The 51,595-nt window shown below is 48.7% G+C and overlaps 3 protein-coding genes across 8 annotated transcripts; 1 reads left to right on the top strand and 2 right to left on the bottom strand.

The window, feature by feature from the left end:
- Positions 1–3,076: 3,076 nt before the first annotated feature.
- NEMP1 (nuclear envelope integral membrane protein 1) lies at positions 3,077–22,949 on the bottom strand. Of its 5 annotated transcripts, XM_079937845.1 has the most exons (10): positions 22,790–22,942; positions 15,506–15,630; positions 14,091–14,310; positions 12,646–12,718; positions 11,167–11,260; positions 10,580–10,694; positions 9,816–9,861; positions 9,636–9,731; positions 8,351–8,524; positions 3,077–7,614 (listed from the first exon to the last, which is right to left on the bottom strand). In XM_079937845.1, the coding sequence occupies exons 1-10, from the start codon at positions 22,914–22,916 to the stop codon at positions 7,431–7,433; spliced, it is 1,254 nt and encodes a 417-aa protein (XP_079793971.1). In that variant the 5' UTR covers positions 22,917–22,942; the 3' UTR covers positions 3,077–7,430. The 5 variants fall into 5 exon arrangements, 3 of the variants coding, with proteins under 3 accessions (XP_079793971.1, XP_079793973.1, XP_079793972.1); XM_079937847.1 differs by having other exon boundaries at positions 9,636–9,861; positions 22,790–22,949; XM_079937846.1 differs by lacking the exon at positions 9,816–9,861 and having other exon boundaries at positions 8,351–8,474.
- An 8,026-nt stretch (positions 22,950–30,975) lies between these two features.
- NAB2 (NGFI-A binding protein 2) lies at positions 30,976–38,332 on the top strand. The gene is made up of 7 exons (XM_079936639.1): positions 30,976–31,717; positions 33,183–34,056; positions 34,394–34,527; positions 34,864–34,915; positions 35,008–35,140; positions 35,352–35,543; positions 36,510–38,332. The coding sequence occupies exons 1-7, from the start codon at positions 31,635–31,637 to the stop codon at positions 36,617–36,619; spliced, it is 1,578 nt and encodes a 525-aa protein (XP_079792765.1). The 5' UTR covers positions 30,976–31,634; the 3' UTR covers positions 36,620–38,332.
- Positions 38,333–38,446: 114 nt separating this feature from the next.
- STAT6 (signal transducer and activator of transcription 6) lies at positions 38,447–50,791 on the bottom strand (the record flags this gene model as incomplete). Of its 2 annotated transcripts, none has more annotated exons than XM_079936636.1 (22): positions 50,620–50,791; positions 47,878–48,014; positions 47,332–47,470; positions 46,953–47,036; positions 46,394–46,532; positions 46,215–46,267; positions 45,894–46,042; positions 45,174–45,305; positions 44,864–45,052; positions 44,445–44,532; positions 44,198–44,320; positions 43,508–43,600; positions 42,606–42,812; positions 41,325–41,419; positions 41,092–41,228; positions 40,606–40,752; positions 40,325–40,388; positions 40,108–40,218; positions 39,822–39,914; positions 38,948–39,013; positions 38,715–38,843; positions 38,447–38,636 (listed from the first exon to the last, which is right to left on the bottom strand). In XM_079936636.1, the coding sequence occupies exons 2-22, from the start codon at positions 47,991–47,993 to the stop codon at positions 38,447–38,449; spliced, it is 2,544 nt and encodes an 847-aa protein (XP_079792762.1). In that variant the 5' UTR covers positions 47,994–48,014; positions 50,620–50,791. The 2 variants fall into 2 exon arrangements, with proteins under 2 accessions (XP_079792762.1, XP_079792763.1); XM_079936637.1 differs by lacking the exon at positions 50,620–50,791 and adding an exon at positions 49,929–50,027.
- Between the last annotated feature and the right edge of the window lie 804 nt (positions 50,792–51,595).

Raw genomic sequence — 51,595 nt, 5'->3', positions numbered from 1 at the left:
GGATGCAGGGTTGTGATCTCCTGCTTCCCAGGCAAAACTGAAGCAACTGGAGCTTGTTGGTCTTCCTCCACTCTGACTCTGAAATTCCCTTCCTTATCCCCCCATTAGAATTTCTAGTTGCGTAGGGGGAAATGAGGGAACTTTTTTTTTCTTTTTTTTTGCATTGGGTCTTCATTGCTGCGCGTGGAGTTTCTCTAGTTGTGGAGAGCAGGAGCTACTCTTCGTCGCGGTGCGTGGGCTTCTCATTGTGGTGGCTTCTCTTGTTGCAGAGCACGGGCTCTAGGTGCATGGGCTTCAGTAGTTGCAGCACGCGGGCTCTAGAGCGCAGGCTCAGTAGTTGTGGTGCACGGACTTAGTTGCTCCGCGGCATGTGGGATCCTCCCGGACCAGGGATTGAACCCGTGTCTTCTGCATTGGCAAGTGGATTCTTAGCCACTGAGTCACCAGGGAAGTCCCATGAGGGAACTTTTTGAGGTGATGGAAATGCTCTATAACATAACTGTGGTGGTGGTTACACAACTGTCTCCATTTGCCAAAATTCAGCAAGATTAAGACTGGTGAACTTTATTGTATTGTACAATTTTATAAATTATACTTCAGTAAAGCTGGCAAAGAAGCACTAGAAGCAGCAGCAGCAATTCTAAACCCTTCAATGCTGACTTCTGAGAGCTGTGAGGGCGGCAGTCTAATTGGTCTAATTCACACTCACTAGTCCTCCCAGGGACATTCACTTTTTTAAAAGATGTTACACAATAAAAACACAGGAGTTTTCAGACATGGTGAAGATATTTGGTGGTAGAGGGTCTTTTTGACCCTCACAAACTATCTGGTGTCAATTAGTAACAACATTGATCAAGTACAGTTGACCCTTCAACAACACAGGTTTGAACTCCCTGGTCCACTTAAACTCAAGATTTTTTTCAATAAGTACTTACTGCTACTACATGATCCATGGGTGCCTGAATGTGCAGATGTGGAAGCACAGATACAGAGGGCCTTCAACTGTAAAATTATAGGTGGATTTTCCACTGGACAGAGGCTTGGAGACCCTAACCCTCCCCACCCCCGATTTAAGAGTCAGCTGTGCTACTATGTGCCAGGCAACAAGCTAAATGCTATCCAAAGTGAGGTCCACAGACCAGCAGCATCTGAATCACCTGGGAGCTTATTAGAAATGCAGAATCTTGGGCCCCAACCCAGACCTACTGAATCAGAAGTCTGCAGTTTAACAAGCTCCCCAGATGATTCCTATGCATGTTAAAGTTTGAGAAGAACTGCTTTACACACCTTACCTTTTTTTTATCCTCACTAAAACCCTATGATCTTGCAAACCTGGCAATTATGCTTTAAGTTTTTATTAATTCAACCATTGATGATCATCCAATGTCTCTTATTTACCTAGTTTGGTTGTAGAAGGAAGAGGAGAAAAGATGTCATCGGTGTGCATTAATCTACATAAATTTACATATGATCCACACCCTGTTTTCTTCCTATTTCACCAACTGTCTTTGAAAAATGGACAGTGGATTTCCATGTAGTCAAAATAGAAGGGACAGGTACAGAATTAATGCAAATGCTATAATGGATTCCCAGAGCAAAGAAAATAGCCAAAACATAAAAGAAAATGGAAGGTACCAGACTCCTTCCTAATGCAGAAGCTGGGCCTAGTCATAATTGAAGTTTTTTGTTTGTTTGTTTGTTTTATTTTTGCTGCATTGGGTCTTCATTGCTGCACACTGGCTTTCTCTAGTTGCAGAGAGCAGGGGCTACTCTTCGTTGTGGTGTGCAGGCTTCTCACTGCGGCAGCTTCTCTTGTTGCGGAGCATGGGCTTTAGGCGCACAGGCTTCAGTAGTTGCAGCACATGGGCTCAGTAGTTGCGGCATGCGGGCCCTAGAGTGCACGGGCTTCAGTAGTTGCGGTGTGTGGGCTCAACAGTTGTGGTGCATGGGCTCTGCAGTTGTGGCGCACGGGCTGTTGCTCTGCGGCATGCAGGATCTTTCTGGACCAGGGATCGAACCCGTGTCCCCTGCACTGGCAGGCAGATTCTTAACCACTGCGCCACCAGGGAAGTCCAAAACTGAAGTTTTTATTCCATGCCCCCTAATACTCACTACAGTCCTGCTCCCTTTCACCCTACATAAAGCTCTTGGCAGGCATCTCACAGCTGAATCCATAGGTCTTCCCCTCACCCCAACTGAGAAACAAAAGAGATACTTTATGCCATTACAAAAAGAAAAGAACTAAAGTACAGAGTAGCTCCCTGGACCAGGAATAACCTATACACTGTTTTCCTATGAGACAGCACAGTGGTACAACCTTCTGCTCCTGCAAGAATACCCCTTAGAGATCTGGCATCCTGGGAAATCATCCAGTCCAAGGAAGTAGACCAAGACAGACCCAGGATGGGGAGCAGTAGTTAAGAAAAAAAGGAAAATAAATGGCATACAAAACAATCTCATCAGAAAGATGAAACAGAAGAGCTAATTGCTGATTACCTGAAAACAAGAGATCAAACAAGAAAAGTGCATGTTCGGGACTTCCCTGGTGGTGCAGTGGTTAAGAATCCGCCTGCCAATGCAGGGGACACGGGTTCGAGCCCTGGTCCGGGAAGATCCTACATGCCGTGGAGCAACTAAGCCTGCGCACCACAACTACTGAGCCTGCGCTCTAGAGCCCGCAAGCCACAACTACTGAAGCCCGTGCGCCTACAGCCCGTGCTCCACACAAGAGAAGCCTCTGCAATGAGAAGCCCGCGCACTGCAATGAAGAGCAGCCCCTGCTCACCGCAACTAGAGAAAGCCTGTGCGCAGCAACGAAGACCCAACACAGACAAAAATAAATAAATTAAATAAATTTTTTTTTTTTAAGTACATGTTCAGGGCTTCCCTGGTGGCGCAGTGGTTCACAGTCCACCTGCCGATGCAGGGGACACGGATTCGTGCCCCGGTCCGGGAAGATCCCACGTGCCGCAGAGCGGCTGGGCCTGTGAGCCATGGCCGCTGGGCCTACGCGTCCGAAGCCTGTGCTCCGCAATGCGAGAGGCCCCAACAGTGAGAGGCCCGCGTACCGCAAAAAAAAAAAAAAGTACATGTTCATTAAGAGAAACCACTATATAGTCTATAAAACTTTATTAAAATTGGGATTACTTACAAACTTGTACAATAAAAATGAAAAAATATATAATAAGACGTCATTGTTTTTCCTTACAGGAAAGAGTGAAAATGAGACCCATGGCAAAGAGTCATCCCTGATCATTTTGTTGCTTTCAAACATTCATGAACTTATTTTAAATATAAATGACAAATCTTTTAAAATAACACTAAGGCATTACCCACAGGCTAAAACTTACCCAGTAACTCCCTATTTCACCATCAATTCTAGAAACTTGATAAAGGGAGGCAACTGCAGGCTGTAACAGTTCTAACACTCACCTTATGAGCTATCTATTATGTTAATAAGAAAAGAATGTTGTCCATGCTGTAGAAAATTTCGGAGAAGGTGGTTTCACCATTTTCAAGTTATTGTCAAGAGTGTGAAAAGGAAGATGAGACACATGGGCGGGGGGTATGGGAGACAAAAGCCCCAAATTTGGGGATACTGTGTGCCATCCCCTTCCCCACTAAAGCTGTGTGTTGACACTGGTGTGAATCCGCTTTGTTTATTCCCAGCAGTCTCTGGCTCCCATCATATAAGGCACCAAATTCCCTTTTCAAGGTAATAACTGTCTAGAATCCAACTCAATAGCAACTGAATCCATAAGCTAAGTTACCAAGAGATACCCCCGGAACACCACAATTGCATAGGTTTCCCTAAAAATCAATTTCTGCTACATCAAAACATAAACAAAAGGTTTTAGGTGCATTTGCCTGTGCAATGGCTATTTTATGTTTATTACTTGGTTTCAGTGCCTATGTAACATGAAGGCATAATAAATCTGTCAAACTGTCCTCTCCTTGATTCAGATAAAATTCTTGGCATTTCAATATAGGTTATTATCTCTTATGTCAGACCCAAGTCCAAAGGAATACTAGAAGGACATTTAATTTCCTTTTCTCCTACTTCAACTTTCACTACTCAATTCAGAGAAAAGTTATGAGTACACAGCTAGGAACCATTTTTATGTAGGCATCCATCTGGGCCCATCATTTTTTCTGGAACAACAAAAAGATTGAGGGCAATTGCATAATCCATTCCCAAGCCTTTTATGGATATCAGGGCCTGGGGGAACTATCTGGCCTATTTGGGTCCTTTCATTCATCAACTCTCTATTGTATATGTAAAGTGGGGATTGGGTTGAAGGGAACACAGTCAATGAAGAGAAGGCTAGGCCCTAAAATGGGATGTATTAGCACAAAATGGAACACCGGGACTCAAAGTCTATCATCAGCAAAATCCCGTAACTAACATAAAGGTCATGAATTTGGGGGAAGAAGTAAACTAGTTTTGGTGGGATGAAGTGGCTGATAGGAATTTCTTATTAGAAGATATCAAAGTTGCTAAATTTTCCTTATTATCAGTCATTGGTTCCATGGGTCTTCTGAAAGTAATCTGAGTGGGAAAGTGAAGGGGAAATGTTTTAGGCCAGTTGGCTCTTGTATTCCCATTAATGGGAGTCATGCTCTACACAACTTGGTCAGACCCATTAGGGGCAATAGATTTCTGATGCTGATGGGACCCAGAGCCCTAGGGCCAATTTACAGCTTGATATTTGCCGAGCAAGATGCTGACATGGCAGCAGACGTAGCTCCAATGTCCAGCTCACTCCACAGTTATCCCTTCAATCCTTCTTGATGAGATCTGTCTGAGACGAGACTATGCCGAAACTGCAAGAGCTGTAACTGAAAATTAAGTGGGGGCTTCAAGTAGTGACTGAGCCAGCAGACTCAGTGGCCAAAAGGGAGACAAGAACAGCTCCTAAAAAAGGTTTACGAAGTCAAGCAATCTCCAGGCGCACAGAGGCTCTGAAGCATCTGGGGCAGAGCCACACAAGAAGACAGGGCAAGGACACAGCACACCAGAGGCACCGTCCTTCACTGTCTGAGAGCAGCTCTCATGCTGCAGGACCCATTGTCATTGCCACTGCCTACAGCTCAGTTCTCCAACTACCAGACAGGGAGTAATAAACTGAGTTTGATTTTACTCATCCCAAATTCAAACACAGTGAGAAAAACTCATCTTGAGATGGAAACTGTATATCACAAGGGGTTTACTAAACAGAAAAAGACCAGAATCTTTCTCTACTTCACAATGCTTTCTTGCTGAAATAAAGACATGAGTCGGGAAAAGTCACACTGGAGGCAAGCAACCATGTCTCTAAGTAGTTATATGGGGAAGGCACCAAAGTCTCCAGGGAATCCTGAGACCATTTGTACAGCCGAATTATTCTTTCAAATCAGCTTAGGCTCAAACATGCTAAGTCTCGATTTCTATTAATGAGGCAAAAAATAGTAAATTTCAGCGGTCTTAACAGTTCTTTGTAGAGAGATAAAATGTTACCACGTACATAATTCACAAAGATAGAAAGGTTTCCTAATATAAAGCAACTTTAACCCATGGCATCTGTCCAAATACTGCTTATTTTTCACTTTCTGCTATATGTCTATCTGCTGCCAACTGAGGTAGTTGTCACTTTAGGACAGTTTAAAGCTGTGGGAAACACCGGCAGAAAAAAATCAACTGGTCACCTGGAGGGGAATCTCAGAACTGACATTTTGGAAGTCTGTAATGGAGTCCAGAACCTTTCAACATGATCTGTTAATGGCTGGTCTGAAGGAGTCATTACAGCTTTTTAAAAAATCATCTGCCTTCTCCATGATCATGGTTAAGCCAGTCAGTCCAATGCTGTGCTCCTGCCATCAGTGTCTATCTTCCTGAATAAAGTAATTATAGCTTTTTCCAAGGTACGAGGGTCACAAAGACAGAACCAAGCGAATGACAGAGACTTGGGAATTTGCTCCCTCATAAATGGCAATGCTTGTTTATAAGGGTACTTTGCAATGGCAAAAGAAAGTGAAACCAATGCCACTGTAATAAAAGGCAGCATGAACCTCTGGTCAGAAATGGAATTGCAAATAAGTACAATAAGTTCATAGAAAAGTGCATCTGCTCCTGATGGCTGAACAGGCACCCAGAGGCATAAGGATTATCTGGAGGTCTATCTCCTGACAATGCAAACTGCGGCAGCCACATAGCTACAATGTGTATATTGTATCAAGAACCTTCACAGATAGTTTTAGGCTCACAAATTAGCCAGACTTCCGGTGGGGAGGGATACAGGTGGTACGGAAAGGCTGAAAAGAATAGGTAGAATGGGTAGACAAAGGAAGGCAAGGGAAAAGGAGATAGTTTCTTGATCCCACAGCAATTCAAAGATATGTGACCCACTGACAGGAAAAATGGAGAACCTTAAAAAGCATTTAAATTCCCTAAATAAGATCACTCCTCCTAATCAGCAGAAACAATGCTATTATAAACCAAAGGGAAGAGAATATAAGAAATGAAACATGTATATACTTAATGAAACATGTATATACTTAAATGTATATACTTGTATATATAAACATGTATATACTGAAATGTATATACTTCAGAGGTGACGGAATAGACCCTTCCTGAAATGGCAAATGGGGCAACGAGGACTTAGAAGGGAAGAATGCAAACCTATTTTTAAAATAGAATTGAAAGTTAAATATAATAAAAACCCCAACAGACCTCATCTACAGAAAGGCCTGCAGGCAGGACTTAGAATATCATAGGTGTGAGAACTAATCCAAAGCTCAGCACAACACTCCTCGGGCTTTAATGGATAATCCATATTAATAAATACGTAGGGGCCTACTGGGCTGGTCACTCTGGAGCACTTGCTGGCTCTGGAACGAGTTTGTCACATTTTTTTAAAATGTATTCACTTAAAAAACAAGACAGACAAATAATAATCTATTTTCCTCTTAAAACAGTTGAAACAAGGATTATGCTAAAGTCACTGAAATAAAAGCAGAAGTAAAAGAGGCTCAGATTTGTGGATTTGTCTCTGAAAGATGCAGCCTATAGTCTGAAAGCATTACTTCACATATAACAGTTATCACTTCTGAGTTTGAAATGCCACGACTGAATCAACTTTCAAAGAGGAGCTGGAATGCCATGCTAGCTGTGGCAATCCAGTTTCTTCGGAAATATAAAGGTGGGCCAAGAACTTAACCAATGGGACGTGTTGGGAAGCAGTCACTACTTTATCCACTCTGCTTCCTCGGGACCCCAGAGACCACCAAGACCATTTCCAGAGGGAGGTCTACTCAGGCCTCTAATTTCAGCGGGAGAATTTCAGCACTATCTCACTCAACTTCCAAGATTTGAGAAGCAATTGTGCAACACATGCAACCTGGACCATTGAGGTACCAAGCCAATCCACATAAAAATAACTGACGACTACCTAAGTCAAGAAGCTGTTCTGTTGTGTGATGGGGGGGTACCGAGAATCTAAGTCCTCCTCTTCAGAGGATGTTTCTTCATAGAGTTCATCCTGGGCAATAATGCTCTCTAACCCATATTCCTGCTCATGGACAGAAACTTCATTGGGTGTGAGGTGGAAAGATCCTTCCACAAAGTCAGCAAATCTGAAAAACAGAAGATAATACTCATTAGGAACCTGCCTTCTGTCCTGTTTTCTTTCAAAATAAGAGCAAACTGAAACCCTTGGTATGCTCTCAGCTCAAATTATATTGAGTCTAGCCAACACCCTTATCCTTACTCTGGCAGGTAAGTAGACTAAAGCAAGAAATAAGAAGAAAAGGAAAGCTGGGATCATAGGCCAACATCTCCTGCAACCCCATCCTGCTTAATAAGCACTTTTAGTTATGGAAGTTTAGTTACCCTTTTTAGTTATGGAAGTGCTAAAGTTCCTTTAGTCATCCGTAATCCTGATAAGATTAAGGGGCATTACACATTTATTTGTGTTTATGGCCCTATAAACTTTATGCCATCAGGATTCCAAATTGAAGCTTCACATGTTTCCAAATAAAAAGGATCCCCTCTCCTAAAAAAAAAGAAAATTAAAAAAAAAAACACTCAAGAGAGCAGTGCAAAACTATCAAAGGGGAAACTTAATATGGTACTAAAGTCTTCTCATCTCAATGCTAAAATCAAAGCTAGAGTAAATAGTTTTTTGAGGAATCAGAAAACAGGCTACTGCTTAACATGTGATATGAGTACCTTTCTCTTGACTACTCCTAGATGAACAAGGAAAACAAAGCCACAAATACAAAATGATTACAGAAGCATAATCTCTGTTAAAACTGAAGGTCACAAGCACCCTGACAGACACTTGGCACTTCTGGCAAAGAGTTTATTTACCTTTTTGGAGACTGGATTCGAGAAACAGTCTTCCAAGCCGGGCAGTCTGGACTGTTGCAGTATTCTCTAAGCTTCTCTAAAGCCTTTCGGGTCTCTACCTCTCCTTGTATCCGATATTCTTCTTCTGTCAGAAGACGAGGGGGGACAGTCTTTTCTGTTGCATTACACATCTTTCTGTGCTCACCAAAATAACATCATGAATGATTAATCAGTAATCTACATCCACCCTTACATCTAACTCCCTTCAGTGGGTCAAGAATACAGCAGAGACCCTGAGCATTAAGAGTCACTGCTCCCACCTTTCTTCTACAGACATCTTTAGTTATAATGTACCCTTGACATGTTAGACTATGAGTGACAAGTCAGAGTCGTCAATATTATTCAGTAATGTGAACAAATTCACTTATTTTCCAATAAGTGACAGACAAAATATTTATTTCCCAATAAATGGAAAAACCACAAGAAATGATGGCATAAGACTGTGGTTCATTAACTTGGTTCCCCCCGAACTGAAAGCATTACTTTGACTATCTGTAATAGAAAGAACATTGATAACCTCAGAACCTATGACCATTCCACAGTCACCATACAAAGTGACAACATGCTTTGAATTACATCTTAAACTAAGAATAGGACTCCCAGGGGGCTTCCCTGGTTGCGCAGTGGTTGAGAATCTGCCTGCCAGTGGAGGGGACACGGGTTCGAGCCCTGGCCTGGGAGGATCCCACGTGCCATGGAGCAACTAGGCCCGTGAGCCACAACTACTGAGCCTGCGCGTCTGGAGCCTGTGCTCCACAACAAGAGAGGCCGCGATAGTGAGAGGCCTGCGCACCGCGATGAAGCGTAGCCCCTGCTCGCCACAACTAGAGAAAGCCCTCGCACAGAAACGAAGACCCAACACAGCCAAAAATAAATTAAAAAAAAAAAAAAAAAAGAATAGGACTCCCAGAGCAACCTGAGAGCCAGTGTGAAATAATCTGAAACCAGGTGACCTGAGGCATGCGGTATAAAAGTGATATACTTTGCATCACCTAGTGGTAACAAGAACACATGACACTTTACTAGATGTTTTTATTTTATATATAAAATAACCAGAATTTATAAATTCTATAAAAATGCCTACAGAGAATCTAAAAAGAAAGACTTGAAGGAAATAAAAGTGAAGCATAATACCATAAATTTGCATTAACAAAGAGGCTCCCAGGTCAACACCTCTGTCTCCTTTTGCAGCAACTGCATCCCACATTGCATGTTTCAGTACAAAGTTACACTGCCTTTCAGTCACCTGTAGGTGATGTACAGCCAGTGAATAGGGTACTCCACGCTCTTAGTACACAGTGCAGTGATGATAATGGCAAGGGCAATGTGTGGTATCTGGATACTGGAATACATGAAACATAAGCCCATCAGCTGCAAGGTCCAAGTCAGCAGGTTGATACTTCGTTCATTCTCCAAGGGCCCATACTTGTAACAGACTGCAAAACTCATGAATCCAACTGCAAGGACATAGCCTATGAGAAGAGTTATCAGAAGACATTCTTTTTAATCTACAGTTGGTAAAAATAATCTGTGTGGGGAGCAGCAGTAAATTCACTATGTAGCGCCTAATGAACCAGGGAAATAGGTAAGATCGTTACTCAATTATTCACACTTTTTTCATTATTCATATATATTAATCTCTTTAAGCTTCTATCCTTTCTACTATCCTAAATTTATTTAATTCTCAAATGGAGAATTAAACCTACATGTTGAACAACTCTAAAATAGTCTGTTTAAAAAACCTAATATATGAAAATCCAGATTAATCTGCTCTCAAAGGATAGATTAAGAGTTACTATCTTTATAACCAAAAGATTCTCGCTTTATAGATAAGGTTCACTGTAGAGTCCTTTACTTCTTAAGGCCCTCAAGTGTATTTAAAATATGATTATATTCATAAAGTCAATTTACGGCTTTTCAGAAAGATGCCTATTGTGTAAACAGAGACGTATTTATAAACACCAAGAAATTAAAGTCTTCTCCCTAGCAGCATCATTTTAATTTAAGAGAAGGTCACAACTGTATAGAGGGGTTAGAAATAAGTAAAGAACTATGATTCTTACAAGTTAACAAAATGGCATAGACTATTAAACTCCCGTAAGCAGTAAGCAAGCAACATCTTTTCATGATCAAATTAACTAAAACAGCCTATAAACATATAAAAAGTAAAGCAAAACCAACAACACTTACTTAAAAGATACTGCCAATAACATCTCCAGATCTCTTGTAAATTTTTAAAAACTAGCTGAATGAGGTACAGAGAAAAGGACCAGCCTCCTACCAGGATGATGTAAATGGGACTTTTCTAAGAAAGAGTAGAAGTGAAAGCAAAAAGTTACAATGGGCTTTCCATACATAAAAGAAACAAAATAGAACTGTGATTTAAAAAAAAAAAAAATTCAACCTACTAAAAATGCACAAAACACATCTCTTAAAAAGATGTCCTTTATATTTTAAATGGTACAGTCTGCAAAGAAAACTGGGAAAATGAGATGCTAAATAACTTAAAAGCCTGGCTATATAATCTATGTAATTAACAAACAGGAAGAAGACTTTAATCACCCCCACTGTATACAGGATTTCAAATAAAAAGGGAGAGATTGTATGTAATGAGGCTGCAAGTTTCATCATGGAAAGTACCTTTCTGAATCAAGGAAAGAGTAGGACATTTACTTATCAGCCGTCAATGCAAATTTTCAGTGCTGTAAGATTATCCAAAAACAATCCTTCAACTATCCAAGCTCATCCTAACTGCATGTGAGGATTCTGCTTCTTACCTTGGGCATAAACTTGGACAGCATAAAAATGATGATTAGTAAAGAGGTCACAATTCCCACACTCATCCCAGTGGAATAGTAGAAGATTTGACTTCTGCAGGGATAAAATTCATTTCATGACTACGTGTGTATTCATATATGGCACTGTTCAAACTAGACAACTAACCCAGCCAAAAGATAGAAAAAAGGTACATGGTGAGAGCAGGTATTTGCCCAACACTTCAGATGAGAAAACTGAAGAGACTAGTACAATGTAGTTGCTGCCAGATTATGAAGATTAGTATCAATAAGGGCCCCTCAAATATATCCCAGTAATAAACCTCTGCTTAGTCTCCCGCTCCCATCCCCAGTACCTCTCCCCAGGCAATTTCTAATGGGAATCTTTCTTCTGGGAACTGCACAGCTTCTCTAGGGAGAAGGAAGAGCCCCAGTAGACACTGGAAACTAGAACTGAACTGATTACCCAGAAGGATAAACCAAACACAGGGCACAGAACAGAGAGCTCCTCTTCCTCTTCTAGGTTCTTTCTACCAGATATCCGTCTCTCACTTTGAGTTTCTCTCAGGATCCCCAAAATAAGGAACAACTTCCACCAACCTTGCTCCAGTTGAACTTCAATTGGTAAGCTTTCATTCACTATTCCACAAATATTCTCCTTGTGTTCAAAGTTAATGTTAATTCTACCTTTGTTCAATGTTTGTTATCTATATGTTTTCTTTATATTTGTACATGTCTGTTTCATCTAGCTAGTAGGTTCCTAAAGGCAGGAAATGAGTAAGTGGTTGATATTTGTTTCTTTACTTCTGAACAGCATGAAACTCATCAACACACAGCCCTGTAAAAATGAGGGCTAAACATTTCTAACGGTGGAAAGGGTGGTGCTGTATTGGCTAAATCCCACACATGATGGGTAACCTAATGGGGGAATTTCATTATTACCAATCTTATTAATACAAGAAAATAATTATAACACATATTATTTTTTTAAATTATTGAAGCAGGCAATGGCCTAGCCATCCATAAAGGTCCTAGAAAAGGGAATGGCAGCACTTCAAGTCTTTATGATAAAAGTCAAGCAGGGTTGGACTTCCCTGGTGGCGCAGTGGTTAAGAATCTGCCTGCAAATGCAGGGGACATGGGTTTGAGCCCTGGTCTGGGAAGATCCCACATGCCACAGAGCAACTAAGCCTGTGCGCCACAACTACTGAGCCTGTGCTCTAGAGCCCGCGAGCCATGACTACTGAGCCCATGTGCCACAACTACTGAAGCCCACACGCCTAGAGCCCGTGCTCCGCAACAAGAGAAGCCACCACAGTGAGAAGCCCGCGCACTGCAACGAGGAGTAGCCCCCACTCGCCGCAACTAGAGAAAGCCCGTGCGCAGCAATGAAGACTCAACGCAGCCAAGAATGAATAAAAAAAAAAGTCAAGCAGGGTAGGTCTGAGCCTCCTCATTCTGCCCGCTAGCCTTGGAACCTACCTGCTCAGCAAGTCACCACAAAAAAATAGAATAAGTCCAAGGAGAAAAATGAGGAAGAGTTTGGGGTCAAATCCTGAAATAAATAAAAGACTTCTGCTTAATATGGGAACAAAATAATTTAAGGCATTACAGAATAAAAGACAATGTTGGCATCATTGGTCAGCTAATAAAATATATGCAAACAGCCCACCTAAACAGCATTTTAAATTCCACACAAAGCCTGGGCACCCTTCCAAAGAGAAAGTATAATTAGGTCTCTGTCTAACCTGTACTTCCCTCAAGAGTTTATTTTTATTTTGGCTACTAAGCTAAGGCTAAAAGAAGCTAAGCTTTGCTTTTGATGGAGTCATAGTGCCATCAGCGCTTCATGCAGTCGCCCACAAGGGGTCTCCACCACTCTGGTTTTCGGGCCTTAAGTCACACATGCTCGGATTCAGATCAGCCCAGAACTTGGGGTCAGGGCCCTCTGCTGTTCTCTAACTGTTGGTCTCTGCTTGACCAACACCACCACCTACTTCTCTTCGCTACACAAGCACTGTGTTGGAAAAGCCTATACTCAAAACACATCTCACCCAGGACCAGGGGGCCCAAGCATAGACCCCTTACTGGCATACCAGACACTCCCACAGCTTTCACATTCAAGAGCTCTTGAGTCTAGGGGAAGTCCACAAACAGAAGAGTGAGAGGGATCAGTAAATGCAAAAGGAACACCAAAAAAACAGGCTGATCCTGTTCAACCAAAGAACTGTGGAACCCTAGGACAGTTGGAAGGGCACAATGTATTTCGTAGCAAAACCCAGGAACATTTCTACTACTTAAAACATTACTCTCCTAAGACAGCAGTTACCAAGGAGAGACCAAAAGTCACAGAGAATCCAAGAGGCTAATGGTCCACCTCTTCTGTGAAGCTTTCTCAGACACATTCAGAGAAGGGAAAACTCCCAATTAGACTGAATAAGCCTGAAACTGCAGTGATGTTCATATTTATTTATGGTTCCACATATATTCTTTTGTTTGTGAGGTATTCAGTTCTACCCTTCTTTAGTTTTTATTGTTAACCATTCATGTCTTCAAATGTAGACCTGTACATTTCAAGACATCTATCTTTGTCTATAAGTGCCCAGAAGACAAGGAATACATCTATCTTACTCTGAAGAATACTAGGCATATCAGCTCAGAGCCATTGGAAGTATTAGAAATACAAGTCTTCACAATTCCAGGTAAGGAAGTACTCAGAATGACTTATGGTAAAGTCTCAAATCTAGGCTTAAAGGGTTTTATGAGGGGTGGAGGCTCTCTGAACTGTTTGGAGCAGTGGTATATTCAGGTTATAATCAGAACCAAAATGGAGCTGTCTTGGGCTGACTTTTCTCACTAATTACATCCTCGAAAGCTCAGTCCCTTCTCACCAGAGAATCCATCAGAAAAACAGAGGTAAGACTTACTCCGGGTCACAGTGACACTGTACTTGGTGTCTTCCTCTATAATCTCAACTTTGAGGCAGGTTTTTGTGCTGTATAGACCCACGTTAACATAGGTGTCATTCAATTTCTCTTTTAAAAAGGAGGAAAAAAAGTTCCAGATACTAAACTTCTCTAGCTCCTTCAGTTCATCCTCATTCTCCACCTGGGTGACTCGGACCAGTTTGGAACTATTTACCCGAATCTGTAACACAAGTAAAATCAGGATGAGAAAGAAGAAAGTAGGAATTTAAAATTTTCACAAATATAATTAAAAAAAAAAAAAACCTTTAGAGTAAATAACTAAATCAATAATGGCACCAGCTTTCCACAGGCTTATGAGAAATACAGAGATACAGCAGCTAAAAGATAACTGGGCAAATAACACTGTACATGGTACAGAGAGGCAGCTGTTAGAATGTTTTATTGTTAACATGATCTGAATCTAGTATTAGGCCAGAACATAGGGGGGAAAAAAAGACTTCCAAGCTGAAAGAGTTACCAATACAGCTATTTATGAGAGATCATGCAAAGCAAGGGTCTAGAATATTAAGAAAACTGCCAGGCATAAACAGCACCAAAAATGTTTCCCATAATGACAAGCTGAAAAGTTCAACCCTTTGTCACAAATCACTGATTATGGGTAAATGTTGGTTATAATGTGCTCCAGATGGAATATGATCTTTATATCAGACAATGAAAAAAGAGAATTTTTTTTAAAAACCCACGAGCCCACCTTATGTTTTTGATGTGAACAAATCCCTTATCAGTAACTATGCTTATAGCAGCAGAAACATTTCCAAGGACTCATTTTGTTCAATCATTACAGCCAGACACTCTGGCTCAACAGTGTTATGAAATAAATGAGACCAAAGTCATTCTATCAAGGGGAAACTTCAGCTCAGGGCATTTATGCAACACCTTGTGTAGAATCAAAATAGAATAGGAGCAGCAAGGCGAGAGTTTACATCCTGATAGGCACGCAACAGTGTCCAGCCCAAAGAAGGCCTAAGACCTTTAAAAAGAAAGAGAGGTCTATATGTGTGTGTCTGTGTCTCTGTGAGTGTAAAAGGAGTGAGGGGAAGAGAAGGAAGTACTCTCTTGGGGAAAAGGAGGAAGGAAGTTTATCTCAGGCCACTTAAAGAAACAGAGAGAGAAACACAAAATAGGCATAAATGCTTTACTGATGAAAACACTGATGAGATTAAGAATAATCATAATCTTATCAAGGTTGTTAATTTTACACACACACACACACACACACACACACACACACACATATTTTTTTAACTGCATGTGAGAAGGGAAGAAAGTGTACTCACTAATCACAGACACTCACTAATCACAGACAGACAGATATTCACAGAAACTGCCCCTGCCAGGAGCCTCCAAATCATTACCTGTATCTGTGTCCATATATCATGCCACTTCGGGATAAGCACATTTTTATAACAGGATTGTTGACTGGTATTCATATAATAAACTTGGGATTCCTGAAGCATGACCACGTTTAAATCAATTCCGGCTTTATGCAAAGAAAGAAAATAATTAAGTATAATAACAGAACAAGCTAGTAACTATAACTCATTTCATAAAAAGAATTAAACTGACCACTTTCTTAAAGCTGGGGTTAAAAATATCAGCGGCTAAGACACGAAGAAGAAAACTGAGATGAGAGAAGAAATAAGGCAGTCTTATTCCTGCCAAATGTAATTAGTTAAATATTACAAATAGTCACTAATCCAGGATAAGTAATAATAAAAGCCACTATTACGTGTTTATTAAGACAGACAGTATGTTGTCTGTCTCATTTAACCCTCCCAGCAATGCTGTGAGGTTGGCACTCTCATAACCCCCATTTTACAAATGAGGAAACTGATGCTTAGGAAAGATTAAGTAATTTGTCCAAAGTCACACAGCTAGTAAACAGCTAAACTGACATTCACACCCAGGTCCTGTTTCTCTTATAAAGGCATAGCTAAAGTAACCCCATCTGGTGACTTTCTCTATCCATATCCTGAGTAGGATGAACAGAATTAGCAACACTTTTTGTATTTAGAGTACTTTAAGCAGATACTAAAAGACTGCAAAGTTGCTTTTTTCCAGCTGTTTTGTTTCATTCAAGTTTTAAGAGCAGCCAATGAACATATGCAGTCCCTCTGATTTTACCAAAACAGATCTCCCCTGAGGAATTTATATTCAATCTCAGCTAATTTAAGGTTTACAAGTGACCATTATCATATCTTCCCACCCAAGTTTGCACAAGTTACTTTCTTCACCACAAAACATTTCAATATCTTCTTCCTTGCTCTACACTGTACTTACCAACTCATTTAGTGCTACTCTCAGGGGAAATTTAGTTAACTCTTTGGTTCTTAGTATAAAGGTGGGTAGATTTAAATAAACAAAACACCCCAAAACACAAAAACCTCAAACAAACCTTACAAAGCCAAAGTTACACACACAAAAAAGGTAATGACACCCATCAGTTCAAAATGGTTTTAGAGTGAAGCGCAGACTAATTTTTAAGTTAAATTCGGTCTTAAACCTAAATATTGCGCTTCCCTGGTGGCGCAGTGGTTGAGAGCCCGCCTGCCGATGCAGGGGACGCGGGTTCGTGCCCCGGTCCGGGAAGATCCCACATGCCGCGGAGCAGCTGGGCCCGTGAGCCATGGCCGCTGAGCCTGCGCGTCCGGAGCTTGTGCTCCGCAACGGGAGAGGCCACAACAGTGAGAGGCCCGCGTACAGCAAAACAAACAAAAAAACAAAAAAAACAAACAAACCTTAATATTAAGAACGAAAACTAAAAAACTCTTAGAAGAAGAAAACAGGTGTGTAAACCTTTGTGACCTTGGATTTGACAATGGTTTCAAAAATTTTAAACTTTTGTGTTTCAATGGCCACTATCAAGAAAGTGAAAAGATGACCCACAAAGTGGGAGGAAATACTTGCAAATCATATATCTGATAAGGGTCTAATATCCAGAATATATAAAGAACTACTACAATTCAACAATAAAAAGAGAAATAACCCAATGTTTAGAATGCATAAAGGATTTGAATAGACATTTCTCCAAAGAAGATACACAAATGGCCAATAAGCACAATGAAAAGAGATTCAACATCATTAGCTATTATGGAAATGCAAGTCAAAACCACAATGAAATACCACTTCGCATTCATTAGGATGGCTCTAATCAAAAAGAGGACAATAACCACGTGTTGGCAAGGATGTGCAGAAACTGGAACCCTCACACATTGCTGGTGGGAATGTAAAATGGTACAGTTTCTCTGGAAAACAGCTTGGCAGTTCCTCAAAAACTAAAACACAATTATTACATGACACAGCAATTCCACTCCTATGTATACACCCAAGAGAAGTGAAAACATGTTCACACCGAAACCTGTACACAAATGTTCACTGCAGCAATATCCATAATAACCAAAAAGTGGAAACACCCCAAATGTCCATCAGCTGATCAACGGATAAGCAAAATGCGGTATTATTGATACAATGGAATATTATTCAGCCATAAAAGTACTGATACATACTACAACATGAACCTTAAAAACTTTTTGTTGAATGAAAGCCAGTCAAGAAAAAGTCCACATATTAAATGATTCCATTTATATAAATATCCAGAATAAGCAAAGGCGCAGAAAGTAGATCAGTGGTCGTCAGGGGCTAGGAGGAGAAGGGAATGCGGAGAGACCTTTAAGGGGTATGGGGCCTCATTTTGGAGTAATAAAAATATTCTGGGGATGCCTGGTGCTGCAGTAGTTAAGAATCCGCCTGCCAATGCAGGGGACACAGGTTCGAGCCCTGGTCCTGGAAGATCCCACATGCCGTGGAGCAACTAAGCCCGTGTGCCACAACTACTGAGCCTGTGCTCTAGAGCCCACGAGCCACAACTGCTGAGCCCGCGTGCCACAACTACCAAAGCCTGCGCACCTAGAGCCCATGCTCCGCAACGAGAAGCCTCCACAATAAGCCCTTGCACCGCAACAGAGAGTAGACCCCACTCGCAGCAACTAGAGAAAGTCCACGCACAGCAACGGAAGACCCAACGCAGCCAATAAATAAATAAATAAAATCTATTAAAAAAAATTCTGTAATTAGTCAGTGGTGATGGTTGCACAATACTGTGAATACAGCTGCCCCATGAACAACCATGGTTAGGGATGCCACCTCTCTGCTCAGCCAAAAATCAGCGTATAACTTTAGTTAGCCTTCTAGATCCACAGTTCCGCATCTGTGGATTCAACCAACCAAAGATCAGGTAGTACTATAGTATGTATTTATTGAAAATAAAAATCCACGTATAAGTGGACCCATGCAATTCAAATCTGTGTTGTTCAAGGATCAACTGTATACGGAAGACCAATGAAAGGGTGGATTTTATGGTATGTGAATTATATCTCAATATTTTAAAATTCAGTCTTGATATTGCAGGGGAGGAAAAGTTTTCCTTGACCGTCTTGGGTCCCTGGCTGGGTCCAAAAATTAAACTGACAAAGACATATTAACAGGAGAAAATCATACAAATTTATTTCATATCTTTTATGTGACATGAAAACCTCTAAGGAAATAAAGACCCAAAGAAACAGACCCACGTACTTTTATGCTAGGTTTGACGAAAAGTGGACATTTGCAGAGGAACGATAGGTTAAGTATGAGGTAAGTGTAGTAAAGTGGGGGAAACTGAGCAAGGCCTGTTTATTAGGATTCTTCTTCATGCCCCTTTGTCTTCGAAGACAAGGATGCTCCTTTCCTCCAGGTATAGGGAGGACACCTCTCACATGAGGATTTCATGGCCTATTTCAAGGAAGGAGGGCAAAGTGCGGGAGGTCAGAGTGACTTTTCGGCTTTGCTGTTTTCTCAAACTCCCTCAGCTTAAAATATTCAATATGCCAAGGTGCCATATTTTGGAGTAGTATGTCCTGAACCTCATCTATCAATCTCTCACTAGGGTTTAATTCAATAGTAATTTGGATTTCCTCCAAGCCTATTTTTCATAAAATGAAACCCTTTCAAAATCCTATTGACATTTGTTTCACTAGGAAGCCCAAATATACTGAAAGAACACTCACTCACAAATATGGATCAAGAGTTTATTTTCTTCTGGAGACTGTAAGGGAGTAAGATTATGTAAAGTTTAAAACTGTGTATTTACAAATAAATTTTAAAAAACCTAAGAGTCACACTTTATTAACTCCTTTCTCCCACAGCACCAAGTAATATAACACAACATCTCTTTAAGCCCATTATTATTTTCAAGAGGGTAGTAAGATACAAATAATATGTCAATAGCACAGGAGGTTTGAAAAATTTAATGCCAAGAAAAGACATCAGTATTTTTAAACCAATTTTAAAATTCTTCAATGTCATTTTCCTAAAGGAATAAAACTTTTATAAAAAGCAACATTTTGGGGGTAATTCCCTGGCGGTCCAGTGGTTAGGACTCCCGTGCTTCCACTGTAGGGGGCGCAGGTTCTATCCCTGGTCAGGGAACTAAGATCCCACGGACAAATAAATATATAATTTAACAAGCAACATTTTCTTAAACCTTCCTTTACCCAAGTTCCACACCATTCAAAGGAAAGCACTGTAAATAAACAAACAAACCTCTCTAACACCAATCTCCTACAGAAATCAGCACCTTGGCCAGCCATATCTTTGGAAATTCATTGAGAGGGAAAACACACCAAATCAGCCTAAGGGGATAATCTGTGCAAACAATCACCACTCCAGCTATAGCTTAAATTATTAGAAAAACATAGAACTACACCAATTACCTTCAATATATACAAGCTGTCAAAATGCTCATGTTACAATCTTGTGCTTCCCATAGCAAAAGGACATACACAACACTTTCCTTCCCCTCCCCAAAGTGAGTTAGCCAGCATGTTAAAAAGCACAATAAATTAAACATTTAAAAAATGCCTTCTGAGCCCAAAGATCTAGTTCTTCTTGGAAAATGCCTCCTTGGAATTTAGTGAATCACAACTTGCTTATTGTATTTTCCCATAAACCAGCTACTTAAAAGTTAGTAACTTCGTATTTACTTATAATTCATCAATCAACAACACTGATCATTTAACATCTACTGGTAGAAGGTAATGAAAATGATTCATAGTATGTGAGGACCAGAAAAGACCCTAAAAATTTATGAAAAACCACCTCTTCTAATTCTTAAATAGCCTCTATTCATTTCTGTCAAGAGGTAATCCAGTTCATACTTAAAAGCATCTTAAAATGCTCCTTAAAAACTAGCATCTTAAATTAGTGGGCTTAGCAAAGGATTATTCAATGTGATGCTGGTACAACTGACTAGTTATTTGGAAAATAAAATCTATCTAGATACTCACCTCACACCAAATACTAACATTAACCGCTGATTAAAAAGTAAAATGAAAAATAATTAAATTGTACCACAAAATATACATATACAAAAATTTAATTTTGGCGGAATCTTCAAGTACAAAAGCAATGGAAATAAATCTAAAGAATAAAATCAAGTGATCACATAAAAAATATAAATCTTCTATTTAAAAAGATAAAGGGGGCAAATTAAAGTTCTGTAATAAATAGATTATAAAAATATACATCCTTAAAATATTAAAAAGTTCATCAACTGATTTTAAAAGTACACAAACATCCCAATAAACAGTAATCACAATAAATAGGCCAAGAGCAAAGGACACACTCTCCAAAAAATGTAAACTCTAAACAGAAAATTAAATAACTAATTAATATTTGAAAGATGCTTCCTCACAAATAATGCAAGAAATGCAAAGTAAATTAAGATGCCGCTTTCAATCTATCAAATTAGCAAAGGTGTTTCTGTCTGGAATATCCAATGCTGGCAAGGGAATGGGTCACAAGCAAATATAGCTGATAATCGTATAAACCGGCACACCTTTTCAGAAAAATATTTTAGCAAGATGTTTCAAGGGTCTTAAATATATTTTCACTTTTGATTGAATAAATCCATTTCTGAGAATCTATCCTAAAAAAAAAAATCTGTCCACAGGATGAAACTAAAAATAACATTTATGAAGAATTTTAAATGACATAGGAAAATGTTTATGCTACAAAACCATATGAGAAAACTATCTCTGGCAGCAACTGGTGGCCTCCAGGGAAGAGAACTGAAGTGCTGACAAGTTTATGAATATATTATCAATTCAAAAAAAAATTTTAATTAAAAACATGTGGAAACAGACCAGAAGAAAGCGTGCTTTAACGGACTGCCTCTGAATGGAATAAACAGTAAGTGATTTTTCTACTTCCTTATACTTAATTGTACTTGCCAAATGGTCTGAAAGAACTCCCTGCCTTTTGAAGTACTCCATTCTCTCTTTAGGTAGATCCCACTTTTAGAAAGTTCTACTCTATTACATGATTGTCTCCTTGTAGCTGCCACCTACACGATCTATTAGGCCACAAAGAACACGTATCCCAAGTTTACCCTTCTCCAAGCCAAAAAGTCCCCATTCCTCTCCTTATTAAAGAAACTTTGAGCCTGCTGATAGAGCACGGACTACGTGGGAGCATTTTGATATAAATATTCTCTTTCATTTCCACAATACACAGCCTCTAAGGTTAAACATCTGGTCAAAGTTCATTCAGATCATATGTAGCCCTTCAAATGTTACTCTGGGCCCTGCCCCTGGAAAAGTACCTTCTTGGTTACCTATTCCCCTCTCCCTATAAAAACCGTTTCAGAAGGACGCTGCAGTTTGAAACTAGTTCTATGGATCCTGAGATAACCTTAAAGCTGCAGCTAAGGATAATCATAAGTGACAGCAAGAGATAGGCAGCAAACGACGGAAAGGTGAGAGAGCATATGTGTTTACAAGATACGATTCTCCTTAGCCCCATGAGTCTCTACTCCCTCCAGTGGAAGCTTGGAAACATCGCTTATCTTTCTGTTGTGCACTTAACAAGGGTAGAAGGAGGTTTTTTTTTACAAACACAGTCTAGGTTTTCTGAATTAGAGCGTTAAAGGAAAACAATTTCATCCCAGTCCAGAGCCAATTATGCAGTAGCAGGCATCAAGAAAGTCTGCTTGAGGAATGAATAAATTTCCAAAAGAAAACTACTCGATACTGACTAGCGTTTTTGGAAACGGGAATTTAACGGCTCCAGGTCGGTTCTATAGGGCCGGTTGGAGCCAGGATCTTACAAAGGCGTAAGATACTGAAAGAGCTCACTGCATTTCAGTGAACTATAATTATCTGTTCAGCCACCCATGCCGAGTCCTGACAGCATACGCTCAGGTGTTGCTAATTTTCTGAATGAACGGTATGCTCCCTTCCCAGTGGCAGCTCTGCCTGTCCATTCGGTCCTCGGGTCACCTTCCTTTGAACAACAACAAAAAAAAAAAATCGAGGAGGCCCATGCAGCAGGATGCAGCCCCCAGGACCGCTTCTCACCCAATGCAGGCCTCCCCGTCTCCGCCAAAAAGGCTTCAAGCTCCTCCCCACTCTGGGTAGCTCCCGCAGGCCACCCCAGGGCCCTGGTCCCTCAGTGCCGGCGCCCGTTCGCCAAGGATGAAGCTTCTTCCTTCGCACCACGCCCGCGCCCGTCAGAATAACGGCCCACGCCCTGGGGACGCTCCCCACTTTTCTAAATATAACCCCTCGGTACCCGCTCCCTCGGCTGCTGCTGCCGGGCGGTACCTGAGCCGCAGACCAAGCAGCCGGAGAGGACCAGGAGCAGTCGCACTGCACCACCGCCCCCGGCCCCCCAGCTCCAGGGCCCGGCACCAACTGCAGATAAGACCGCCACTTTCATTCCTCCCGCCATGGTCTCCTCACGCCACCTCCTCCTCACGTGCCCCTCCCCAGCAACTAACCCGGAACTGGCAGGGCCAGCAGCCTATCCGCTACAAGACCCGCCCCCTACCAACCAATCGGACGGGCGAGGCTTCGAGTCTTCAGTCCTTTATGGACCCTATAGTCCCGCCTCTTAGCAACTGATGCGCGAGGGCGGAAAGAAGCAGCTTTCAGCCTATTAGAAAACTGATTCTCATATTAGCAATGGCGACAGGAAGATCCCACCCCTTAACAACATGCTTCCGTCTCCAGTTTAGTTACAACTGGCGCGATTGATGGTAAGCTTAACCAATAGAAAATCAAATTTTTTCGGTGCGCGGGCCTCTCACTGTTGTGGCCTCTCCCATTGCGGAGCACAGGCTCCGGACGCGCAGGCTTAGTGGCCCTGCCTCACGAGCCCAGCCGCTCCGCAGCACGTCATCTTCTTGGATCGGGGCACGAATCCCTATCCCCTGCATCGGCAGACGGACTCTCAACCACTGCGCCACCAGGGAAGCCCCGGAGTTAACTCTTTTTTACCAAACTTGATATTTCCATCGAAATTGGCTCAGGTTCCCTCTGTTTACTTTCTTTTCACCACGATCTTGTCACTGTGGGAAACTTAAGACATTGTGTCCTCCAAAATCCTAAATGATTTAGAAGGGAAGTGACAGAAAGTTGTGTTGACAGTTTTATAAGGAATAAACATTAACGTTTAAAAATGTGGTCATACGGGGCTTCCCTGGTGGCGCAGTGGTTGAGAATCTGCCCGCCAATGCAGGGAACACAGGTTTGAGCCCTGCTCTGGGAAGATCCCACATGCCGCGGAGCAACTAGGCCCGTGAGCCACAACTACTGAGCCTGCGCGTCTGGAGCTGTGCCCCGCAACAAGAGCGGCCGCGACAGTGAAAGGCCCTCGTACCGCGATGAAGAGTGGCCCCCGCTTGCCGCAACTAGAGAAAGCCCTTGCACAGAAACGAAGACCCAACACAGCCAAAAATAAATAAACAAATAAATAAATAAAAAGCAGTTTCTTTAAAAAAAAAAAAGAGTAGCCCCCGCTTGCCGCAATTAGAGAAAGCCCCCGCAGCAACGAAGACCCAACACAGACAAAATAAATTAATTTTAAAATGTGGTCATAGGGTAGTTTTTGTTGGAAGCAAAATGCATGTGAATATTAAGAGAAACTTTTTTATTCCTCACAACATCCTGTGAGATAAATAGCTTCATTTATGAAGAAGCCAAGGCTAAGACAGGCAAAGGAACCTGCCTAAGATTGCATAATTCGTTGGGCTGGGCTGTGGTTCCAACCCAAGTCTTACCCCAAAGCCTGGGTTCTTTCTGCGCATCAGGCGCTTCCCATTAAATGATTTACACAGTGAGGGCCTAGCAGAATGCCTAGCACATAGCAGGTGTTCAGTAAATGTTAGTCGAAATTGAAGCATCTTATTTTTTAGAGGATCTGATAGTGGTGGTTAGGAATACTAGAGATAATGGAGGCTAGTGAGTTAAGGGGGAAGTCATGGAAGGAGGTAACTGCTGGGAAGGTTCAAGCTTTCAAAACAAAGGATTTTTTTAAGAGTCAAAATGGGGCTGAGCCATAGGCAAGAGAAGAAATTTCATCCTCAGAAAAGTCCAGGCCACCCCTGGCTGCAGTGGTCATCCTATGTCTCTCATATACATACACCACACACTCCCCTAGCTGACCTAAAGAGGTCAGTTATCAACAAAAATTAAGCTCGTTGCTACTATGTACCCTTGATATTGTATGAAGAAAATCGTATTTCTGTGGTTTTCCTCCCCAAAACCCCTAAAACTAATCTAAGTATGAGATAAACATTAAAAAAATTCAAATAAAGAGGCAACCTAGGGAATTCCCTGGCGGTCCGGTGGTTAGGACTTGGCGCTTCCACCTTTGAGGACAGGAGTTCAATCCCTGGGTGGGGAACTAAGATCCCGCAAGCCGTGTGCGGCACGGCCAAAAAAAAGAGAGAGGCAACCTACAAAATACCTGACCAGTACGCCTCGTGGTCATCATAAACAAGGAAAATCTGAGACACTAACAGCCAAGAGGAGCCTAAGGAGACATGGAAACCAAATATAATATGGTATCATGTATGGGATCCTGGAACAGAAAAAAATTAGGTAAAAACTAAGGAAATCTGAGTAAACTATAGACTTTTAGTTAATAATAATGTATCAGGGACTTCCCTAGTGGCACAGTGGTTAAGAATCCGCTTGACAGTGCAGAGGACACAGGTTCGAGCCCTGCTCCAGGAAGATCCTACAGGCCACAGAGCAACTAAGCCCGTGCGCCAAGACTACTGAGCCTGCGCTCTAGAGCCCGTGAGCCACAACTACTGAGCCTGTGTGCCACAGCTACTGAAGCCCGCACGCCTAGAGCCCGTGCTCCACAAGAGAAGCCACCGCAATGAGAAGCCTGCGCACCGCAACAAAGAGTAGCCCCCACTTGCCGCAACTAGAGAAAGCCTGCATGCAGCAACAAAGACCCAATGAAGCCAAAAGTAAATAAATAAAATAAATAATTAAAAAAAAATAATAATGTATCAACACTGGTTCATTAAGGTGGCAAATGCACCATACTAATATATGATAATAATAGGGGAAACTGGATGTGGGGTACATAGGAACTCTCTGTACTATCTTCTCAATTTTTCTGCAAGTCTAAAACTGTTTTAAAAAATAATTTATACACCCACACACCCACACACAGCCACACCCACACCCATACACACACTTCATTTTCCACCAGGTCCCAAATTCTCAGCATCCAGAGCTTGCTCTTTGGTTTTGAACAAAGTCCAGAGAACAGGGGAACTAATTCCAGAGGATCACTGACCACTGTTTTGTTTTGTTTTGGTTTGGTTTGGTTTTGGTTTTGGCTGTGCTGCGTGGCTTGCGGGATCTTAGTTCCCCCACCGGGACTGAACCCGGGATCTGGCAGTGAAAGCACTGAGTCCTAACCACTGGACTGCCACTGGCTGTTCAAATGTGTAAACAAAGTGTACAGTAAAGAGACTGGTTGTCCATAAACACATCACACCTTATCATCCAAATGAGTTCTGTCACTTCCAGGTAGACACTCAAGAAGCTTTTAGCCTTGTTTTAATAATAAGGACACTGCTCAAAACACTTTGAGAATCATCTTCAGACTCCACAGCACACAATGCAATGATTATTCATTACCTGCAGGCGGATCTGATTTATGCAAATAGCCAAAAGAACTCAGGCCAAGACTGATGAGTAAATGGGGTAGAAAATCTGGATAGTAAATGTGTTTCAGAATTTTGGATTTTAGAAATGTAATATGATACATATACAATATATAAGGCAGCAATCCTAATGGGGTCTGGGACAGCACCTCATAAACAAATTAATATTTCTGCAACAAGAGATATGAAGATCCACATGGGTATAAATGAAAGTGGGATAAATGAAACTATAAATAACCTCATGTAAGTTTAGGTGGTCTGCCACAAAATAAGTTCAGGTCAGATTAGGTTCTGTGGTCAAATGAGAAATTAAAAATTTTGGTTTTCATAACTTTCTCAATTTAGGAAAAAGACTGCAGACAGTAAATATCTGAAGATGCTCCATTCCATTTACTCAATCACCCAAGCTAGAAGCCCAAGAGTCACCCTAAACTCTTCTCTTCCCCCAACCCTTTAGCCAATCATCAAGTCCTATTGATTTTACCTGCTGACTATCCTTTGAATCTGTCCTTTCCTCTCCATCCCACGCCAGTGATTTAGTCTAGCACCTTACCATTGCTCTCTTGGACCACTTTAGTTTCCTTCAAGCTGGCCTCCTTGCTGTTTTTGCAGCCATAAAACCCTTCCTCTACACTACTCCTAAATGCATATCTGACCATGTCACTCCCATGTTACCAAGTCTTTATTTTTCCATGGTATCTCCTGTGATGAAGTCCATTGCCCTTATATGACCTAAAACATAAAAAAATTGTAACTACAACAGTGCTACTCAAAGTTTGTGACCAATCTGCAATGAAACAATTTCAGAAATTAAGTGTAGGCATTTAGAAACTTTGATAGGAATTTGACAGAGAAATTTTATATTTATTGAATTTAATAAAAATGGGATTTTATTTCATTTTTTCTAATAATTCACTTTTAGTGTATTTTATAGAGTAGTGGACTCTACCGTGATTGGAAATTGTTGGGGTTTTTTAAAATGAATTTTTATTTATTTATTATTTTTTTACATTTTTGGCTGCCTTGGGTCTTTGTCGCTGCGCACGGGCTTTTCTCTAGTTGCTGCGAGCGGGGGCTACTCTTCGTTGTGGTTCCTGGGCTTCTCATGGGTGGCTTCTCTTGTTGAGAGCACGGGCTCTAGGTGAGTGGGCTTCAGTAGTTGTGGCTCGCGGGCTCTAGAGCGCAGGCTCAAGTAGTTGTGGCGCACGAGCTTAGTTGCTCCGCAGCATGTGGGATCTTCCCAGACCAGGGATCGAACCCGTGTCCTCTGCACTGGCAGGCGGATTCCTAACCACTGTGCCACCAGGGAAGTCCCTGGAAATTGTTTTAAAAATTGGTCCTTTACTATAGTTTGAGAAGCACTGGTCTCTAATATTCTTAATGAAATGGCCTTGTACACCTCCCTGGGCTCTAGAACCTAGAACAATTTCTAGGTTCTCAAACATATCATTGTTTCATACTTCCACGTAAATTTAAATTCTGCTCTCTCTGATTTGACTGTCCCTTCTTCCTGGAAATCTATTTACACTTCAAATCCTAGGCTGCATCATCACCTCCTTTGGATGCCTGTTTAAACCAGTCCCTCACAACTCCAAGCAGAAGACATCACTTGCCCCCTATACTTCTATCATTGTTTGTACCCCTATTATGGCACTACATTGTAATCGTGTCTACCTCCCCCACTAGTCTATGAGTTCCTTAAAGGCAGAAGTCAGGATTATTTGTCTTTGAGAGGTGAAGCATCCCTGGCAAGATGACAAAACTGAAGTACAGTACTCCTCTGAAGACTACAATTCTAACATGTTAACGAAAGAGAAAAGAAAAGAGGATCATTACTTTATATTCATATTTTTCTGTTACCAGCAAGGATTTCAGTTTTACCTTTAGCACCTGGGTATGAATTAATTTGCCAGAGTAGTGGACATTTTAGAAGGCCAAGGCACCAGACTTGTGAGACCCGCTGGAAACTTTAAGCTTAAAGGAAGGAGACATAGAAAACAATTGTCTCCACTTGAACAGTTCTGCCCAGGTTCAGCCCCCTCTGGAGTAAAATCTGTGTCAATTGCCCTTTTCAAAGCTGCTCAGGCCTGGAAATAGCATCATCAACTCACTCATTTCAGAGGGCCCACCAGAGACCAGATTAGGAGAGGTCCCAGGCTAAAGGTGAAACAAGCAACTATAACTGAAACGTATACAAAGAGCCTTGGGGCCACTAAGGGATGGGAGGAATTAATTCTGCCTAGAGGAGGCACAAGAAGGAGAGGGACCAGGAAGGTGACATTTGAGCCAGATCTTGCTGTATGAGCTGGCTTTGGTCTGGTGAAAACTTGGGGTGGGGGGTCAGTGAGCAGTGCAATCTGCTGGATGAAAATCTACTCATGCCTAGGAATGACAATCCCTCTGGTTGGCAATTTCTACACTCCTCTTCCACCCACTTTCTTCACAATCTTTTCCTCTGTTCTTGGAAAATGGGGACTGAGGATCGTTTCCCTTCCTGGAAGTGATCAGTGTAGCATTAAACTAATCCTTGATTAAATGGGATCCGTTGCTCAGCTCTGTGAGCCTCTGAGAACACCGACGTGGAAGGAGAGGGGAGGGAAGCAGGTGAGTCAGGAAGGGAAGTGGGCTTGAGCCACACTGGGGAAAACGGGGCTCAACGAGAAAAAGAAGAAATTAAGGTTTTTAATTTGTCGCACCCCCTTTTTGTCAGCCTCTCCCCCACCTGTCTCTTATCTTTATTGTTTTTCCGTAGTTTCTCATAGTCTTGGTCTCTTTGTCTCTGTTTCTCTCCATTTGCTAAAGGCTGGAAATTCCTTGTTGTCAACGGAAGGGAGTAGGAGGGGAGTTGGAGGTGGTAGGAGTGGGAGGGAAGCGAAGAACAGACATCTCAGCAGCTCCGGCTGCGGGGGCATCTCGGCCTCTGGTGGGGCTTGACAAGTCAATGATTTTTTAAATGTACATATTTTTAAATCCACACAGAGGGGCTCACAAACCTAGAGAGAGACAGAGACACACACAACTAGATGTAAAGAAACGTATAAATACATAATCTCAGGGTACAGAGGCACAAACTGGCAATAGCGTCTTAAATCTGCTTATTAACACTTCACAATTTACAAAGTTTTCATATACACCCTCTCATTTGAACCTCACGACAACCCTGAGAAACAAAGATACAAACACTCGGGAGTTTCACTCTCAGATACACGTCCGCACCCAAACAGATTCCTTCTGACCCCTAGGGGAGTGGGCTGGCCCAGTGCGTGGGATTTTTCGCTCCTCGTCCCTCTCTGGCCTAGTACCGGCCCCAGTACCGTGCAGCTGAGGCCCCAGATTTGGCTCCTCCACCGTGCTCTTTCCTGGGCCGGGACCCAATTGCCATGAGCCCAGTTGGTTACCGCCCCCTTGCTTCACGCCCTATTCCGCCCTCTTCCCCGGGCGGGCCAGCGTCTCCCTCCGGATCCGGGGGCTCAGCACCACCCCAAGGGGGCCCGGGTGGGAGGGAGGGGGACGCCTCGAGCAGAGGCTGCGTGGGCGGAGGATGTGCGTCACGGGGAGCGTGGGCAGAGGGAGGGCGGAGGCACGTGGAAACCCGGGGCCAGCCGCTGGCAGCCAAGGCTCTAAAATAACCGGAGAGGAGAGGGGGGAGGGGCGCCCACACACTTAAGAGGGGTCGGGAGTGCCCCCGGGGAGTGAGCCCGAAGGGACCCCGTGTAGCCGCACCCTCCAGTTTCGGGACCGAGGACTCAGCTCATTTCTATCACTCCCCACCCCCGTGTTTGGGGCTTAATGGCATGGAGAAGACAATCTTGGCTACCGAAATTCCCCCCAGTGATGCACCCCCTCCTCTCCGGTTCCCACCGGAGGCCTAACGGTCCCCTCACCAGGCCGGAATGTATAACCAGCCCTGGCCCACGCCACCCACTCAGAAGTGCGGAATGGCGGGCGGGGGTGAGGTTTCGGACTAGGGGGAACCTTGCTTCTGGCCAGTCCGCTCGCTTCCCGCCGCCTCTCCCCCAACCTCCTTCATTTCCTCGGGGCCTAGAGCCACAGGGCCGGGCGCTCAGAGCCCCCGCCCGTCCGCCCTCCCAGGCGTGGGCGGGAGTGTAATGGGAACCAGATGGGGCTGGGAGAAACAAAGCGGGGAGGGGGGTGGGTTGCGGGGAGGGGCTAGGCTCCTCGAAGGAGCTCCTCCCTCCTACTCCTCGGTAGGGAGACACGTTGGATGCAGCCGGCCCTTGCCCATCTTCCACTAGACTCTTGCGGGCAAAGTGCCCTAATAGACATCCCTAGAAAGGGTATCTTCTTTCTCCCAGGCTTGCCACACAATTCCCCAGGAGCAGGTCCCTGGGGCCTCAGCAAATAGGGTGCGACGAATAGAGGAAGGCGGGGTACCCCTCCCACCCCAGCCTGACCTAAGCGCTAACAAAACCCGACGCGACTAATCGCCGCGCGCCTAAGTGGTAGCTTCTAGTAAGCCCCGCCCATTCCTGTTCGCCAAACTTCGACGGGAACTTAGGGCAGGGATGGGAGGACGCCTGGGTTTCCGAGAACGGCCTCTTCAAATAACTCCTTTTGGGGCTGGGGAACAGCGCGAGGATATGTAAAAGATTCCTGAGGAGCCCCACGCTCACAGACCTGCCTGAAGTGCACACCCTATGGGAATCACATGCACGCGCGAAAGGAGCCGTGCACCCCGAGTCTCCAACAACTTTTACGGGCTCGCTCCTAACATTCACAAGTACAGCACCGCGAAGCCCGAGTGTCTGCAGGCAGGCGTCCGCGTAGTTTAGACGCCTGTGCCCGTCCGTGCGCTTCTGAGTCTTTGTGTACCTGTGCGTGGTTGTGAAATTCCGCTCTCCGCTCGGAGGGGAAGGGGGTGGGAGTAAGAATGTCGCCGGCTGGGCTCTCACGTGGGTACGTGGGCGCGGAGAAGGCCGGCTGTGCATCCGGCGTGGGCGGCACGGAGCGACCTCGCCCCGCCCGCCGGATCCCCAAGCCCGCCTTCCACAGCCTAGCGTCGGTCACCTCAGTCCCCAACTCGGCGCCCAGGCTCCGAGTCCCCGCCCCCGCCTCCTGCTCCACACCCCCTCCCCCCAGTCTCCGCCTCTCTCAATCTCTCCGCCGCGGCGTCCTGAGGCCCGCGGAGAGGCCCGGGCGCCCGCCCCCCGCCCCCGGCCTCCGCCCCCGGCTCGGCCCACGCCCTCCGCCCGCCAGGCAGCCAGAGCTGCGCCGGGCCTCGCTCCCCGTGCGTCCTGCGGGGGCGGAGGCGCGGAGAGGCGGCAAGCGCAGCCGGGGAGGTGGGGGGGGCAGAGGCACAGACAGAGGCGCGGAGGCTCGAAGAGAGGAGACGTGGAGGGAGGGACGGAGCCCGGACAGCGGCGGACACGGCCTCGCGCGCCCGGAAGAGAGCAGCGCGCGGCAGGCGCTGAGCTCTGGGCACCGAGAGGGGCATCCCCGGTGGTCTGCAGCCGTCCATGCACAGAGCTCCCTCCCCCACAGCCGAGCAGCCGCCGGGCGGAGGGGACAGCGCCCGCCGGACCCCGCAGCCCAGACTCAAGTTAGTGGGCAAAGGGAAGCGCCGGGGAGTGGAGATGGGTGGAGCTGGACTCGGGAAAGGGGTCCGGAGGGCGGAGGTCGAGCAGAGGACGAGGGGAAGCGGGACGGGGGTGGGGGGTGGAGACTGACGGAAAGGGGGTGCGTCTTCGAATTAGGGGCCCTGGGAGCAGGCAGGAAGCTGATGAAGCTGGATGTGAAAGAGCAGTACCTAATTCTCCATCGCCCGTTTATTTTGTGCGCATGACCTGGCATGTGAGCCCCCTGCAAAGAATGTGGAGGCTCCCAAGCGCTAGGGGAAGCCCTGGAGCTTTAGCTGGCAACAGTGCCGGGGGAGGGCCACTCAGCTGGCTCAGTCCGTCGTCGGCACGGAGCGCGCGGCTCCGGGGTCCGGGAGAAGCCGGCGCCTTTGAACCAACAGAGCATCAAAGGAGCTCTGCAGAAGCGGGGCATGCCTTAGGCGTCTCTTTCCATTTCTGTGGCTTGCGGGGGGGGGGGGGGTTCGTTGTGCGGCCCCTCCCTCAAGGGGTCTTGAGTCGCACCCACACAACCCTTGAAGACGAGGGTGGAAAATGAGGGAGAGAAGGATAGGCGGGAGCCCCCCGGCGGTGTTCGCCCACAGACGGTAGCACTGTGGGAGTGTGTGGGGGCGGACCGGGCCCCGAAGCAGAACAATTGAGGCACTCCTCCTCTCTCCCGTGCCCGAGCTGAAGGGATGGGCTTACCTATGGAGCAGGTGGGAAGGTCACTGCTGGGAGAGGGGCCAACTGAGGTGCACTGGGCAGTCTGGAAGGCAGGGGAGGTCCTGGGGAGAGAGCGCAAGAGTGGGCAAAGAATGCCTAATCCGTGGGAAAAGCTGAGCAGGGGTGGGAAAAGGGGAGCAGAGGATGTTCTGCCTAGCTCACTGAGTGGAAAAGGGCAGGGGTAGGGGCCACACCCCTGCCTCTCAGCCACATGAGCAGGATGCCATCAGGGAATAAAGCTGGCCCATAGTGGTCCTAGGTGTCCACTGCAGGGAGGATGGGGGTCCTGCATTCACCTCAGTGTGCGAAGTTAACTTGTGTAATGTTGAGACTGCTAGGTGTTTAGGGTGGAAGGTGAGGACTGTGTTCTGGAAGAGAGGTTGGTCCAGCCATCCCAGGGGTGTGCTGGCTGGCCTCAGTGCTCAAGGTCTCCTTGCCCCAGGCCAGAAAAGTAAAAGCTGAGGACGGGGGCTTGGAGCCTTTGACTTTGGCAAAAACTGATCTGGCTTTTGGTACTTGCGGCCAGTCTGGGATAGCACTGGCATGGCTGTGCCTCTGAGCAGTGCCTGATTCTCCTAGTCTGTGTTCAGGTCTGGGTAGAGAGAGCATTTGAAAGAGGGGACGAGAAACAGGCAGGAAAGAGAAAACAGTTGTGAGTGTGGGTTGGTACCCAGCAAGGGAACTTGCACTGACTGCCCCCCCACCCTTTGTGCGCCTCCTTCTCAGGCCCAGTGCCCGAGCCATGGCCCTGCCTCGGACACTGGGGGAGCTGCAGCTGTACCGGGTCCTGCAGCGCGCCAATCTCCTTTCCTACTATGAGACCTTCATCCAGCAGGGAGGGGACGACGTGCAGCAACTGTGTGAGGCGGGTGAGGAGGAGTTCCTGGAGATCATGGCCCTCGTGGGCATGGCCACCAAGCCCCTCCATGTCCGACGCCTACAGAAGGCACTGAGAGAGTGGGCCACCAATCCAGGGCTCTTCAGCCAGCCAGTGCCCGCCGTGCCCGTTTCCAGCATTCCACTCTTCAAGATCTCTGAAACTGCAGGGACCCGGAAAGGGAGCATGAGCAACGGGCATGGCAGCCCAGGGGAGAAGGCGGGCAGTGCCCGCAGTTTTAGCCCTAAGAGCCCCCTTGAACTCGGAGAGAAGCTGTCGCCATTGTCTGGGGGACCTGGGGCAGGGGACCCCCGGATCTGGCCAGGCCGGAGCACTCCAGAGTCTGATGTTGGGGCAGGAGGAGAAGAGGAGGCTGGCTCACCCCCGTTCTCCCCACCTGCAGGGGGAGGAGTCCCTGAGGGGACTGGGGCTGGGGGGCTGGCAGCAGCTGGGGCTGGTGGTGGTCCGGATCGACTGGAGCCAGAGATGGTACGCATGGTGGTGGAGAGCGTGGAGAGGATCTTCCGAAGCTTCCCAAGGGGGGATGCTGGGGAGGTAACTTCCCTGCTGAAGCTGAACAAGAAGCTGGCACGGAGCGTGGGCCACATCTTTGAGATGGACGATAATGACAGCCAGAAGGAAGAGGAGATACGCAAATACAGCATCATCTATGGCCGCTTTGACTCCAAGCGGCGGGAGGGCAAGCAGCTGAGCCTGCATGAGGTGAGGACCCCAGGCCCTGATCCCCTCCCCTACCAACTTCAGTTGTTGCAGTGCTTCCCTCAACTAAGGGGGAAGCAGAGACACAGGCAAGAGCCCGGCTGTCCAGCCTCACGCCGCTCAGGACGCCCCAGGAGTGGAGGAGGCCTCAGGCATTCCTAGGAAGCTGTGGGTGCTGACCTCTGTTTTCCTTCCTCAGAAAGCTCCTGCATGATGTCAAAACCCAAGCAAACATCTGATGGATAAGCCTTATTTCTCTGGTGGTGAAGGGGAGTGAGGAGGTCTGGGCAAGGTGGTGGGCCAGTTAGGATTCTGACTGCTCTGGCGGTCCTCTCCACAGCTGACCATCAACGAGGCTGCTGCCCAGTTTTGCATGAGGGACAACACTCTTTTACTGCGAAGGGTGGAACTCTTCTCCCTGTCCCGCCAAGTGGCCCGAGAGAGCACCTACCTGTCCTCCTTGAAGGGCTCCAGGTGAGACCCCCTTCTCCAGGTTCTCCCTAGATCAGAATCCCGCCAAGGAGATGGGTCACGTCCTGACCTCCAGTTCAGGTGCCTGTAGGCCTGCTTCCCACCTGCCTGCGTGCCCCTGCTTTTGGCCAAGTCCACTTGCCTAGGTCTGGCCCCACCTCCCATCCCTCTCAGGTCCCTTCTGCCCCCCACAACAATAGTGCTTGAGCTGGGGACTGCTGCTTACCCTTCATCTTTCCAGATCCTGGGAATAATGCATGTTCCCCACCAGATTCTGTGTCCTGTCCACCATGTGTCCCTCCCCAGCCTCACCCTCCTTGTTTCTCTCCATCTTTGCAGGCTCCACCCTGAAGAACTGGGAGGCCCCCCACTGAAGAAACTGAAACAAGAGGTAGGTTTGCTAGGGTACATATAGGAGGTTAGGGCATCTTCCCCAGCCCCCTCTCTTGCCAGTCCTCATTTCCCCATTTGGGGCATCCACAGGTTGGAGAACAAAGTCACTCTGAAATCCAGCAGCCTCCCCCAGGCCCTGAGTCCTATGCACACCCATACCGCCCCAGCCTGGAGGAAGACAGCGCCAGCCTGTCCGGGGAGAGCCTGGATGGACACTTGCAGGGTGAGTGTGCGTCAGAGTGCGTCTCACTGAGGGGGCGGGGGTGGGGGAAAGGTGTGGGAGGAGGGCGCCAGGAGGCCACTGCCTGGCACAGGGCTGGGAGGCCTGGCTGGGCGGGAGCGAATGGGCCTGGGCCCGTGGAGCTGGCTGTGTGGTTGAGGGTGAGGGTTCCATTGACTGCGGCCCCCTACCTGACCCGTGCCCCTGCCCACAGCTGTGGGGTCGTGCCCAAGGCTGACGCCGCCCCCTGCTGACCTGCCTCTGGCGTTGCCAGCCCATGGGCTGTGGAGCCGCCACATCCTGCAGCAGACGCTGATGGACGAGGGGCTGCGGCTAGCCCGCCTCGTCTCCCACGACCGCGTGGGCCGCCTCAGCCCCTGTGTGCCCGCAAAGCCACCTCTCGCAGGTGAGGCAGCCAGCAGTGCCATCCCCAAGCACCCCTGCCGCCCAGGCCCCGCACAGCAGTCCTGGTGTCCTCGGGGCAGTAGCGTGGTGGGGCTCCAGCTAACCAGGCCTTGGGTTGAGGAGGGGGGAACCCTGCAGGGCTGTTCCCAGTGGGGAGGGTCTAACCCCAAGTGGACGTCTGTGAATGGCGAGCTTGGGGAGCAGGGGGACAGAGAATGGGGAACGAAGGGGAGCAGGAAGAGGAGAGCCACCAAGAAGGGAAGTTTGGATGGAACTTCTACCGACGCAGGAGGGTGGAGCAGGCCAGGAGTTGGGGTAGGGTTGCCAGCTTGGAATTGGAGGAGCCCAGAGGGGGATGCTTTGTGTGTGGATGGGGGAAGCGGGAGTAGGCAAGGAGGCCGGCAGAGGGCCGGGCATCGGCTGGGCTCAGAGTGACGCAGCAGACAAAGCCACCAACCCTAGCTTGGTATTTTTAAACTGTGTGTGGGTGGGAACTGGGGGTGGGGACTGACAGGGGGGCTCTTCTTGGGGGAGGAGCTGGGAGGCTGGCTTCCTGTGTCCCCCCTGTTTTGGCTTCTAAGAACCCTGGGGGGCATGGTAGGATTGGGGGGCTGCCCTGAGAGGAGGCCAGGGATAAGCGGGGGCAGCAGAGCCTGGGAAGGGGGGAGGGGGAGAGGTCAGAGCCAAGCCGCCCCCACAGCTCCTGACAGAACCAGAAATTCCAGCAGAACGGAGGCGGGAGAGACAGAAAGAGAGAGACACATCCAGAGACAGAGAGCTACACACAGCCAGCAAGGGGAGGGGGGCACACACACGGGTATGGAACCGCCCCCTAGACCAGAGGTGGGCAGGAGTCAGGAAATCAAGCTCATCTTCGCAGCCTTCTCTACCCCTGCCTCTGTTCTCAGCCCCGCTCTGTCTGCAGCGTCCATCCCGCAGCCTCCTAACCTACCGCTTCTCCCTGCAGAGTTCGAGGAGGGGCTGCTGGACCGATGCCCTGCCCCAGGACCCCATCCTGCTCTGGTGGAAGGTCGAAGGAGCAGCGTGAAAGTGGAGGCTGAGGCCAGCCGGCAGTGAGGGGGGGACTGGCGTCCTCAGACCCAGGGCACCAGGCTTCTGGCTCACACAGACCCCTCCACTCTCCATCCCTGGCATCTAGTCACAACCCTGGATCCTTCCGCTGCCCTTCTCCTGCCTCCCCACCTGCCCCATGGGCATAGAACTATGGGGCTTCAAGCAATAACAAGCAGGGGCCTGGCGAGAGGACACAAGGAGGGTGCATGGTGCCCCCTCACCCTTGCCCAGAGCAAGGAGGCAAGAACTCTGCCTCCAGGGCATTTGGGATTCTCCCCTCCCTTACACAGCACACTCCCATCCTCTCTAGTTAGAGTCAGTGACGTGAGCAGTTGGACTCAGTTTGGACATGGGGGAAAGGGCTTGGGAGGGTCCAGCAGCTAAAAATGGAAACGGTTTCCCCCCAGATCTGGGGGCCTGGGAACACTGGACCTGCTCCTCCCCTCTGCTCCTCCATTTTTGTGCTTCTAGTTTGTTTCTTTAATTTAACAAGTGCTGCAGTTCGCCCACCCATCCCCATCTTCCCCCCAAGCCCTCAGCGGTTCTCTCCCTCTTGCCCTCTCTAGGGGGGTGTGGGGTCCCCTTCACCGGCCCCCTCGGGAGGCCTGGGTGGACTCAGGGTCTCCCTCAGCTGGGATCTGGGCCGCAGCACCTGTCTGAGCAGTTAGAGCGTCTTTCTTTTCAGATCGTGTACAGTAGATTATTTATTTTGTTATTTTGGAATAAAATTTATTTTATGGCTTAGGATCTATGACCCCCAAGATGGAGAAAGGGTGGCATGGGGTTGGGGAGTGGAGGGAAGCTGGCGGTGGGTGGGGAAATAGAAAAGAAGAAGCGGGTAGGGCCCCCAATACACCATGAGGACCACACACGTGAGTCTGGACCCCAGGCTCAGCCTCTGCCTCTGGGCAGGATTGGAGGTGTTGAGCCATCGAAGCTACAGCCACATAGACCCAACCTGGGCACAGTCATACTCAAAGCTTAGTACATTTGGGTTAGCATACATCAGAGAGGCGAGTATACTTGCTGGTGTCTTTTGAGCAGTGTCTCACACTTCCAAACGTGTTGTCACACAGGCAAAATCAGAGAGGTGCGTGTTCTATGTGGCCATAAAACTAACGTGTGACATCTATATATTAACACATCTCAGGTCCACACACTTTTACACAGCTATACGCAAACTTGGCCCTTATAGTTCTGCACAATCTCATACACATATCCAAAAGCCTGCATCTGACGGACAGGAATTTGGAGCTGACTGGGATTTGTTTTTTAATCTGGGCAAAACCCACATCAGCGACCAAATGTACAGACCCCCCTCTCTCCCAGGGTCTCCTGAACGGTTTCCCGTGCCCCCAGGGCTGGGACCCAAGCCCATACTTCCACCCCTAGCCTCTGAAGCAGATGTGTGCACGTGTCTGTGTGTTTCCACATGTGTGTCCGGAGCCCCGGCTCAGGGCAAGCAGAGAAGCCCTCCATGCCCTCACCTGTGCTCTGGCCCAGCCCCCTTCCTGCTCAGCCACATCTTCTAAGGAGAGGGTGTGTGTGTGTGTGTTCTGCGTGTGCAGGCGTTTTGGGGCGTGTCTCACTTGGAACCTGAATTTCCCTTCCAGTATTTGGAAAGTGGAGGGCAGGGGTGTGTGGTGGGAAGGAAGGAGTAGATATGTTCCACCCACTATACATTCTCCTGGCAAAGTCTTTTCCTCCTGACCAGGGAGTAGGTGGGGATAGGAGGACACCCTCCCCAGCTGCTGCTTGAGCACAGGCAGGTGTTCAGAGCAGGTCCATGGGGGCAGGAGAGCTGTCTCTGGGCTCCCCCTCCAGCTGGGATCACCAAGTGGGGTTAGCCCTTATGTCCAGGTGGGACATTGAGATCCCAGACTGCCCATAGCAGGAGGGCTGCAGGAGGGGTTGGGCTCCCAAGGACCCTCCCTCTGACTCTCCTTGCCCCTCCAGGAGAAGCTTGGTGAGGTCCTGTTCAGTGGGAGGCAACAAGGGCGGGAGCATGTCTTCACGGACCCTGCAGGGAGGAAGGAGGGAAGCAGTGAGATAGGCATGGCACCCACTCCTCAGCCTCCACCCCCCGGCTGACACTCACCAGGTGCCTTGAGGGAACCCTCCCACCGGCTGCGTCAGGCAGCTGTCTTCCGCCATGGTCACATCTGAGCAGAGCAAGGGCTTGGAGCTGGACCCGGCATGCTCCTGAGGCTGGCACGGCAGCAGGCCCCTGCCGGGCCCAGAGAAGTAAGTGAGGTGGTGGCGGGGGTCGGGGGTTTGAGGCTGGGGATGAATGAGGCGCATGAGCTCAGGATGGGGGTGGGCGTCACTCACTGCGGGTGAGGTTGGTCAAAGGGCAGGCTCATCTGACTCAGGCTGGGCGGCATCTGCAGGTGAGGTCTGGAATCAGGAAGGAGGACACAGTCAGAAAGAAAAGCTGGACGAGGGCAGGGTGTTGCAAAGTCAAGACCACTGAGTGAGGAAACAGTATTTCCAGCTCCTCATCCTGACGGCAAGCACTGGGCAAGCCATTTCCACCTGTGAGCTTGGACTTCTCATCTGTATAAATGCGTATGCATTGGCGACTGGGGGCAGGAGAGAGAGGAGGGCTAGATTAGCTAATTTCTGATGTTTCTTTGGACTTTGACCTTTGCTGGCTCTAAGCACCCCTGTCCCCACCCCTACCTCAACTCCTGGGAGGGGAGATGTCATGCCTCGACTGAGAGTTAGTAAGCACCTGAGGGCTACCTGGAGAACAAGTGTCTATGCCACTTCAGGCCCAAAAAGATAAACAAATAAAAATCAAGACAGCAGATAAATGACAGTAGATTTCAGGGGCGGGAGAGATAATACTAATACTTACATAGCTCTTCCTGTGAGCCAGGTACTGTGTTTAGCTTTACACATACTATTAACTCAATTAACCTTCACAATAACCCTGTGAGGTAGGTATTGTTATTATCATTATTCCCTATTTTACAGATGACACATCAGAGTTAAGTAACTTGCCGAAAGTCAGCAAGTGGTGGAGCTGGAATTCGAACATGGATCTTAACCACTAACACCTCAGTGGAATGGACAGAAGAGACCCAGGTGTTGGCTTTTTGCCACCCCGTTCTCACAGAAGAGCCTTCCCTAACAAATGCAAGTGCCCAGGCCCGTTGCAGGTGGGTATCCCACCCCGTTCCCCAGAGGGGGCCCCACTTACTCCTGGAAGGCTGGCAGCACGTTGACCGATTCTTCCCGGGGAAGGGCTGGATATGAGGGGATGGAGTGAGAGCGTGGTGGGTACCCCTGGGGCCTGGGGAAAGAAAGCAGACCCCTGATGCCAGCCCTTCTCCTGGACACCCCAAATCCCTGCCTCAAGATGGGGAATCCCTTTCAAGGAAAGGGAATACCCTACTTCAGCCCCCAGTGCCAGCTCCCCCAGTTGCCCATGCTGAAACAGCCTGCTGGCGCAGACCACTCCCAGTTCCGTCTCTCAAGCTTCTTACGCCATATCTGGGCCGAGCTGCATGTTCATGGAGCAGTCAGGGACCATTCCAAGATCATAAGAGGGCATCATGGTAGGCGTTTGGGGCTCAGGGGTGGTAAGTGGCTGGTCCCTGGAGGAGGGGAGGAGGCATGTGTGACTGACCAGGGGCTGATGCCACCACCCCTTCCCCCAGGTAAGTACTGGGCCCCACCCTCCATCCATACCAGCACATTCACCTTTCCACAGTCATCTTGATTGTAGCTGGGACATAACCCCTGCCGTCCTTACCCATCTGCTCAGCTGTTGTGGGGAGGAAAGGAGAGCCATGGAGTGCTTCTGATTTAGGGAGGAAGGGAGGTGGAAAAGGTGAGCATGGCTGATGGGCAGGTAGCAGAAGCAGGGAGATGAAAATGGAGAGAGAAGTCGGGGATGACACACAGCAGGCAGGGAGGGGGCAGCTGGGAGCAGGGAGAAGGTGGACAACAGGACGGAGTCAGAACTGCCAGCCCCAGCTCACGCTTGTAGTGGCTCCGGAAAGCCTCGTCCTTGGGTTTCTTGGGGTAGAGGTTTTTGAGCTGAGCGAGGTCCCGGATTCGGTCACCAAGTGAACGAATGGACAGGTCTTTGGCAGAGAATGGCTGGATGTTCTCTATCTGTGGGGAGCCTACAATAGGAATGAGACCTTGAGTCCCCTCTGTCCAGACTTTATTCCCCTACCCCAGCCTCCTCCCACTATTGGACTCATTCTCAATCTACCAAGGTGAGGAGGAGAGGAGCTAGGGTGAGGGTCCTGAGGGAGGGAGACCCACCAGTCTCCATTCCCACAGAGCTCACAGTGAGAAGGTAGACGTTTAGACCACAGAAGGAGGAAGAGAAGTTGGACCGAAGGAAGAACTTCTTGAAGACCAGGGTTGGCCTCAAGGAAGGCCAGGATGTTTCCTCCCCAGAAGAAACCCCAGAGGGCACAGGCACAGAGGCAGAGGACTGGCTGGGGTGACCTCACCATCCTGGCCCCGGATGACATGGGCAATGGTGATGCCCCCAATCTCTGAGTCACTGAACCGAAGGAGGAATGTTCCATCAGGCTCGTTGAGAAGAAGGCTAGTGACGTATTGTTTGCTGATGAAGCCAATGATCAACCTGGCCAGGATGAGGGAGAGGATGTGGATGGGGTCGCAGGGTGTGGAGTGGGAGCTGGAGGTACAGCTGCTCAGGCCACCTGGGGCGGGGACTCACCGATCTGACCAGTAGCTCCGGAGACAGCGTTTGGTGAGGTCCAGGACGCCATCAAACCACTGCCAAAAGGTGAAGCCACGACCCAGCAGGATCTCCTGTGGGGAGAGGGAAGTTGGTGGGGGCACAGGAGCCTAGTTAGGGCAGGCATTGGGCTGTGAGTACCTACACGACAGAGTCACAGGACTGAGGGAACCACATTGGACCTGAGACCCCATCCATGACATGGCCGACACTCAGGCTCACCACGTGCCGGGCACTGTTCCGTGCTCTTTTCATAAATTAATGTATCTGATCTTACAAGCCTAGGGAGGTAGGTCCTGTGAGTATCGCATCTTACAGATGAAGAAATGGAAGCCTAGAAAGGTCAAATAACTTGCTTCTCACACAGCTGGTGAGAAGCAGAGCTGGGATTCAGCCCAGGAAGTCTGGGCTGGGCCCCCTCTTAACCACTGTGCTCCACACCCTCCTGAATGAGGCCTGGAGGAAGTGGTGTCCAGAGAAGGCAGCTTGCAGGGTGTGAGTGTCCTGCTCCCTTTGCTAACACATCCTCTGGTCGTGTGGGCTTTTCTTTCTTCCTTTTTTAAAAAAGAGATCAGTGCGTGACTGCATTTACCCAGCTGGTCCTCAACCGAGACACCCAGACCTCCTTTTTCCCCTGTTTCTTGTAACAGATCCAGTCCTGAGCTACCTTATTTTGGAGGCAGTAAAATGTAGTCGCTAAGGACAAGAGGCAGAAATACGGTGTTCCATCCCAGACATGCCACTCACTTGCTGGGAGGCCTTGGACAAACCACTTAACCCCTCTGGGCGGGTTCATCCTCTGTAAAATGGGGGTAATAGTACCTACCTCAAAGGGATGTTGGGATGATAACATATCTAAACTGCTGAAGCACAGTGCCTGGATACAGTAAGCTGTCAACACATGGTAGCTGGTATTATTGCATATGTCCCTGTGGGATTTCGTCCCTGTTTTTGCAATAAGACCTATTTTCCCAATGGGTCAAAGTCATTTTGAACCAAAGCTGTGTTTACACACAATCTGGGTGAGTCATGCAGATCACTGGCAAAGAGGGAGGACGGAGGGCCCCCAGACCAAAACGGGGGGATGCCAGAGACCTGAGGGGTTTTCCTGCCTGGGCCATGACAGAGGCCTTCCTGATGAACGTGGTGGGGCATTGTGAAGATCCCAGCGGTTGATCCCTGGGCAGACGTTGGGGAAGCCCTGAGTGCCCCAGGGATGAAGAGCTTGGGGGTGGGAAGTCCGAAGCGCAGGGGAATGACCTTGTTGAACTGTGACCAGGACACAGAACGGTGCTGGAAGGCCTCCATGCTGAGGCTGTTGTCGGTGAAGATCTTCTGGGCCAGGAAGAGGAAGTGCTCTGGGAGTAACCCCCGGTTGGTCCCCACCTCAGCCATGAACTTGAGGTTAAGAGTTTCACACATCTTCTCCCAGGGCACCCGCTCAGCCACCACAAAGGGCACGCGGTCCTGGGGGGAGGAGAGAAGGAAAGGGAGCCTCAGGCTGACATCCCCATCCCTCCTCACGAGGGCCTTCATCTTTCCCACTTCCCCAAGCCTGCCGCTCCCCAGCCTTGTCCCCCTGAACTTGCTCAACAAAGATGGTGCTTTTCCAAAGGAGTCTAAGGTGCTACTGCAGGATAGCTGTTAAGATTGGCATGAAAAGGGGGCTTCCCTGGTTGTGTAGTGGTTAAGAATCCGCCTGCCAATGCAGGGGACACGGGTTCGAGCCCTGCTCCGGGAAGATCCCACATGCTGCGGAGCAGCTAAGCCCGTGCACCACAACTACTGAGCCTGCGCTCTAGAGCCTCCAAGCCACAACTACTGAAGCCCACGCGCCTACAGCCCATATTCTGCAACAAAGAGAAGGCACCGCAATGAGAAGTCCACGCACTGCAACGAGAGTAGCCCCCGCTCGCCACAACTAGAGAAAAGCCTGCGCGCAGCAGCGAAGACCCAAGGCAGCCAAAAAATAAATGAGTAAATAAATTAATAAAATAAAAAATGAAGTATGAAAAAAATTGGCACGAAAAGAGGTCAGGAGTACAAAAACAGGTCTATGAGAAGGAGTTAGGTCACTCTCTTTTGAACATGCTTGCCAGCCTGCACCCCACCTCCCAGGTAAGAGCCCCCCCTGCCCCCGCCAACTCCAGGTCTTTCATCACCATCTCAGAGAAGGCGTTGTCCCACAGAATGGTGGCTTTGGCATTGTTGTCTTGGTTGCCGTGGACGATGACCACCAGGGGCAGAGACAGGGCCTGAAGCGGGTGAGGAAAGGGGGTTCTTCTTACTGGGGCAAGGGGCTTCCACAGAGGGCTGGCTCTGAAGGTGCAGGGGAGCTACTGGACTCATACAACATGGTTAAAAACTCATGGTATGTTATCGAGTGCTTTCTGAAGCTCAGTTAGGGCCTTACTGCAGAGAAGTGGTTACAGGTCAGTGCTATAGAGTCCCCAGGTTTCCAATGCCAGCTCCAACATTCAGTAGCTGTGTGACCTGGGCTAATTACTCAATGTCTCTGTGTCTCAATGTCCTCATCTATAAAATCAGGCTAGTAATAATACATACCTCAGAATGTTATTGTGAAAACCACGTGTGTGTGTGCACGTGTGTGACTTAAAACAGTGCCCTGGTCTATGAAACGTGCGTAAGTGCCAGTTGCTCCTACGCTGTCATTCCCCGGGGTGTGCACTCGGGTTCTGGCTCCTCCCCGCTCACCCGGGGCCCCAGCATGCACAAATCTCAAACACACAGGGTATGGGGCAGTCATGAAGAGTGAGGATGCAGGGCCCCAGTGTGTGGCCGGGAGGGGCACCTGGGGCCCCGCCTCGGGCAGGCCTGGGGCCTCGGTTCACCTGGAGCTGGATAGGGAGTTTGTTGGGGCTGAGCGTGAAGCTGGTGGAAAAGAGCACGGCACACTTCTCCTCGGTGACAGACTCTGTGCCCTTCCGTTCGCACCGCTTGATTTTCTTCAGAAGCTGCGGGTGGGGCGAGGGAGAGGAGGGTGAGGGCAGCGACTGCTTCTCCTGGGTTCCCAACACCCTCTCCAAGGAGAATGTCCTGGCCTGAGGACCCCCGCCCACTGCTCCCCGCAGGCCTCACCAGGTTCTTGAACAGGGCAGTGCAGCAATTCCCAGGAATGCTGTTCTCCAGGGGCACGGTGTTGTTAATGATTTCCCCAGTGCTTTCTCTGCCAGGCAAGTCAGAGAGTGGCTCATCCCAACTGGGCCAGGAGTGGCAGGGGCTTGAGTCCACTGGCTAATGGCCTGGACTACTGGCCCCTAATCTCCATCTCCCCACTTGAGTTCTTAAGGGAGAAGTCCCCATCTTAGCCAAATCATGATGCTCCCACCCCATTCCAGCACTGATGGGTCCCTCCCCTTCCTCTGCCTTGACTATCATACAGGGTCCCCACATCCCATGGCCCGCCCTCCCTGTCATCACCCTGTTCTTCGTGGTGCCAGTCCCCCAGGCTCCTCTGGCCTCCACCACCCTCCAGCCCCTCTCCAGCCCCAGCTTACACTCCAGCCCCGGGCCCCTGGGGCATGCTCAGCTCCCTCGCCTGCTTCTCGGTTACCATGTCGGCCCTGACCATCAGAGGCTTGGCTGGGGCCGCCAGGAACCGCAGGCCCAGCAGGAATCGAACCCCGGCCTGGAACTTGGTCTGAGTCTTCAGAACCTGGGGGGGCTGCTTTTCCACCAGGAAAGAGCTGGGAGGAGTGAGGAGGACACAAGGGAAGTTAGCAGCTGGGTCCCTCCTGGTGCCCTCCCCACAGCTCTGACCCTCTTCCTTCCTTGGGGTCTGCTCTAGGCCAGGCTGGGGTCTCATACCTGGTGATGAGGGTTCGCAGGACTTCATCCAGCCGGCTAATCAGCGCTGCCCGGGTCTTGGGCTCAAGCTCCCCACCAGCCGCCCCCACCTCCTGCTGCAGCTGGGAGTAAATGTCCACCAGGCTCTCACACCTGGGGCCAGGACAGTGGTTAGGGGGCACAGGGTTTAGGCTGCCTGCTCCCCGCCCAGACCCCCCACCCCTAAACCCAGGAAGATAGCAGGAGAGTGTGTGTGGAGGGGTGGGATGAGCAGTGGGCGTGGCTGCAAGGCACCTGGGCTAACCGAGTTGTGGGACATGCCTTGGCTCTGGGGAGGAAGGTTCCTTCTCAGTGCCTGGAAGCTCTGTGGAAACCCAGCTGCCTCTTCCCCAGGGCTCTGGTACCCAGGTCAGCTGCCAGCACATACGATGCTTTTGTGCATTTTCAAAGGTGCCCCGCCCAATAGACCAAATAGACTTCCCATTCCTCTGGGCACGGGGCTTGAAGAGAGAATTGTGGGTTGGAAGAACTCCTGCTTGTGCCCCGCCCGCCGGGTGCATGTGTACAGGACACAACCTGAACAACAGTGTGCATGGCTCTGCTGGAATGGGCTTCTCTGAGTCTTCACTCACCCCAAGACCCTTTGGCCTGGTTTTCTCTCTCACACCTGTGGGTGCTCCAGCAGGGACAGCAGGTGTCCACCCCCAGCCCCCCACCCTTCCCTGTCAGCCCTGCCCCAACCTCTCCTGTAGTGGGGCCAGGCTCTCCTCAAAGGGTGCGCCATTCCCTGCCAGCTGCTGCTGCCGTTTCCAAATCTGGATCCTCTTCAGCACCAGGGCCTGGGCAGCCTCCAGCTCCCCGACAGTCTCCTGCAGGAACGTGGCGAGGGCCTGTGGGAAGAAAGGGCCTGAGCCAGGGCCACACGCTTCCTCCTCACCCAGCTCTGGAGGGTAGGGCTCTCTTTCTCACCTCTCTGAGGTCTGATCTCCATCCCTCCACAGATTTGAGACCCTCAGAGTCTGCCCTTGGAGCTCAATCTCCATGTCCCAGTCCATTACTCACCTCACTTGGCCCGGTCCCATTGGCAGGAGTTTCTATCAGGCTGTGCAAAGACACTGAGGGTAGGGGCAGAAATCAGGGGTGCAGATAGATTTGAGGTTCAGTCAAGGTTGAGATCCAAGAGGAGATCACTCCCACACACTCCTCAGGACCCTCTTAGAGCTCTAGGCCCAGGCTCCCACCTTGGCCTCCCTCAGCCCCAGGCTGCAGGGCTTTGCGGAGAAGGCAGGTTTCCCCCACTCGGTGCTGCAGCCTCCGCAGGACTGTGTTAAACTTGAGTTCCTCTTGCTTCCAGTGGAAGGGCATTGGCAGGTGGCGGAACTGCACAGGAAGGAGAGATGCCAGGAGGTGAGACATTCTGCCCAGCCCTTTCCCTTCGGCCTCCACTCCCTAAAGGGGTGCAACCGCCATGCTCTGCAGAAAACAGACCACTTCTCTTGTCTGACTCCCTTCTCTCCTTTGACAGTCCTTCCTGACCTTTTGGAATTTCCTGAAGATAAGACCTCTCTCCTGGCAGAATCAGCTCCTTATCACTTGCTCTCTCCTTCCTAGGCCCCACTACCCTCAGTCCCTCATTGCAAGCTTCTCTGAGCTTAACTTGGGGCTCACTTTGACTCCTTTGGTCATCCTGGGCCTAGAACACTGAACTTTCCCTGAAGTTCAAATTCCTTCTAGTTTCTCATGGCTCAGGCTAAGGTCCCAGGGAGTTGAGTTGGGGTGGGAGGTGGGGTACCACAGTACCTGTTCCATAATGGCTTTTTTTTCCCCTTGAAGTATGTGTCTGAAAGTGGCCACCAGCTTCAGGGGGTCCCTCTGATATATGCTCTATAGAAATGAAAGGTGGTAGACAGGGTTAGCCTGGCTCTTACCCATGTCTTTCTCCCCTTCCAATCCCCAGCACCCCCATTCACGCATGCACTGAAAGGCAGCACAACTGTAGGCTCCAGAAGTTTTCATGCATTTGCATGCTTTTAAAATCTAATTTGCATGCCAGCTAACAGCTAGCCACAGGAACACCAATTTGCTTCCAGCATCCAACCAATTTGCTTCCAGCATCCAATGCTCACCCCAGCTCCATTCCAGGCCCCACCCAGCCTTGTCCCCTCCCCTCCTGCCCCACCTCCAGGGTGCTGATGTGTTGCAGGATGGTGCTCCCCTCCCCCTGTTCTCCAGCTGAGGCCTGAAGACGCTGGACAGTGGCAGAAAGTAGGGCGCTGGCCATGTTGCAGCAGAAGGCGTCTGAGCCGACAAGGAATTCCCTGCAGGAAGATCAAGGATGAGGCAGCCTCGGGTCAGGGCTTCCTCTGCTCTACTGTCCCTTTACCCCACAGCAATCAGCTCAGCGGTTCCTTCCTCCTCTTATCCTCCATCCAAGCCCTCTGTAGCCCTCAGCCCCGTCCCTTGTTCCCCAGTTTTCCAGCTGTTGTGGGTGGTGCCCTTACCCCAGCTCTGACCTCCCTCCTCTTTGGCTCAGCTTCCTAAGGGGGTGGGGGACTCCACGTATCAACACGCATAGTCTGGTGAGGCACAGACTCCCAGCTAAATCTGCACCACCGCACATGGAATAACGAGTCCCAAGTCTTGAAATGGGATGAAGAAGATCTAATGAAAGGGAAGGTGGGTTGGGGAGGACCTGGGGGACCAACGTGGGGCAGCCAGGACTCACCAGGGCTGGTTCTCCAGCCAGTCACCCAGGAGATGCCGAAGGTGTTGAGGGAAGTCAACATAGAGCCGCTGCAGTTTTTCTGGGGGCATTTTGGAGACCAGACCCCACAGAGACATGATCTGGGGTTTGGAGGGTGCCTGGAGAAAAGGAACAAGGCTACTTGGGCACTCTGAGAGGCGCCCAAGAAAGCTGGCTTTTGTTTGGGGGCAGCCAGGGACCTCCCGTAGACAGCCCTCCCAGAGACCGTCCCCAGCACCACTCACAGCCAGACCACCTCAAACCAGGGACATTCCTGGCCAATGCCTCAGACAAGGTAATTCCTTCAACGGTAGACACAGGGGTGATGGGGTGGGAAGAGCTGAGCTGCAGTCAGAGGGCGGGGTGGGAGACAGGGGCAATGGGGCAGTAGGGAAAGCTCTCTGAGAGAAGACAGAGGATGTGGGTTGTAGCTCTAGGCCTGGCTCTGGTTCTGTAGGCAAGAAACCTCCCCTCTGTGGACCTCAATCTTCTCATCTATAAAATATGAGGCTTGCGTAAAGTGCAGAACTTTCCAAACTTTTTAAAGCAGTGGACAATTTTAGTTTTAATCTGTGGAATCCCAATTATATAAAATTGGAGTTTCTCTGTTGAAAGCAAGTGTGGTAGGCCTGGAATTCTACTGCTTCTTACTTCCTTCTCCCCACCTCCTGACCCCAAAGGTGTCCCTGGAGAAAACCCTCAAAATTCCAGGGTTCCGTGAGAGAATCTGAAAACTACCTGGCTAGATGATGAAGAGCATGGCAGAGTAATGATAGCTACCATTTATTAAGCAGTTACTATGTATGAGGCATTATACTGAGCTCATTACCTCATTAAAATCTTGCAACAATTTTTAAAATATAGAATTATCCCCTTTCACGGGTAGAGAAACCGAGTTCAAGGAGGTTCTCCAACTTGCCGAGGCCACTCAGCAAGCGATTTGAACCCGAGAGGGGATTAACCACCACGTTGTGCTGTTAGGATGCCTTCCAGATCCAAATCCCATAATCCTAAGGGGGGGGGGCATGGGAGGAGAATTGAAAAAGAGGAGATTGAGCGAAAGGAAAAGCAGAGAGAGCTCAGGAAGGTGGTGAGAGATTAGAGAAAAAAGTGGGGTTAATAAGCCTTCAATGAAAAGCCTAGAAGAGGGGCAAGGAGGCTAGGGCTACAACGAAGAGAAGAAAAAGAGGCAAGAGGAAAGGAGATGGGAGGGTAGGGGAGAAGGCTGCCTCCCCATTTCTGGGTGGGCCACAGGGTGGGGTGGGTAAACCAGTGGTTTCCCAGGGGTCTCTCAGTTTCCAGTTTCTCAAACTATCCCTCTTCCCAGAGATGACAGAAAGGATGGGGATGGAAACTCCCTGGGTCGCCCCCAACCTGGTAACCCCAAGTTTTCCTGCTGCACTTTTAGCCCCTCCTCTCTCCCAGGACTCCCAGAGGGACGGAGAACAGAGGGGCCCCTTTTCTGGAAGCTCCTGCCGCTCCCCCCAGTCCCTATCCCCTTGAGCTCTTTTCTCCCAAAGGCAGAATCCTCCCCCATTCCTGCTCAGGGTCCTCTAATAGACCTTTCTCTACACCCACCTTGGGGTGGGGCCCCTTTTGGTTTGTGTTTCAAACTCAGGGGAGGACTCCATCTCTCTCTTCCCTCTTCCTCTCCTGTGTCTCACGGTGCTCAGACCTTTGACCTCTCTCCCTACCCTATTGGGGACTGAGGCGATCCCTAAGCCATAGGCAGCCCCCCTTTCTTCTACATGCCCCTGTTGAGTGACCAGCTTCCTGGCCTGGTCCTGGCTTCAGATCTTCCCCACTCCATCCTCAGGCAGCAGGGGGCCAGACTTTCCCCCAGCCACACCCAGTAACCAGGCTGGGTCAATCGGCCGGCCAGGCCAGGGGCACCTACTGCTGTAGGCCCCCAACACAGGCAGGGAGGGAGGAGCCGCGGCCTGAGGGGGCGGGGCCAGTGTTCCTTTCCCAACCGGGAAGGGAAACCCAACGTCCAGGATCTTCATCAGCCCTCTTCGTGACCTAAACCTCACCTCAACCGTTACATTCCCGAACCCTTCGACCGTGGGACCACAGGATCAAGAGTCAAACGAGCTTCTCTGAGTTGCCCAGTGTGTGTCTGCGGCGGCGGGGGCGGGGCGGGGGGCCGGGAGGCGGAGCCAGTTCAGCAAGAGTAGGGTTAACTGCGTGACTTGGCCGCGCCAAAAGTGGAGCAGTTTTGAGGGGGGAAATTCCCTCTCCTTTGGGACACCATGAGGTCTGCGTCTGGGGCTCGCTCACCCCTTAGCCGCACCCTTGAACAGGAACCTTTTTGGGGGGCCCGGATACGGGTTTGTCTAGGACCTACTGCCCTCTGGTATCAGCCTTCTAGGGAGGGGCGTCCACCTCCCCCCAACCCAGAGGGCAGAGGAGCACCTCCTTGCCCTCCTTTCCCTGCCTTTACATGTTCCTGGAGGTGCGGGGGACGGGGTGTATGGAAAAAGTGACCCACGGTGGGGAGGGGGGGAGGGGAAGTGCTGGGCCTGTACTCACCCCAGATTCTTCTGACACTTCGAAACTGCCAAAACTCAGTACCACCAACCACCAACCCCAGCTGAAACAATTTCTTGGGGACCATCCACTCTGCCGAGGGAGGATCCTGAGAGGCACTCCCCGCAACCCACCGCCCCACATATTCATAGTCAGAGGCCCCCCACCCTCCCCTCCTTGGAGGCATCCCCTCACCTTGCCAACCCCTCTGCTGTCTTCTCCCTCTCTCAGCGGGCACTGCCAGGCCCCATGGGTCTGTAGTTCTGTCCAGCGGGTTCAGGGCTGGCCCTGCTAGCACCCCCCCTCCACCTCCAGCACCAAAAAGAAAAAAAATACACACACACAAACACACACACACACACACACACACACAAAATCCTCTCCCGTCCTTCCTCTTCAGTGTAAGCAGTGGCTGCCCCAGCCTGCTGTTTCCGGCTTCTCCGACTACCCAGGTCCCTCCCTGGAGCTCTGACGACACAGTCAAGGGAAAGTGGGCTGGAGGAGGAAGAGGAAGAAAGTGGGGTGAGCGTGTGTGCCTCCGATACCGGGTAGGGGAGCATGGCGTGGTGGGGAGCCAGGACTGGGGCTTGGGGGCCCTGGGGCAGGCTGGAGGGGATGCTGATCCCCACTTACTCTGTCCCCCCTCAAAAGCAATCAAGTTTCCTCCAGAAAGTCGCCCAATATCAAGCCAGAGACGTGCCGCCCCAAACTGCCGCTCCCATACTCAAACTTTCGCAGGGGCCGGGGGTTTGGGCTCGCAAGGGACTGGGCTCCCCTGTGGCCTCTGGAAAAAGAAATCTCTCTGGGCTCTGCGCTCCCTCCAGTGGAGGGCCCTGAAAGCGGCCAGGGAGCTGGAACTCCTAGGTCCTCCTTCTGGGTGGGGAACGCCTTAGAGGTCTCGTGACCGCTGATGGGAGGGAGTGGGGGAGGGGAGGCTGACGCTCACAATTCTGTAGGGCTCCAGGGGTCCCTCGGACTGAAAATCGTTTCTGCCCCCTCCTCACAGGGTACTACTCCTCAAACCCAGGTGGGAGCCGGCACGAGTTGGAGTTGCCGCCTGTAGATTCCCAAGGGACAAGTTTGCATGTGAATCTGCGGTGCAGCTTTGGTGAAGTTCCTATCTGTTTCTGGGGTAAACACTGAGACACACCCAGAAATAAACACACACATA

This window comes from Stenella coeruleoalba (assembly GCF_951394435.1).
Source record: "Stenella coeruleoalba genome assembly, chromosome: 11".
Taxonomy (NCBI): Eukaryota; Metazoa; Chordata; class Mammalia; order Artiodactyla; family Delphinidae; genus Stenella; species Stenella coeruleoalba.
The sequence above is the reverse complement of the archived record's forward strand: the minus strand, read 5'-3'. Positions and strand labels throughout refer to the sequence as shown.

Excerpts from the sequence above, each read along its gene's own strand:
- NEMP1 (XM_079937847.1), bottom strand. The coding sequence starts at position 22,916 with ATGGCGGGAGGAATGAAAGTGGCGGTCTTATCTGCAGTTGGTGCCGGG. Across the intron at positions 15,631-22,789 it reads CTGCTTGGTCTGCGGCTCAG|CCGGAATTGATTTAAACGTG; the intron begins GTACCGCCCGGC and ends CTTTGCATAAAG. Across the intron at positions 7,615-8,350 it reads CGAATCCAGTCTCCAAAAAG|ATTTGCTGACTTTGTGGAAG; the intron begins GTAAATAAACTC and ends TCTGTTTTTCAG.
- NAB2 (XM_079936639.1), top strand. The coding sequence starts at position 31,635 with ATGCACAGAGCTCCCTCCCCCACAGCCGAGCAGCCGCCGGGCGGAGGG. Across the intron at positions 31,718-33,182 it reads ACCCCGCAGCCCAGACTCAA|GCCCAGTGCCCGAGCCATGG; the intron begins GTTAGTGGGCAA and ends CCTCCTTCTCAG. Across the intron at positions 34,057-34,393 it reads AGCAGCTGAGCCTGCATGAG|CTGACCATCAACGAGGCTGC; the intron begins GTGAGGACCCCA and ends TCCTCTCCACAG.